A 72,089-nucleotide genomic window follows, 5' to 3' on the forward strand; every position below is an offset into this window, starting at 1 on the left:
CTGGCTTGTAACACTCACACCCACCTGGATCTCTGCTCTGATCTGCCCCATGCTTTCAGCTCTGGGTTGGTGCAGGAGGGTGAGTTGCAGTTTGCCCACAGCCCCTCTTGCTGGGATATCTGCACTGAGAACACACAATACTGTCTCATTTCGTATCCACTCTTGACCCAAGCATCCACTGGGCATTTACACAGAAGGATACTGAAAAGCTGACTTTTCTATCTCTTTGTGCCTTTCAGTAACAATGATTCTTCAATAGATACATTCCTAACGAATACAGGCTAGAGGTCTGGGCTGCCCCTCCAATCTTTACATTCTGTGCTGCAAATCCTGCATAATCAGCAGAAGGTCCGCAGTGCTGGGCAGGATAACTGCAGTCTCACACCTTTCTTAACAAACTGGAGTCAGCACAAGCCACAGTGTAAATATATATATATTTTCTCTTCATGTTAGTACCAAATTAAGGCTCTTGCACTGCTTTTTATTTTTGTTTGTTTCTCTGTTTTTGTTTTTATTTTTTTTTTCCAAATCATGTATGTGAAGCTGAATGTGTTTTATTCATATACAATGGTTTTACTCATATAAGGTAATGAGAATCCCAGACGGTATCTGCAAGTACTTCAGAATTAACAGCTATTTGTGACTAACGGCCTTTTGGATTTCAGGTTGGAGAAGCAATGCTGGTTAAAGGAAGCTGTGTTAGAAATTTCCTGGAAGTGGACATACATTCCAAGTAGTATCCAAGGAATCTGTTGTCCCAACACTAGAATATTCAGCATATAAATTGCTTAAAAGGAGATTTTTTTTTTTAAATCGAGGTACAGCACTTGTATATTTTAAACCATTATTTTAACTAATTGCTTTGCCCAAGAAATGCATGCTGCAACCATTACAATATTTAAGAAAGGCTCATAATTGTCTAGTGAAATGTATACAACTGTTTTTATAACAGCTATTTTATAGAAGCTCTGATTTCTCTGATTAAACTGGGTATAATAAAGACAGCAAGCCTGGAACAGACAATTTGTGTCACCTGTGTTTCCAGATGGGCCCCAACATGGAAAGGCTTGCTCATCTTCACTATTAGTTTAGCTCTATTAACCCATACTGCCTGGAGTAACTAGGTGCCTATCAAACAAGAGCAACGGAAATTTCACTTATGATTCATTCTTTTTTCATCCATCCAAGCAAGCCCTGCTAAGCTGCTTTACTCCATAAACTGGACTGCACAAGTAATATGATGAAAAGCATCATAATTTATGTCCTGAAGAACATATGTCTTCCATATTGATATGTTAGCAAGTCCCAGATTTTGGCTAAAAGTTTTAGCCAAGTTAGGCATATGTGTTATTGTGGTTAATATGAATTTGTTCTCTACATATGGGCAGCAGGCTGATCTCACATCTTGTACTCAACAAGACTTACTGTATTATCATGGATGATTAAATACACATAAATTAAACATGCAGCCAACAGTGGCTCTTTTACTAGAAGAACATTGTTGTTCGTGCATTATTACAGCCAGATTTTCAAAAGAAATCAGCTCCCAGCTAGACTCCAGAAGAAGCAGCCTGATTTTTAGAGCAACTCAACATCTTACATGCTGAGCTCCTGAATATTTGGCCATGACTACAATTTGACTCCACCACTCCTTTGACCATAGCTCATGGTAATAGATTGACCATGAGATTTTCTGACATTTCTTATGATCCTATATTTTGCTGTCTATGAAGACATGTTTATTCAGATTGAAAAGGAAAAGCATTCTCCAGTACTGCAGGGAATTGAGAGGCTGTTGGTATCTCCTGCTGTGTTTCTATGTGCTGTATAGTTTTGATCTCTGTTACCAAATGTTTTAAGCAAATCTTTTCTGTGTGTTGTGGGTTGTGTATTCCATAGCTACCACGGTATGAGTTGTCCTACCAACTTTATGGATCAAACATCTATTACATAGCTGTAAAGGAATGAAGAGGACTGAACTCATGTAGTGTATTGCTTTAAACCATGTAGGTATATTGCCTTATGTTGCTGGTGAACTGATGTGATCTTTTGCACGTTAGTGGACCTCAACAATTATCTTTAGCTGAAAAGATATAGACTTTGTCCATTTGGTGCAGAAAACTCTGCTGTATTTTTTCCTGTTGAAAAGTTCTTGGTTGTGGTGTCTTTGATATTCCCTTTTGGAAGCAGATCATTCCAGTAGAATGCAAAATTGCCTATACAGGGATCATTTCTGAGGAATATGCCGTTGTAAAATATTTTTTTCTATGCCATTAGCATGTGGTTATGCTAATAGAAGATAAAGAAGAAAAAACACAGATACCTTACTTAGCTTGATATATACTACACTACACAAAGCATGTAGTAGTCTAGCACGAGTGGATTTTTTTCTAGGGGACCTTGCTGTGATAGCTACAGTAAGAAAACAAACAAAACTGTCCTGATTTTTTTTGCCATGCCAAAGAAAGATGGCAGTGTAATATTAGTAATATTAGTAGGCTAAAGGAAGAGTATTCAGATCACTAAAGACTGATAAAATCTGAATGATCTAAGTGAAATGTGAGCTCATATCTAATGTTACACTTATATCTACATATGGCAAATATAAATATAGGCAGTGCAAACATAAGAAGTAATATTGTCAATTTTACTTAGGTATATTTGAGGCTTTGGGGATGTGTGGGTAGGTGTCCATACTCCGCATGATTGAGCTCTGGTCCTGCAAGATATTACAAACAGGTCACCAGCAAAATTGACCTTAATAAATTTGTTTCCTTAATGTTTTCCATAATTATTGTTGGATCTACTTTTGCTCTTATGTCAGCAGAAAATGAGATGAGAAGATTTAAGTCCTTCTGTACCTGGGAAACAGATGTAAAATTGCTTTGCTTATTTATGCAAGTTTAATCAATGATTTCAGACCTACAGAACACTCTCCAAAGTCCATCATCTGCCACATCAGCAGGTCAGAAAATACCATGTTCCTAAAGAAGCAAGTTAGAATAGGAGTATGGAGAAATTATTTTCCACTTTTTTGAGACCTTCCTCCACATTTCCTGCTTTCCTTTTCCCTTGTGGCCTCTGTTGAGAAGCATTGGGTAATGCCTAACCTAAATGTTGCTTTAGTCACACACCACTAGTCACCCAGAAACCATCGAATGTTATTAAACTGCAGTCATTTCTCCTTGGGTTCCATCAATTATCAAGACTAATGGTAGAAGGGTTCAGCCAAGGTTAGAGCACGTGTATGTCTCTGGGCCATGGGGAGCTCTGTATCATTGCTCTGAGCCGACATAGAAGGCACTGTGGATTTCATTGCTTCTAAGGCCATAAATCGAGAAACATGTAAGTTCCAGTGATTCCTAACTCTCCCTGTAGAAACAGGGAGGGAAGGAGGAGAATCACCCACTAATGCCAGCAAAAGACTTCTGAGAGCAGTACACAGCAATTTCTCTAATCTGGAATATATCAGCAAGTTTGTTGCTAAACCAGGCCATTTTGTCTTTATTTATGTGCTCATCAGTTTTGTTTCTCTTTTGAAGTGTTCTCCGCTCTTCTGTGTGTTTCTCTTTCCATCACTGGGATCTTGGATCTTAAATTTGTCACTGTTGTGATTCCACCAAACAAACACTGAGCCCCAAGACTCCGAGAACAGGGAGGAAAGATGAGGATCTGGGAGGGCAAGGGCTGAAGATGAACAGAGAGATGTCAGTCCTTGTATCAATCTCTTTCCAGCTTTGCTGTTCTACCACTGCCTCATCCATGGCTCTGCTGCAGTTATGTTTTTGGTTGCACATGTCAAACCCATTCCTATACACCTTTGAAAAAGGAAAGGACTTCAATAGCTTTAAGTATGCATGCTCATGATACTAATTTTGCTGCAAGTGATGTGGATTTACAGTTAGTACAGAATTTGGCTGTAAATTGGCAGGCACTTACAGATTTGTACAGAGGGACTTCTGTTTCAACCAGGTATAATCTTATCTGCAAGTACAGTCTGATTTTGTCAACCCCTGTTTGGCCATAGTCTTGCTTCTACCAGACAGCTTAAAGTAACATATATGATGGGCTTGCATAGATTCTGAGGGTGAAAGTAACAAATACAAATTTTAAGTTCTTTGGGGGCTGCCTATTATTAAAATGAGAAAGTGGAAACCTAATTAAAGCAAAGGTTATGAAAAGCAATTTCACAATTTCCTTTCATTTGCCAATAAAAGCATTTAGATTATATATGATAGTCTAACATTTGTTCAAAAGCCAGAATTCCAAATAGCCCAGTATGAAGATCTATTTGTAGAAAATGGTTAATCTCATCCAGTTTCTAAATTCAAATGTGAATCATGAATTCCAGCAAATTTCCCACAACATCTGTATGTTAAAACCTTTCCCAGCTGTTATAAGTTTGTTCATTTTTCAAAGTTATTAAAGGATACGCCCCTGCTAATAATTCTCAGATCATGGTGAGATGCAAACGGTTTATGTATTTCAACGGAATGCTATTTTGCATTTACAGTTCTGCAGAAGAGAATGGCTTGTTATTTCCCAAGAGGCTGATCAATACTAGCAGGAATAAAAATGGTGATAACTTAAAGTGTTCTTTGAAAAATTGTCCAGGACTTCAAACCATGAACGAAACATAAATGCAAACTTAAAATAAGTTAAACTGTGTAAAATGCGATTTTAAAACCTTAAACAATCACCCTTGCCAAACCCAATAAGCTAGTTATGCCTTTTTAATTTGGCTGCAGTCACTTTAACTGGATCAGAACAATAAGGAAAATAAAGGAACCACAAAAACACATTCAGCTAGTGTAGCAAGAAGGTCCTTAGTGACCTGGTTCCAACCACAGTCAGCTGCCAGTTCTTCAACCAGCCCAGAAGACTCCAAACTTTGAAAATGTAATGACCATTTTGGGGCATGGCAGTTAGAACTCTCTGAGTCCTGTTTCTGGACATGAAGGATTCTCCTTCTAAGAATAGGTATATCCACCTAACTGTAAAAACACTCTTTTTCCATAGTTTGGTGAACAAAACAAAAATGTTTTTCAGTTTGCAAAAAAAACACTGGGTTAGCTGTTGTTGTTTTTTTGCGTGTGTGTTTTATTTTTTTTTCTTGCCTTTGAAGTTACTTAATATTTTTTTTCTAAGTTTTTAGAAGTACATTTTCCAAGAACTATTTGCCCAGTTCAACACAAATTAGTGTACCATGCCAAGCACTATTTTTTTCTTTTAGCAGAGCTACTGTTCACAAAAAAAAAAAAAAAAATCTTAAAAGTTCTACTGCAGGCTTTTTAAATCACACAAACATACTTACTTTCATTTAATTACCTCCTAGCACTGAATTTTGTGCTCTTATTTCCTTCTGTGGTGGCCAATGTAACAATGATTCCTATTCATTGTAAATACCATCATTTTTCTTTTTTGAAGATGGAAAACATAAGTTCTAAAACTTTGATCTTGTCAGTCGTATGATTCTGTGATCTTCTTTTCTCCTATCCAGAACTCTGAGGACGTATGAAACTATCTCCATAAAATAATAGCTCTTTCATATCTCTGGGCTACAACTAACCATTCTGTTTATGCAATTCCTGCTGATTTTATCTGTGTTAGTGCTTGGCAATTCTGCAAATTAGCACACAGATTGTGTATTGTGTCCCTGAAAAGGAGGAACATAATGGATGATCACTTTAAAAAAAAGATTGGTTTAAGGAAATTACTTTGCTCAAAGGGAATCAGTGGCAGTGACAGGGGTGGAATCAGTTTTCTGGGACTATATCCAACTGCTTTTATCCAAAAGGCTGTCCTTTAACATTTTGCCTCATTCACTACAGAGCTCCCACAATTGCTGCAAATGAAGCAGAGACCTTACAGGCAAGTTTTTGCTTTGATGTTGAGCCCCAGTGAAAACCCAGAGCAATTCTACCCTGTGCACCAATAAGGCAAGCATCCTGTGACCTTGCATACATAATATGTGCACAGAGAGAGCAGATCAATATTCTTCTGCCAACTGTAATACTGTTTTTTCCCAATTTTAAGTGTTTGATTTTGTAGCCTTAATAACCTTTTAATGGGAGGAGCAGAGAGTTGATTTTGTTTTGGCTCGTATCCTGGGTAAACTAAAAAAGCATGAAAAATGGAGTTAAGTTCATCTCAATGGGAGGGATATCCATCGGGCCCTGACGCGTGAACCAACAGCATCACTGAGACCCAGCTGTGAGACCCAAGCATCCTTTGCATTGACCACAGGTAGCAGGAATGAGACACTTCTTGGCTTTCTAGAGGCTGGCCAGGAGCAGGGACCTGGAATCCCGTAGGCCTCAGGGAAAGAATGAAGGAGAACCATAGTATTTCTAGTGGGAATAAACTCTTCATTCTGTTCCCTCAAACCTGTCCCTTCAGTGGCTTAAATCATAGGATTAAGTAGGTGTGTTTACCCAAATGATGGGTGTTAATGGTCAATGAGTCACCTAATTGGCTCCATATGATTGCAGATATATATATGCCCTACTGTGTTACAGTAGTAGCAGTAACAAAACCTTGATGGTCTAAGGATATAAGCAAGTCAGAGGTGGTAAGTAGAGGAATTGCAGCTGATGCAAGTGAAATAGACCTTCAGATGTACATTAATGAGTCTCTAGTCTATCCAGGAACTGTTCCAATTGACTTAAAGTTGTTCAGAAATAATCTGCTTGATCAAGGCCAGAGTGCTTGTACAAAACAGATCTCTATCTCTGGAAATCTGATTACTGATTTATTTTAGTTAGAGTTTAATCCATGACACAGAGTTTGTATTTTAACTGGAGGCACAGCCCAGTAGCTACCCTAAGCCTTTTATTGGTCTTTCCAGTAATGCATGTACTCGATGTGTTTTCACCCTGTGGCCTCCAAGCTACATGGCATGGGTTGGCTTTTGCCTGTACCAGGTCCAGACAGTGGTGTGTGCCGTCCTTTAAAGTATCTGTCTCCTTGCCGCTATTGCTCACTAAAGAGCCTGGATGGGAAGCAATGTGCATGCAGTGTGAATACCCGGGGGATGAAAACCCCTTGAGAAACAGGGGGAGCATCAGTGCAAGTAATCCACTACTCCCTGGAGTCCAGATCTTGCTCCTCCAATACTTCAGTGGAGGAGTCCGTCAGACTCATACACCAAAGGCACCCACACAGAGCATTTATCTAACTTGGCTGTAAAAATTATATGCCTGACTCCCAGTGTTGCCTCTGTAAAGGTCCTGCTCAGCAGCACTGCCCCTTGTGGCCTCCTGTCATACTCTCCAAAGAAGCTAGAGGGTCTCATGAGGCACTTGTGCTGTGGCATGATGGTGGGTTAGGGGGACACGTGAAAGCACCATAGACAAGCAAGGTCCAGAGCTGGAATCCTCATCTACCAAACCTGGTTTGGGGCTCAGTTTTCTCTACGTAGAAAGATCTAGCCAGCAAACCAGTTTCTAATGGACCTGTATCTGTTTAAGATGTTTCAGCTTGTCTGCTCTCAGGATCTAGAGTTCTTAAACCCACTTTGATTTTTGTTACTGGTTTTGTTTTGAAAACCTTAGAGAAAACAACCGGATGCCAAACTGCCACTTGAACAGAAATTTGAGGGAGAATGTTAAAGGATCAGGAATTTAAGAACAGCCCTGGACTGCAAATAGTTGTTAACAAAAACACAATATTTTGTTCTGGTGTCAAACTAACAGACTGAAACAGGCTCAATTAATTTCTATATAAACATAAGTATGCCAGTGCAAAGGTTGTGTTCTTTACATAGACATGTGAATGCAAACAGGTTAATAGAGCAAGGGGCCAGGTAAAATGAGAGAATAACTTGGGATTATTGAAACAAGCACTATAACTGTTGAGCCCTGAGGAAACAGAATGCTAACACACTTCATCTAAACCCTCCCATAAATAGTTTGGATAATTAGAGGCTTAGATTTATTGAAAACAATGAAAAATGTCATAATTACCTTTACATATTTTTCTTTCTTTCACAGGTAGAAAATGATCCCAGTAATTTGGTGTTCAGTGAGCAGGGCACATTCTGCATTGTTTTTCCACCACCGTGTCATTCTGAGCAAAAATGCTTCAGGGGAACACCACTGAACAGGTCTGTTCTTTTCCTTTTTATATCTTGTAGCAATTAGCAAGCATTTCACGGACCATTTCGGTCAAATAATGTAACTTGGCAAAATGGTGCCCAGTTCTGAAGGGCTGTGAAGTATTTTTCTTGTTCCAGATGGCAAGAGTTTTTTCCGAATGAAAGATGTCCTAACAGGCTGGAATAAAATCAACCCCAGTTGAGAAGGAGGTTTGCTTCTGAATTATTTTTCCCAAACCCAAAGTAGAAACTGATACTGATAAAAAAAAACAAAAAACCTCTGTGATACTCCTTGCACAGCAGAGGGAAAACTCACTAGAAAACCAATGACCATGCTTTTACATGAGTCCATGATGAAGGTGGAATAAGCTACCAAAGGCCAATGAAGGCAGACATCCAAAGCCTGAGGCAGAACTGGGGCAGCCCAGCTATATGAGAATGGTCATATTTCAAAATAGGCTAGTCCAGCATAATCCTGTTTATGAAATGCAGGTGGAGTCTAATTCCGAGTTTGTGGTTTCAGCTTTAAAACTCATTATGTTTTGGTTCTGTACTCCTTGGAGACCAACTGACTCCTTGTACATTAACGTCAAGATGCTCAGATCAAATAGACAGCTGAAGTTTACAGCTCTGGTGTTCTGATAACGAGGCATGGATGTGAGACAATTCTCCTCTCTGGAAGCTGTCGTCATCCTGCAATCCAGAGTACGTGAACAATAGGCGTTCAGGCCTCGATATAAGGCCTGCTCATTCAACAGGCATTTTATGACTTTGTCTTCAGCGAGAGTGTGTGGTTTGTAAGATAGGATCTGGTTAGAAAAGACTAACCAAAGCTTGGATATGACAGCGAAACTAAAGAAATGCTGACAGATTAATAAATGGTTTTGGGAAAATCCTGCGGCATTTCAGATTCATCCCTGTATGTGTCATTTCTTTCTGGGTAGCTCTGGGTGACCTTATGCAAACCAGGCTGACTGTACCATGTCCCTTGGTCATGCTGGATGCTGAGGTTGCAAACTACCTCCCTCATGTATAAAGATCCCACCATATAAATTTTCTGGGGAAGTTGTCCAGAAATAACAGTCATCAGACCTTTTTAAGGGGTCAGAGAAGACACTTTGGGAAACTGGGACTATAAGGAGCAGTTTCTTTGACTGCCCAGGAGGCAGGATCAACTGGTCCCTCAAAGGGGTGAGGATAAGAGGGAGGCTGCATAGGAGCCACTTACCTCACCAGGAAAAGGGGAACTGGATTTAGTTGGATCTACTATGCTTCTTTCTGCTCTGCACTTTTTATATTGAGCAAGATGTGGAGGGAGTAAAGGAATTTATCTGCAGGGCTTCTGTAGGGTTGTAGGCTCTGTGGGAACATACTGCCTTCCTTTAGAAAATGGCTTTTCCACTGTCCCCACAAACAGTGTCTTTCTGGGATCAACACATGAAGCCTTAACAAACAGTTTGGTCTTTGAGAAAACCTGATAGGCTTCCACTAGGAAATAATTTATAAATCTTGTTTTATGGCAGATGATATGGACATGACATAACAAGGGGGAAAATCCTATGTGCTACGTGAAGCCGTAAATTCACAACAGGGTTCAACTCATAAGCATTAGTGTTATTCACCTGGAGGTTTGGGATATTCATTTGGAGAGGTATGCTGGTAGTGGTGAATGTATCAAAGACTCTCATTGACTTCTCAAACCAATGATGTAGTTCTTCAAACAGCAAGCTTGACTTGCTTTACAGAGGTGCTACAGAACACAGATTTAGGTCAGATGGAGAGGAAGAGGAGTGCGGGCTGCAAGTTTAGGTTTTGTTCAAACTGAGTGAGCTGACCATGATGTTTACCTTTGGTTCAGCACCTGACTATGCTGTTACAGAACAATAAATGCAGCTCTTGCATAGCTCAGGAGATCTAAAAGTGAGATCAAGTTTAATACATTGCACAGCTAAGTTAAAAGGCTCCTACTGGTCTACTTACTATTGAGATGGAATAACTACAGTATGGTGCAGCAAAGTAATCCTTTTTCATTTATTTTTGGGCTTGAGCCTTTTGTTCCAAGTTGCCTGCTTGCATTTATGTCACTATTCCCTAGCAAAACTAATCTAGAGCAGTATAACAAAAGCAATATGTGAACTACAGCACATTAGGAATGTTCATCCTGGAACAGTGTAACCCCAATACCCAGGGGCAGAGAGGTGTTTGTAGGAAAGAGGAAAAGCTCGCATCTGGTTTGATACTAGAGTAAGAGAAAAGGCTGTTTGCCACTAGGGGGTGTATCAGCTGCACAACTGTTACTGGAAACACCAGGATTTTGTTTAGAAGCTGATCTTTTTTGTTGTTCTGAAATTAATTTAAGCAGCCTCAATTATCTGATGTTTAGTTTTATAGACAATTAAGTTCTCAGCATCGTTCAGCCCACCTGAACCAGCCCATGGTGGGTGGCTTTGTCAACAACAGATAATTTATTTTGGCTGTTCTAATTTCACTTGCTTGTTGTTTAAGGCAGTGTTTGCTGAGCCCCAGGGCAAAGCAAGATTATTTAAATGTACAAGATAGGAGTATTTGCAGTATGCTTTTGTGGCATCAGAGCCACGGTGTCTCAGCTCCCTTTCCTCCTTTGCTGGTGGGAACAGATAAGGAGTAGTAGCCAATTATTGAAGGTGAGGAAGAAAGGTGGAGACTGCTGAACTCAACCCAAAACAAAACAGCCTGGGAATTTTGCCTGGGTTAAGGCACAGGCAAGCAGAGTATGAAAATTCAGCTTCTTATGATGCTCTGTGTCTCCAGTGAGAGACATTAAGGGCTTCCTTTTCAAATAACATCACCACAAGCACTGCTGGCAATTCAGCTTCTGGCCACTTGAGCAGCTGGAGGAGCTCTGCTGGTGACTGCTTCAAGTGTTCAAGTGCTCCCTGCGCAGGAGGCTTCTTGCTATGGGTGGGCTTGGGTCAGGCCTTTTAGTGCACATTTAGGCCTCAGAAATGATATTTCTTGGAGGGTGGCATGTTTCTAGTTATACAAGGAAAGATTATTAGGGCATAGAGGATTGAAAGCAAACAGGAAAGTTTACAGTCAGGAAGGCTTATAAAGCCATTTCCAGTTATATATGAGATTTAAAGTCTTCCAGTCTAGCACGCCTAATCTAGTTGCTTGCTATTTTAAGCAGCCATGTTAAATATCCTGTTCATAAAACAATCAAAGCTCCATCTGGTTCTCTATACTGTGCTCCAACTGAAAAACCCAAGGACAGGCTGCAAATTTAGTAGCCAGAAGAGTGAAAAGATGCTGGTTTAGTTCCATTCATTCTCCTATGCTCCTGGCTCTAAATAAATAAATAAATAAGATTCACTGAGGACACTCCTCAATGAGGAATAGATTGGATTTATGTAGAAAATGCTATCAGCCCCATGCCAAAATCCTAATTCTTTCCTCCTCTGATCCATTGTGTGAAGGATCATGCTTTTCTCAGGGAACTGCAGATGCTATAAAAGTCTAGAAGCAGCCAGGACAGAATTTGCTTGATATTCTGACAGCTTCTCCCCTTGTGCACCACAAGATGAAGAGCATGTTTAAGTGGGAGGACAATAAGGCTGTAAGCAAGCCTGGAAACAGAGGGATTTGTCTTTGGAACAGTCGATGTCTTAGTTACTGGTGGGTGTATTTTGTGTCTTTTGTTCCTCCCAGTTAGCAGCCTCAGATCTGATAGCACATCAAATTCTGTAAATGCCTCTGTCTCATTCAGGTCTCTGTCACTGGTCCTCTGATGTCCTGGGCCAGTGTCCAGTAGCCGAACCTCCCTGAAATGGCTGAGGTGAGCTCTGCTGTCCACTGCACATGCAGGCTGGTGTGGCAAAGAGCAGAGTGCCCTGACCTGATTGGTGCAGAGAGTCATGCTGGTTGGCTGTGGGGGAAAAAAATAATCTCAAAATGGAGATTTTTAACTCAGGAGAAACTCAAAGAAAAGTGCAGAAAATATGTTGATGTCCTAGAGAGGATAGAAAAGGTCCTATAGGTCTGCCCTATGGACAAATCTTCAATCAGCAATGTTTTTGTGAAGCAGTAGTGTTATATCTAGAAGGTTTTTATCTGCTTTAGTTTTTTAGCCATAAAAAAAAAAAAAAAAAAAAAAAATAAATTAAAGATCTGTCCCTAGAGATGCTTAGCGTTTCCCTGGTAGCAGGATGATGACATTCAATTTGTGCTCTGTTTCTGTCTGGGTTTTAAAAAAGATGCAGTGGGGCAGTTTCTCTGTTCCTACAAGCAGGTAGGACCCTCGGCTTCTCTTTTGAAAGTGTGTTCTGTTAGAACTGAAATTCAGCAGTAGATGGCACTAGCAGGATTGTAAAATGGTCTCTAAACAAAAAAAAAAAATACCTCAAAATTCTCCAAATATTTCACAAGTCAGACAGACAGCTAAATAAAAAGACTAACACCAATTAATGGCAGAGATAAATCACGCACCATGGAAATGGTGCCCATTTCAGCTAAGCACAGCACTTTTATGTGCATGGGGAGCAGAGGATGTGCTGAACGTCTCCTTGCCCTGAGTCTGCAGAGAGGGTTCATGTGGATGGCTCTGCTCCTGGGAGACCTTTGCAACAAGGCAAATGTGGGCACCCTCTTGCTGTAGAGAAGGTCTGCACATTGATCCATAGGCAGGTTTGCATGCGTGCAATTCTAAGTGTACATGAACATAGAATAAGTTTTCTAAGATAAAGGGAATCCAACATTGGTCTTTAACTACTGGGAATTCACTGCAAACTAGACTCAGAATGGAAATCCCCACAACAGCTCTGCTGTGAATGCCAGGCTGGGATGATGCTGTGGAGGGTGATATTCTCTTGCTGTCTTTTCTAGAAAATGCATCTGAGTTAAATTTCTCTCTCAAATATATGAGACGGAATGTATGGGCTGGCATGGCATAATTTGTGTCTGTGGCCATAGTGAGTATTTGATATAAATAGAACCCATATAACTCTAGGTGTTTACTGTTAATGTACTATAGAACTATGGTGTTGTGTGTGTTTGTTTGTTTGTTTTCTCCAAGAATATGCTATAGAAGGGACGAGTTAGAATAAAATTTTATTAAAAGTAGAGGAGGAACAAGCTAAGCCAGGACAGTTCATGTTGGGTTTTTGTGCATTTTTTTTCTTTCATTTTCTTTTTGACACACACTGGGAAAGAATGATCACTTGGATCCACGTCCTGCAACATTTGACATAAAGAAGATGAGGACAAATAAAGCAGCTCTTGTTCCCGTTCTTTCCCAGTTAAATATGATTGTCGTGACATTCATGAAGTGATAAAAGGAGACTCAGTGTCAGGATGTTGCATATAAAAATTCAGCCTCCACTTTAGGATCAGCACAGCTACATCTTTTGGGAGAGCTGCTAGATGCAGGCTTCAAAAAACACCAACTGCTTGTAGGACCACAGTAAGAAGTAAAAATGTATTTATGATTTGCACTTCAGAGTTATTAGTGGCTTTTGCTTCAAGAGGAGGACACAATGCAAATTTTACAAGCGGGTGCAGATGGTATTAAAGGATGCTTTTTAACTGTAGCAGTGATACCATCAAATAGCTTCTATTTAAACATTTTCTCTTCAGAGCTTATCTGCCACCTCTTACATGCCACTGTAACTTCTTATTGAAACAAGTATTTCTGTGCAACTCTAACCTTATGCTTTAAGTTGTTTTGCTGTGGAGCCTAATTTCATTTGGTAGTGTTCTGACCATCATGTCTGAAGGTTGCATAATAAATTCTAACAATTTATTCCAAAGGGTGGACACTATGTTTTGCTTTGAAATAATCATTAAATTACTCAGTAGATAAAGGTTTTGCAGTGGAAGTGTTCCAGAGATAGTAGGAGGAATATTAGTATGCACAAGAAAAAGAGACAGAAGAGTAGGGGAAGACCTTGTTTTCTAGATCTCCGTAACAAAGGTGTTTGAGAAAGAATTGCAAATGAACCACTCTTCCATGGAGGCAATTTGCATATCATTAACCTTCTGGTTTTGTTAATTGTTTTCACCTAGAGGAGGTGGAAGAGTTCACTCTTTGTTTGGAAAATGACAATGCTTTCAGAATGTAGCACATTTTATTAGTGATAGATGGGACCAATTTTTATAACAATTTTTGTTAAGTGTTACCAATTTTGATGGAGATGATAGTGCCCTTTCAAAAGAAAATTGAGACCTTGTCAATAGCTCTCTAAAAACTTAATTTCCTTGTCTTTCTATGGATGCAGCTTTTTCAAATGAAAAAAAAAACTCTTTTGTGTCTCTCTTCTCTTTCCCCCTCCAATTCCCAACCTAAAATGTAACACCTCACTCTGCAGTAATGTTTTCATAATCACCTTTGTAAAGCTGTAACTTCACAGGAATTCAAAAAGACTGAAAATTCAGAGATTTTTTTTTTTTGTATTTCAGTCCATGCTTAAAAGCCTGACATAGTATCTGCATTTTTATCTTCTGTTGTGTAGATTTGAGGGAATATAACAGAACTTTGCCTTTACACCACTGAAAAAGACAGAAAGGAAGAAGAAATCCATAGATTCAGAGTATGGAAGAGATGACCCCAGCTGGTTCAACCTACCCTAATTCATCACTATTATTCACACAACTCTGACTCTACAGGGTCTAGGCTGGCTTCCAAAGAACCATTTCACATGTCTTTACAAATTCTGGTCCAAAGACAAATTTATTAGCTCGGGTATCTCTGTGACCAGAGTCTTAAATGTGCTTCCTGCGTCTCTGTGTGTGATGAGTGTTGACCTGCATGGCTTGAGGTATGAGTCTAAAACTTGATACAGTTATCTGGAAAAGACAGGTAGGGAGACTGAAAGAGGCTAATGCAGTTTGATGGATGAGAAAATAAATATGAAGTTCATTTTAACATGTGGAGAACAGATACTTCTGAATTATATTCCTGTTCTTTTTAGTTTGGGAATTCTCTCTGTGCACTGTGGCTTAAAGTTTGAGAGTGGCTTTGAAAAAGAAACAATCCCAACCTTTGCTAGTTTTTTAGTTCTAATATTTGTCAGCCACACAAATAACTGTGGATAAATCTCTACATGACATTGGTTGTAATGTTGATTAGTAAAACGTTTAATGGAATGAAGCTGGAATTCACGCCAGCGAGTGCTTTTGCAAGTGCTGATGGCTTTTTGTTTTTACTTAGAAATATCTATGTCTTATCTGGCACCTCTTCTACTTCCATTAACCTAAAGACCAAAACTAGTATGAGACACAGCCCTTCTGGATATATTACATTTATCAAAAGAAGAAAAGGGCACCTGCACTCTCTATATAACCTGGGTGCCAAATCTCTCTCCCATCCTCATCTATCACAGGGAAAACATTGCATTCATTTTACTTCTTTAATTGCCTCAAGTGTTCAGTGTCCCAAAAGGAAATATTTTATTGCCCTCCAAGGATCCATTATAAAAACTGTGATTTTTTTTGTAAAGCTGACAGCATTAAAATCCATGAGCTTTTGCCACTGACACCAGTTGTACAAGTCTGAACTTTTCAAGCTTTTGCTTCCTTTACAGTCCAGTTAATAAGTTATATGTTTCCATAGTCACATATATATGACTTCATCACAGTTCACAAGTACATTTTCTGGAGATTAGCTCATTGATATATTGCACTGGTGTGTGTATTAGCTGCTTGGATGAGCTTAGGTTTCATAGCCTATTGGTCTGCTGGTGACTCTAAAATTTTGCCACAGTCATATGATTAAATATGGAAAACATCTGTTTTAAGTAGTCCAACAAAAATCTGAACATCTGGAAAATATTGGTAAAGAAGCTAATTAAGTTTGTCAACTTACAAATTGTTCTAACAGGAAGTATTTAGGAGTAGCAGATAATTGAGATTTCATTCCTCTGGCCCCTTGTCCTTGCCTTTTGTTTATTTTAGTATAACTGGAAGGACTATTTTACTCAGCTTCTTCCAAATCCACCCTCTGGACACGAACTGAGAGATAGTTATCAGGTGCTGTGTTGCAACAGGCTACACTTACAGCAGGAGAAATGAATGCTGGAAACAGATCTTCATGCCTATGTCCCATGTTTAAACCATTATAAAAAAGCAATATATGTTCAACTTCCAGACACACTGGTGACTTCCTTTTGATTCTTTTCCTATACTGCAGAAACAACATTAGCAAAATTCACCAGTAATGTCCAGCTTCATCGTATCTCCGCTGCCTGAGATGCTCTGTCGCATACTCTTGGCTGTTTTGCCACTGTTGCTCAGGTTTTTGCTGGTTTGCCCATGACTAAAGCAATGTAATATCTTTGGGCAGAAAGTTTTCAGAAGATTCCAGCTATCACTGAACTTGAATTAGGCATCTGTGGGCATGTCAAGAATATCTGCATTGGCTTCTGTAAAATATCTAGAACGAAAGCTTTGTCTTGAAAGTGTTGCCTTGCTAAAACATATATATAAGAATGGGCAAAGCACTTCTTACTCATAAAAGAGACTCTTTATGTCAGATGGAAATTTTCATAAGCCGTAATGGGTTGAACCCTCAGGAATCATCACAGATCTTGGCATTTTTGGCTCCAAGGGCAAGAGACAACTTTGACTGCTCAAATGTTAAAACATAGAAAACAAATATATTTTTAAAAGTTCAAAACTTAGAACCCCTGAGATCATACCTCTTTCTCTCAAGGGAGAAGAGACACATAACACATATATGCAGTTCTGTTCCTCTATGTCCTACTGGGCCTTGCCCATGTGTAACTGTAACCTGTTCACAGTATTAAAAAAAAAAAAAAACAAAACACAAACTTGCATATTCATGATAAAATGATGACTGCCTGTTGTTTTGTCCCCATTTTCTATCACATTTCTTCATTTAGGAAGGTAGTGATTTGTTCTACTAATGTCTCTCTGACCATGAAAATGAAGCTTTTGTAACTGTGAGTAATACCCCTTAGATGCCAAGAAATTAAACATTAAGGGCTTTGCTGTGTTGCTCACACAAAAGAGAAGATGTTAATGAACAGGTTTCTTTGAAAACACTCTTCTGCAGCTAAGCCTTTAATGACAAAGGTTTTCTTGGAGTTTCTTGCTGAATTATCTACAGTATATCCATGAGCCTTATGGCTCCTAAAACAGCAGCCAAAAATTGACATAGTGTAAAAACAATTCTTGTGTGCCTGCTTATCCTTAACACACAAAAAAAAATAAAATAAAGAATAATAATAAAGAAACATGAATAAATGACAGTAAATGTCGAGTTTATAGTTCAAATACACAGTAGACAGGAAAAAATGTATGCATTGGTCTTCAGCAGCAAACATCCTGGTGGCCAAATTTGACAGCAGCTAATTTAGTGGTAATTGCTATTACTGTCCTCTTGTCTTTGTTGTCCACGGCTACTCTTGCTGCATAGATGTTGGAATGCACTGATAATTTTTAGGCTCCAGGAATAGATCTGAAATAGCTCCTTTCCCATATGTTGAGAAATATGAACATGCTTTAAAAATAATTAATCATTCATTAGTAACATTTTCTGGTGAACCTGAGCTGATCTCCAAAATAGAGCTAGTGCATAGCTTGTGACAGTGGTGCTTACCATCTCTATCTCTCATTTTCCCACTGATGCTCTGGCAGGGTGTTTACTATGCTGTTTTATTCAACTTTTGAAAGGGACTCATAAGAAAAGTGTAATGTAGTTTGAGGACTGTAAGACTGCCCATAAAGAGCTGTGGGCCATGCGAGGTTTCCTCTGTGTTGGTCAGACATGGTGCTGCCAGTACTTGTGTTTCAGGGGAACTTCTTGTGACACACAGAATTCCAGAGCCTATGCTGTGCTCTCAGGCACCTTTTTATTTTTTTGCTCACAACAGCCTTACATGAACTGGAAACTAACTCTGCAGAGCATTGGGGGAATTGTTAGGTTTAGAGCTTTCCACCAGAATATACTTGCTGCTTGCAGAGATCTGCAGGGCCAGATTGGCTCCACAGACATCAGGGCAGTTGGGTACACATCTCACAGGGTCATGTTCAGGAGTTTGTTGGATAGTGAATGTTCACCGACATTTTTCCCATGGTAAAGACATTTTTGTTGCCTCTCCCCTGTGGTTTAGCAAGTGCCTCTACAGTTTTTCCTCGAAGGATGGTGTTGCTAAGGATTCTCCTCTAGTAGGTAGCCTGTTTGCACAAATTCAGGAAAATAATGAATACCTTTCTGTCATCCAAATTTTTGTAAAAAAAAAAAAAAAAAAAAAAAAAAAAAAAAAAAAAGTTTTAAACCAGCCAAGAGCTTCAAAAGTTTCTAGGAGGAAGATTCATATGTATGCTCATGGAAGTTCGTATATCTGTATAGTATGGCTGCATTAGCTTTACTTCCATATGAAAACAGATTGAAAATGTTAACAGTCTGAATAATTCCCAAGTTCTGAGGGATTACAGTTAGGATACTGTGTGGTTTACAATAATGACAGAGCTAACTGCTGAGAGGAGATTTTGACCTGACACACCTCAAAGGCTAAAGGTTTTTGAAGGAGATTTAGTTTATTGTTGATCTTTAGGTGTGTGCAGGCATAATTTCCTTTTTCTCTATGCCAGCACGGACTCTGCAATTCTCTGGTGTGGACTAACCCAGCCTTTCCTACCTCGAATTCTTTATGGGCTAAGTGGCTAATGATGAATGCATTTGAAATTATATATAAAAAGAGCCCAAGAATCTAAGGAGAAGGGCCAGATTTGGAGTCTGGTCTTAATTGGGCTTGCTTTTCTGTGCTGGCAGCATTTTTAAGAATGCAATCCAGGTTATTAAGTGCCATAATTGCACCTGTAAATCATGTCCAAGTGCCTAGTGACCTAGTCTGCAACTGAAAATAACTGTGGAATTGAAAAGAACAGACAGTGTTTTCAAATCTGGTCCCAGATCATTTTAACTTCTTTGAAAAAATGATTATTTTGAAGTTTAATCTCCAAGCATAAAAAGAGACCTCAAGTGAACCTATATATTCACTTTCTTTAAAATCTGAGTCTTCATTAGGTATTCTCTATAACTTGGAGAGAAAAAAATAAATAAAAAAAATAGTAAAATATCTACTCTTATCTTTCAAGCATTATATGTCTAAATAAACATAAATCTTATACTTTATGAATCTACTTGGAGGTCAATTAAATAAGTTTATGTAACATTTCTGAAAGCTTCACATGCGTATCTAAAAGGTATATTTAATATGAGATTCAAGATTTCATACATTTTCCATGTACGTCATTGTGGCTTCCATGAGTCACATGATATAATATATACATTTTTTCTTCTTAAGTCTTTACTTGAAATGACTGGGCTTTTTTGATTTACTTCTTTTGTTATATGTGGATGTTATCCACCTGATAGAAACAGGAGAAATTGTTTTGGCTTTCTCTCTTTCTCTTGCCCTGTGACTCCTAATTATCCAAAACTTGTATTTTTCCATCTTTTTTTTTTTTTTTCCCCTCTCAGGAGTATTTTGGATGAGGAAGAACATTTCTATAAAAATCTGTTCTTTCCCTGGAGCAAAATGGCTCGAATACACTCCTGGCTGCAGATCTGACAAGGAGAGTTTTTGAAACATCAGCAACTTTTATAAAGCCAGTGTTTCCCTCCTCAATAGGGAAATTCTTTATGCAAGGAGTAAGGTGCCCAGTTAACACTATAACTTATTCCCAAGAATGACATTTCTAGATGTTGTTTGGGAGCACATGTTATCTGGAAGCAGACAGCTAAAGTGATCTCTGATTTACTGTGCAAATATGGGCCAAGACACTCAGCCTGTAATGCAGAATGGAAATAACAGCAGCCATGATCTGTTTTGTGTGGGTTTTTTTGGTCTGCCCTGCATGCTTACCCACCTCAGCTGATACCAGCAGGGAGGAAAAGTAATGATTGTGTATGCCATGGCAATGAACAGCTGGGAGTCCCAAGCAAGTTTGAAATGTGTATGGCCCCAAACATCTCTAAAATAGCATACCTAAAACCAGCTCAGGTGTGATCCAATATGCTGCACTGGCATAACTTCCAGGATAGACATTCTTGTTGCTTTCTCTGCTATTTGTGTCCAGGTAAATGAGAAACAGCAAAAATAATCTTCCTTTCCCACTTCCAGCTAGACAGGTGGTTGTACTCTTCTGGCAACTGCTTGTAACTGTATTCACCTCACTCCTTCCCAGCTGTGAGGAATTGTTACCTGACCTCGATAGGTCTGACCCAGTACTTACTGAAATCATGGCAAAGCTTTTCATCCATCCAAGCTGGCTCAGGTTCAGGACCCTCTCCCATTAGCAGAACCTTATGGATCCCCACTGGTGCTCTGGGCACTTCAAAGACAATCACAGGTTCCTGAAACACCAGTTTGAAGCCTTTGTGTCCAAAAATGATTTCTAAAGAAGTGTTTCCCTTTCAAGACAATGCAGATTGTTGTAATAATACCTCTGAACAGGTATTTCCTCTGCCAAGCAGCTCCATAGGAAGCTGGATGATCTGAATGCTGAGTACTACTGCTTCAGAGCAGGAGAAAATATGTGCAATAGGGCCCATTGAAGGTAGTTTCCAGATGGAAATTTGGTTTCTCATAATATCCCAGCATGGAAAGTTTCTAGAGTTTGGAGTTCAGGTAATTCCCCTCTCTCTCTCTACCAGAACACCTCTTCCCTTACAACCATCCACCCTCAGCTCCCTGCCAAGCAGTAGTATTTGGACTATAGATTTAGTTCTTTCCTTGCTAGGTTTTAATGCAGATGGCACAGAACATGCCAGCCACTTGGTCTGGAGTTTAATGTGAAACGTTTTTCCTCCTAAGAATAGGTGGCATCAAATAAAAAACAATGTGAATTTATACTTTACCAGTCTGAAAAAAGAAACTAAGAAGGACAAACGTTCCTTTCTGCCAATGTTAGCTGAAATCCCTATACAATGAGAATGTAGACAGGAGATAGAAATAAATCTTTATAAGACTTTCCAGTCCCACTGGACTTCAATCTACCATAAACACTTACTACAGCTATTAAAAAAAATCTCATATTATCAGTCAGTTGATCCTCCCATGGAGGTAGCATCTGCCCATTTGATTTGAATTTCAATGCTATTGTTTTGCGTGTGTTGAACTACAAAGAGAAGAAAAGGTTTTTGTTATTCCTCTTCATCAACAGATCTAATGCAAGAGGAAAATTGCAGGTAATTATCTTTGTAGCAATTATGCTGGCCCAAACACAAGTAAGTGCAAGCACATTCCTTGTTATTATTGCTGAAAGATCTCAAACCACAGGCTGTTTAGAATGCACAGCATTTTAAATCATGAACTTTGATGAAACTTATTTTAATATAGCTTTGTTTTCCTTATTAAATGACAAGAAAAAATAATTACAACAGATCTGGTAGTGCTTTAATGTACTCAACTTGCTGAGTGTATTTCAGTAGTTAACTTTCTTCCTTTGGATATGAACAGCATGGCTGCTTTACAGGTGTTTTCTCAACCAATTATAAATATGTAAAGTCTGAAATTTTATCAGTGTTTATGCCTGAACATGAAAAAATATTAATTTTTCTCTTGGTTGAGTTTATCTTAATCCATGGAGAGCTGGTTTTATTTCTGTAAATTTCCTTCTGATGTATGAAGTTTGAGATGAAAGATTTTTCTTACTTCCTAAGAGTGGCACCCTGGGACTTGTTCTGATGCTTTATATCATCACAGTTTCTGAATTTGTTACCTGTCCTTTCTGCAGAATGAGCCTGTAGTGTTTGCTTTTCTGATTGTCCAGCTCCTGACTTAACTGCTGCTTAGCTGGATGAGCATTACAAACTCACTCACTATAAGGTGTAGTCAATAAAAAATGCCAGGATTTTTGTGGGAAGCTATTTTTCAGCAAATTATTTTTCCCTGAAATATTTTCACTTCGGGCTTTGTTCCTCCCATGTTTCATTCAATGTTCACCCAGAACAGATTTTTCCCCAGAAAATTAAAATGTTAATGAAACTTCAGTCAGTATTGCCATTTTGGAAATGCTGCTGTGATGCTGATGAGAGCTGCCATTCCTTCTGCTTCATATTCACACTCCCCTGCCCTATGAAAGGAAATAACCAAGCTTTGTGGTTGCTTGCTCCAACAGCAGTGCTTGGAGTTTAAAAACAGTAGTACAGCAGCCTACTGAAACAAAGATATTTTCCTGCATTTAGCAGAAAAAAAAAATGGCTTTGAAAAATGTGCCTTCCTATTAATTTTCTGTGCATGCTTTTAATTTTTTTCAAAGCACTTCCAATATATGTTTGTTTGTGTGTATGTGTGTGCATATACACATGTGCTTTCCTGCCTTTGGTGCCAAGGCCACCAATGGACTCACATTGCAGCAATGGGAAGACAAACAGTGAGATCTCTTCTATCTACTCATGCCAGGGTTGGGTTTTCCCCAAGGAAATTAACCATATATAAATGTAGGCTGGTTTGAAAACAATACAAGGTGGGAAGGAAAATTCATCTCTGAGGCAGAAGATGAATTCACTATTCACTAATATATGTTAACTTTTGAGAGCTACAGATATGGGCTAGCTACAATAATGTTTGGACATTGATACTTATAAACATTTATTTGTTCCTTATAGCATTTATATGCTTGTCTTTTGAACAAACCACATTTTTTACAGTATCTGGAACAGGAGAGACTCCTCACAAAGTGTCTTTTTGAATACCACATTAGATAAAGTGGGTAGTATGTAGCCTTTCTCCCACATGGGTTTAAATTTTGGTGAAATGATAGGAAATGCCTTATATGCCTGAATGGTTGTAACAACATCTGTGATACCCTAGGTGTATCGCAGACAGATTGATTGCTGCATATTTGATGATAGGGAAAAGAAAAGGAAAGAATATAAAAGAAATCTTTCAATAAATATTCTCTGATAAATTATTTATTCTGAAACATTTTTTATTTTTGTATATACATTTTAGACCAACAAATTAAAGCTGGCAGCTTTCCTACCTGGTACTTTACAATTTTCAGTTTTCCTATTTCCAGATCCCCGTGACATATTTGTCTCTACCACTGAGTACTTCTCCTGAGTACTGGTAACTTTTCTGCATTTGTTGGTAGTTGTTTTTTTTTTTTTTTTTTTTTTTTTACGTGCCCCAAGAGAGAATAGGATGAGACAATCTTATTTCACCTCATGTCTGAAACAAAGGCTTTGAACAAAGGTGAAATACTCATTTGACTTACTTCATCACCAAGCCTATACAAATTAAATTTCTACATTACTCACAGTAGGACTTGCAATTATGTTGATTAATCATATGTTACTGAGAAAATGGAAACTCATTTATAACAGGCAGCATTAATCTATTGTGTCATTTTTGATTTCTTAAAGCCCAGTTCCAGAGACAATTCCACTCTCAATGAACTGGTTAATTCTATTTCTCTTCCACCTTATTCATAATTAATTTTTAAAATGATGTTTACATGAAACACAATTAATTTAATGCAGTCCTTTAAAGAAAATAAACATGTAAACTCATTTAGAAGTGTATTATTTCAATACTGATACTGTAAATAGAGATGTTTTTCAAAGTAATATGAAGATGTGAATGTTAGTTGACCTTTCATAGAAATATGTACATTTAATTTTGAAATAGTATGAACATTTCAAAATTGTTGAAAACCTTTTGAACATTCTTCTAAATACGCATGGAACTAATCATGAATGGAATAATATGGACAGCTACTTATTTAGTTAGGATAGTAACAAAGAATGGTACTCTGAGTCTTGGGAAACAGAAGAAGTCATGAACACTGACCCCCAGAAGACGCATACAGCATGACTTTGATTGCAGATTTAGTAGGGAAAATGAGGCTGTGTTGTCTACAGGATTGTTCTCAGGTAGCTTTCAACAGTGGGGTCCCTGATTTAAAATAAACACAACAGACACTGCATCAAGCAGTCAAAAGGCATCCAGTATCATTCCATCATCGAGAAAACCACCTAAACAGCTTAAGTTAATGTTGGTGTGTAAAGAGGGCCTCACTTTCAGCTAGCCCCCATTCTTAGGAGTTCTCTCTTTGAGGCTTGCTTTGGTTTCCATCCATTTTCTTTTTGCTCTTCTCAGCCCCGTCCCTCCTTCTCTTCTCCCTCCCCAGTCTGGTTCCCCCCAGAACTGACCCAGCATTTTGGTCACAGGAATCCCTTGGAGAAGGAATTACTGGCTGGTATTTTCTAGCTGTCTTTTAGTTCATACTGGAATGCCAGAGTTAATCATGGGATCATTGTGCTCACCAGAAGTTGAATCTGGGCACACACTTCAGCAGGCAGAGATATCCATAAAACACAGTTGCTTGCAAAGTTGTTTTGTTTCAAATTCATCTGTCTGAGGCAGCCATTGACAGCAACTCTGTAACTTTTAATTAGTGTATACCTACATAATTTTAATAAACTATTTACAGCTGGATTGCTCTGTCTCATGGCATTATCAGTTCTTTAAACTTCGGTTGTTGAGGAGGTCAAATGTGAATAGCTTATTCCAAGATTGAAATAAAATATGCCAAGAGTAGTGCTTTATGAGGAGATGATTAACGTTTTCCTATTCAACCTTGCTGAGAGATTGCTGTTACATCCCTTTATTAATGTGCAAGTTCTCTTTTGCAACCAAGTGATGCAGCCTTTTGTAATTTAGATAATAAAGAGAGTTGTTGTTGTTGTTTAATAAAAAGAATGATAATTTATTGACACTTGGATCACACAATGCCATGAGTGTAATGAAACTGAACAGCCTAATTTCATTCCTCCCCATGCACTCCATGCTAATTAAAAGCAACAATCAATATGGGTGTAGTATTGTCAACAATGGCATTAGAAGACTGAGCTGTAGCCGAAAGGCTGATGACAGTTTTCAAGGATGAGGCTGATGGGCGGGAGGTTGAAAAGAAACCAAGAATGATGCAGAAAGGCAGAAGATGGAACTGCTGCTAGTGCAGTTTTTAGACTTTCAGTTGAGTGTTTTATGTCTTTTCTTTTTTGGCTTTCATAATTTGTCCAAAAAAAATCCCTTTGATAAAATTTGTTTCTGTACATGATGATGATTGCTATATTTCTGTTTTTAAAAAGAACGTTCATAAAACAAGGCAGTGAGACTTGCTGGGGGGGACATGTGAAAAGGAACTTTCCTGAATGTGTCTACTCTGAAGAAACCTTCATGTCATAGTTATTTTCCCTGAAGTTATTGGCAAAATTCATGTTGCTGCTTCTGTGATCAAGATCTTGCTGCAGAAGTCTGTTTGTGAAGTTGTACAAAGCTCTTCACAGAGTTCAGGGTGGTCTGACCAGCCTCATTTCCCCACTGTCGTACCAAAAGTCTTTTCCAGAATTTCAGTGGTCACCTTGCTTTCCTTCTGCTGCCTGTTAAAGTCAGAAATACTCAGTTTATCCTTGCCTCTACTGATTACAGTAAAAACAGTGAGCATATTAAAGGTCTTTACAATAGCAGGGAGACATTTTTGTGTAGATATTGGACATTTTTTTTGTGTGATTTTCTTCAGACTGTTATTTATTAAATATATAAATGTGTACATATCCTATGCACCCCTTAGCAACATGTGGATTGCTCATTGAAACACAGAAGCTGCAGAGTAATGCAGGCAAAAAACTACATCTCAGCAATTGCCAACCTCTCTCCCCACTGAATGATTTCTCAATTCTCATCCATTTAGTTACCCATTTCTTTAGAAGCTGAGTGGACTTTGCAAAGTATTCTCTGAAATTTGTCTTGCAAGCTCACTGAAGCTTGGTCAGATGAGGATGAAATAAATTTTGACATGAGGGAGTTCCTCTGGATTATGTTTCCACAGCCATCAGTCTCTGGAGAGACAAAACCAGAGTGATTTCAGCTCCAGTAGCACACCTGATTCTAATTTAGTTAACCAATGGACAGCGTTAGGGTGTCCCTTTTGGTGCTGCTGAGTTCAGTGGGACCACAGTTTGTTTGTTCTCATCCTGTGTCTCTGCAGCAATGTGGCTATAGCTGGGTACAAAAATCCAAGGCAGGGAAGTGGGAAAAGTAGGAAAGAAAGCACAGATGTCAGCATGGCTCTTTGGAAAGGTACCCTGTGGCTTTTATGAAGTTACATCAGGAAAAACAGATCCTGCCTGACCAGTTTTTGAGAGTAGATGAAATTACCATATATCCTCCTTAGACTCAAGGCTCAAAATAACACCGTGCTGAGGGAAGCCTTCAGGGAAGCCTGTGGAGACAAGAGCAGAAGAAGGGGAAACAGAGAGCAGATGGTTTTCTCAGGGACATGATCAAAAGGCTGATGGCAGCCTGTTTCCAAATTGAGGGGTTGTGCAGCCGGACCCAAACATCTGGTCAGTTTACAGTGGATGAAAAATTAGTCACTTTTCAGCAAAGGCAGTGAATTCCTAAATGTGTTCTTCAGGGATTGTGTAGTTCATTAGCGTGTTTGCAGAACTGAGTTGCACAATCTACAATTTTGAATAAAAGGCTGTTGGGACAATTGGTTTCTGCTTATAAATCACAAGCTAGAGCCTCAGATGAAGTAAACATGTACATGTCTATTAAGGTCAACACAATTAGGCTAATTCTGAGATGCAACTGAGAATCCAACTCCCTTTTATTTTCTCCCCTTCACACTCAAGTGACTTAGACAAAGTGATTCAGGTTGAGTCTTCTTAACACACAGATGTCCCGTCTGAGTACCGTGGATGTGAATACTGTTATTCTTCCAGGTGGTAATTTTTACACATTCTTACATGATGGAAGAGGAAGTAGGTGCTGAATATGACCCTGAGTCACTGGATCTTCAGTGCATTAGCAGCAAATTTAATCACAGGAGTGAGCTCAGACAGAAAGAGTGGCATTAACAGTCATGTGATTTGCAATCTGAGGAGTAATTCCTGTTGTAGATTGCCCTAACTAATAGCATAAGTGCTATTCCACTTAAGGACGGAAAGAAGGAAATAGGTAAATTGTTTTAAAGAAGCTGACCTCTAACTGATGCATACATTTCACTTGCAGCAAAATACTTGCTTGGAAAATAATCTTCATGGTTCAGCAGCATCCAAACAAATTGTTGTTTCCACTTGTTGTATATTGATTAAAAAAGAGGTTACAGTTGAGGGGATTTTAATTGACTAGACAGAGTTGCAATTGATACGCTTGGAAAAGTCCTGATTTCAGAATTTTTCTATAAATGACACAACACAAAGTGAAACCTGGAAATGTGTGATAAGAAAGACATTTCCTCAAAATTCATTGGCATTCCAAATGAAATCACTCCCAAAGTTTGGACCTCTGCAACAAATTTCTTTCTCTTAGGAAGTTTTATAAATCTTGAGGTATATCAGAATTCAGCATTTACAGAAGAAATTTTCCTTCCTTAAAAACAATTATTTTATAGATGAAATAGTAGTGATAGAAAACAGCTTTGAATTATTTTTTTTCTTGTAGTTACTTTGTGAATTATAAATTCTGTGTGCTGTGATAAGGAAATGAGGCTGGAACTATATAGTTGCAGCCTTATCTCCAGTTCTGTTGTTTATTGAAGTCATTATGTAGTTGCATTTAAAATATATTTTTCTCCATCTGAGAATATCTCAATTTTTTATTTTTTTTTTGCTAATGAACTGCACAGAGTTAAATTCCTTGCTTACGCATGCTAATCAAGGGCTGACTGAGATCCAAGTAAAGATTTACATGATGTTGCAAAATGGTATTATACATTTCTTATGCAGAGATAAAAATTGCACTGGAATATGAATCTACCAGATATTTTTTATTACATTTTCCAGCTCTGGAGGATTCCAATGGCCATAAAATACCTCAATAATTTCACACTACTTAACACTAGAGCTATTTCTTCTGGCCTTTCAGATGCTGACTTAGGCATTACAATTGGCTTTATCCTCTGCTTAGGACTCAGTGGCCCACTTCAAGCTATGTAATAACACTGAGGTTTGTCTGCAACTCCATATTCCCAAATACTGCTGACAACTTTGCTGGGACATCATTGTCAGACTTACTTGAGTGGTCTGTGCAGTCTTTAAAGGGGATAGAGAAAAGAATATGGGAGAATCTTGGAGAAGGAAGAAGAGAAGTAGCAAATTATTTTTAATGCAAAAATCCTATGAATCTCTGAATTATTCATACCACAGATAATTATAGCTAATGATTAGTGCCTTTTACAAGAGGGCTTGAGTTCGGTCTTCTCTACCGCTACCTTGATTGTGTTTCTATTAAGTGTTGAAGCAAACTGGCAAATCAATCTTTGCTCTTCAGATAAACTTACCTCATCCCGAAGCTTTCAAACAAATGCACATAAATTCCATCTGCTTGGCAAGTACCTCAGGTGGGTTTATCTCACTTTAACAAATCACCCCCTTCCTGCCATCAGTTCTGTACAAAATGATCAGTAAGGTCTATTAAAAGTAAAGCTGCTCTAGCATTCTTTGAACAGCTTTTGTGGATGTAACCATCAATGGTTAGACAAGGTGCACAATTCAGAAGTGTGTTGTTGCTTGTTTGTATGCTGTGACTGATTTAAAGATTGCTTGAGAAGTGCAGTCATTGTGTGAAAGTATAGTGATGGGATCTGATGGCAAAATTATGCTCTTTTTCACATATACATAAAATTAAAGTACTTTAAGACAGAAACACCTGTTCTAAATTTTCAAAATTCTTCTAAGGAGAATGTACTGTTTCCCTCATATGTGGTTTAAAATTACCACACTGTCCTGTGAAGTTAATATTGTTAATATCGTTTTTTAAGTTCATGCTTACTGGTATGCAAAACCATTAAAACATTTATATTCCTTTACCAAGAAAAAATGAAGATCATCCTGCTTACAAACAGAATGGTAGGAGAGTATTTTCAAACAAAAATGTGATCCTGATCTCTTGTCCTTTTTTTTTTTTTTTTTAATACTGGTATCATTCTGTTGACCTCTGTGGAGTTATTGCAGAGTTAATCCAAAGCAAATGAAATCACAACTGGGCCCACTGTTTTATACTGATTTTAAATGAATGGGCAGTTGTTCTCAGTGTAGCAAGGTCTGTTCCAAATATTTAACCTCTCTTTCATCACTTTTGATCCAGTGGCTTTATTAGTATTAAATTGAAGCTTACTGAGTTGTTTGAAAACATTGTCAAATGCATCCCTGTTGACTTGGTTTCAGAATACTGAGCCAAATCTCAATCTCTTGACATTAGACAAGGTTTGGTTCCTTGTGGTTTTGTTATATCATCTGCTCCTATTTTTTGATTAAAGTAATACGTAATAAAACAGTTTAATTATTTTCAGCAACATACAAATGTTATACCCAATAAGAATGCCCAACAGGGAATAGTTATGTGTTTTCATATATTAAAATAATAAGTTTAATCAATATCTTTACTGGTCTTATCTTTCAACAAACTCCCAGTGTTTAAGGCTCCATGAGGAAAAAATCAGGTTTTAATAGATTAAGCAGGTTGCAAAAGATACCATTGTTTAAACATAGCAAAGCAATTTTGTTCTCAGTGAGTCAGTAACTAGCAGCACAGTACAAAGCCTGGTGCCTACAGGTCTGAGTCCTGTCTGTATTGACGGTGGCCAGGACTCTCTGTCAGTTCTTAATTCTCATTTACTTTTATCTTCTGATGGCTTCATCAGTAATAAGTGAAATCAACAGCCAGGTAAGTACTCTAGCTTTCACTTCTCAGAAATGCAGCATGATCCTAAATGAACCTGAAATCTGTGAGAGCTTAGAGACATGGTATCATGTGTGATTTTTCTGATTTGCTTAACCAGAACTGCCATCTTTCTGTCCTTATTGACCAAATGTCAGTCAATATGCATTTTTTCATTTCAATACTTCAGCACCTGCATCAAGAAATGCATCTCAAAATGCTAGAGAAAGACAAGTAAAATGAAGCCCAAAGTAGTGATTTTTTAAGGCTTCCATAATAAATCAATGACATAGTTCAGAAATAAAAACATATCCCCTACTTACCAGTATCCTTGTTGTTTTATGGTTTTTTGTTTGTTTTTCCCCACTGGGCTATTTTATCCATTTTGCAAAGGTATATGAGATTGCTAATATGGGTATAGTACGTAGAGAAAAACAAATGTGTTTTGAAAATGCTGTTCCCATTGCAGGCAGCAATACATATGTGAATATTCATGGATAGACAAGCTTGTTTACTGGGAAACTTTCTGTAATTTTAGCTACAGGTGCATTTGCTTATCATGGACATGGCTGACACAGGAGATGGAAGGATACAACTGGATAATTTGATTTAATGCACAGAGAAACAGCTGGTGATGCCAACACACCACACTTCAATATTTAAAAACAATCAACATCAACTACATATTTAAAGGCCAGGTGTCATGCTTGAAAACTAACGTTTGATCTAATAACCAATGTTTTCTACGTGCAAATTGCACCTCTTATTTATCCTTAAACTTTCATGTCTACATCAACACAACTACAACTTATATTTGAACAAGATAGTGCATCATAAAAATAGATGAACTTAATCCATATTTTAAAAATGAATTCTGTTCTTAAAAGGAGTTCCCCAGTGCCTTAATTGAATAAGGGAAGTTAATGCCATCACTGAAAGTTTTAATAATCTGTTGGGACCTATGTAATCTGTATGCAGCTGACAACAGAGCTCTTGTTTTTCACTCAGAATATCAAAGTGTTTTTCTTTCCTAGATGTTTCCCCCAGTAATTCTGGTATTTTGGAAATTTTCATCAAGATTTTTCTTTCAGAGATTGTTTGGGATTTTATGGTCACATCTGAGATGAATTTTAGATCCAGTTGATACATTTTCACTGCTGAACAGATTATGAGTTGTTACAGAACTTTGAATATATTGCAATTACTCACTGTCACTTGTGTGATGCCAGTAACTTGGCATGTCAAACTGCTTGACAAAATGCTGGGAACTGCAGGTGAGAGCTGGGGAAGGAGAAGATCTAGGATCTTCCCATGTTTCCATAGTGACTCAACAGCAGAGGCACACAGAGAATCCTAGCTGTGTTTGGTTGTGTCTTGCTTGTCTGTGAATGTCAGTCCAGGCACTCAGTCCATTAGTCTACCTTTCCATAAAGGGCCATGAAAAATTTAAATGGGATTAATCTTGTTAAAGTATGAGTAAACACAATTTCTGATATAAATACATTTTCTATTTCATTAGTTTTCCCGGGTAACTTCTACCAACTTTGCCATCAGCAATAACCTGATCAGAGTGGGGAATTTATGTTGAACTGGAAACAGAAACCAAATTCTTTGGCCCTGTACATTCCCAAATGTATCAGATTTCCGACGGTTCAGTTTTCCTGCCACTTCTCCCTCCAGCAACTAAAATTCTGTGCGTGCCCTCCCCCCGGGAACCATCTCCCCAGGAGTTTGCCAGACAAGTGCTGCTGCTGTCTGTGGCTCTGCTGCCATCTAGCCAACTTCCACCTCAGCTCCGAGCTCACCTTTCTGTCTCGGGAACTGCACCACTTTCCTGGGACCGAGGGAATGAAAGAGTGGTCCTCGGCCCACTGCCCAAAAAGAGGGATGGCAGTGGTCACCCAGCTGAAAGGAAAAAGTGTATTGGACTTAGCACTTGTTCACTTTCTGCTTGAGGGAATGTGGTTTTTCTAACTTTTGATACCTTGAAATTGATATTTCTCGGTCTAGCAATTTTGGTTCTTTTCACCCAAATATTGACAGACAGTTTATTAGCACTTAAAGCAGAAGATTCAATCTGCTGGCTAAAACAACTTTGTAAAAGTGCTACAATTTCTTTTAAATTAAAAACAGACAAACTCTGAACAACAGAAGCCATTTTTGAGGAGAGTGCAGGTGCAAAAGCTCCTTTATATAGATGCTGCTCCCTTCTTAAAGAAAGGCTCCTTACACTAACAGGTTGCCAAAGTACTGTCACAAAGAGAGCCATAAGGTGTAACATGATCAGAAAAACACATTTAAAAAAAAAAAATAGGAAAAAAAAAAAAAAAAGAAAAGAGATAATAATGTGTCTGTAAATACACAATAGAAAGCAATCACATATCTGAATGCATGACCATTTGATTTCGTAGATCTGCTAAGGAGAGCTAGAAAATGCCCAAGCCAGAGTTATGTATTCTGCTGAACAACTGAGTTGCAGATAGGTCCTGGAGAACTGTGGCCAGTCCAGGTTTGAGTCTAAAGTTTCTAGGACGCACTTAAATGCTGGTTCTATACGGACGAGAGTTTAATATTCATTTCTTTTGTCTATCTTGAGCAGAAGAGCTCTTATACAATTCTGAACACAGAAGTGTCTGGGAGAAAAACAGGAGGGTTAATATGGGTAATGGCCAGTCTGTCAAGGGTAGCTGGGTACATAAAAAGTTCTCTAGGCTTTAGAAGAAGCATAAGGATGACAAGGGCTTGTGTTGCAGGAAAAGAGTGAATTTCAGGAAGGAATGAGCTCTCCCACATCCTTGTGGTATTGTTTGCCTTTCCAGTCCTCTCTCAAGACTACTGGCTACCTCTGACATTATGTGGTAAGGGAAGAACAGTTTTGAGTTCACATATGATTTGCTGTATGAACTTGGAGAAGACTGTTTAGTTCTGTGCTGAACAAGGAAAGGAACTAAGGGAAAATATATGATGCGAGAAGTAGCATTGCAGAGCTTGTGCATTGCACATGCACACAGGCAAGTTTGCAGTCACACACAGGCAAGCGATTTTTTCCTTTTCATGTGCAATGGTCTCTTAACTTTTAACATGTTTTTTTTTTTTCTCTACTTATAAAATATAACAGATCCTCTGCACAATGGACCTTTCCATAAGGATTTGTGTTTTATTTCTCTTGTTCTTCCTCACTTGCCAATTACAGTTCTCTACAGAGACAGGACAATACAGCAAAAGGCATGCACCACATATATGGGATCAGCAGACTGGGAATCACAGAAAATCTGGATGCAAAAAGAAGAGTGTAGGTAAAGCAAGTATTCATTTTAAAAGTTTATTTAGAAGTATTCTCAGAAACTTGCTCGAGTCTGTTCACTTGCCATTTTACAAAAAAGATGCCAGAGGGAAAATTAGTGGAAGACAATGTTCTATGCAGAAAAGTACCCTAGTTTAGCTGTCATAAGCTATGCTGAACACCTAAGATTAAAGAAAGCATCAAATCCACCAGCAGCTCTTCTTTTATTTCTTTCTCCCTCTGCTATAAAATTAAGTGGTGGGGTTTGCATTGAGCGAAGGGGGTTTGGGCCTTGTGAGATCACTAGGAGCTTCTGACACAGCTGCAGCTGAGCAGAGTCCAGAAGGGAAAAAAAATTTACTTTTCTCTCATAACATATGTTTTTTCTTCATACTGTGCTGTTGCATCACCTCCCTAGCATTGTGCTCTTCTTATAATTTTTCTTCTACTTCTCAGCAAACTCTCATCAAATATCTCAAACCACACACAATCAAGAAAATTGAAATAATAAACAAAGTTAAGGCACGGTGGTTCTCTGCATTCCCTTCCCCCCGTAAAAGAGTCACTAAGCTATTTAAAGGAGTATGAAATTCCTCTAGCTGAGATGTATTTGGGGAAGCAAATGTCTGAACTTCCACTAGGTGGTGAAGTTGTAAGCTTAAATGGGATGAGAGTTCCCAGAATAGAGAGAGACCCTGGGCAGAAGGGAGATGACAGTGGGGACTGCTGCTTTGGGAGTTTGCGGGTTGGTCATCTTCCTCCGAGCCCCTGTGGAGAGGGAGCATTGAGGGTTCATCAGGGGCATCACAGAAGAGCAGTGATACATTTACAGGACACCACAAAAATACAGACTTTTTTTCTTCTGCTTGGGGAAAATGGCAAATCTGTAGATAAGCAGTGAAACTCATTCTGTGTATTATTTCTTTAAAGACCTAATTTAATAGGGGAAGAAGAATTTCTCCTGCCAGAGTTTCTCAGATGTCATCCTGATCTTATAAATATATATAATATATATGTATATATATACATATAATTTCTTTTACCATCTGCTTTGATATGAGGCTTTTTGGGGCTTTTAAATGACAATAAATTTGTACCATGTCAGCACTTATATATGGAGAGAAGTAGATAGGAATAATGAGTCTTAGATGAGATTAAAACAAACTAAAACAAAAAGTTCCACTTTTTATCAGGTTTGTATAAGAAAAGTGCATGACATTAAGCCTCCACTGAGATTTTTGACTCATAAAAATCAAAAGCAAGATTTGGAAACTTTGAGCTTGAAGTGTCACTCAACTTTGTGAGAATAGGCCTTGAAAAAATGGAACTCTATGAAGTTTTATGAAGATCTTGCACACTGTTTCACATTCAGAATGAAAAACACAAAAACACTATCAGTTCATATGTTTCTGCATTTTGTTGAACTATAGTTAATTCTTCCACACATTACCTAGAGATCTGATAGCCCAGACACTTTTTCCACTCTGATTTCTGTATTTTTGATTGTGCAGTGCTATTTCAAAATAGCACTGCACAATGCTTTTTCTGCATCTCCACTCTGTAGAGCCTCTATTATTCTAGTTACTGTTTAAAGGACATATAAAGAAAATTATTTGTAGCAATATGCATCAAACAAACTATGCTATGTAAACACTGAATATCACATCCTGAAGCTGATACTGCTTTTGATCACTTAGAATGCTTTGGGAACAGCTTTCGAATGATCCAAAGACTTCTTCAACAATCTCCACTGTTTAGAATAACTTATTGGAAAACACAGGTTAGAGCTTGCTCCATCACGTCATTCTTTTATCACATGTAAAATCTGCTCATGCACATCTACGTAGACATTGATACCTGGGTTGAATGTGGTGCAGGATCTTACTTTCCCTTTGTGGCTCTGCGCACTGCTTGCTTCACTGCACAGATTTTTCTTCAGCTGACTTGTGCTGTGATTGCTGCATGCCTGCATGTAGTGGGGAGGATGCCATGTGCCCCCGTTTCAGCCTTAAACACTGCTAGAAATTTTGTGAAGCGAATTGTTTGCAGCAATGAATGAGTTTATTGCAATATTCGACAATATGTGCCTAGAAACTATCAGTTATCTCACATCCACTACAGGTATTTGTAAATATTTCAAGTTATTCAGGACAGTATTTCATTAACCAAGCCGGAGATTTAGTATATTCTCAGCCTTTTGAGTGCATACTGCAATTAGGTTATGGCTAATTTTGAAGGTGGCTTATCTCTTTTCCTTATGATTATCTGCAGCTTTTAGCCATAGTAGCTTATTTCCAACAGAGGAAAAAAATCATAGCAGTTAGATACTGAAACACTGTGCTAAGAAATGGTCCTTTTACCTCGTTCAATTAATATTCCGCTCTTAACATTTTTAGATGCACTAACCACAGGATCACATTATTTGCTTGAAACATGTTAGCAAAATTGCACGGTAAATTTGTCTCAGAGTCCTTCTGTGGGGGGACCTTTTCTGACCTAATGGTGCAGCAACAAAATCAGGCAGAGCAGAAGAAAAATAGCCTAAGAAGCAAACATATTACTCGTTCTCATCTTCTAGGTTCTTCTCTCTTTCACTCTCCCTTTGGGTGTGGAAGCCAGGATGTGTGAGGATGGAGGGAGGAGTAACTAGAAGTTTTGTAACAACTTCTTACATCTCTCATTGCAATGTTATGCACAAAATTGAGTTACCTGAGAGAGAGAGAACTGAGGTGAACAAGTGCTTCTCACATTAATGTTCCTGCATAATCTCCCTGTTCTAGCACTGGGGTTGTGCTGAAGGTAAAGCAGAACAGTTCTGTTAAAAGTGTGTCTGCATGGGGTCTTTTCTTGTGGGGAATATCACTAAAGCTGTGACTAGGCATGGCCATTGTTTAGTCACCCTACTTAGGCTCTCATGCCCTGATGCAACTGAATATAAATAAGAAGCCCTTGATCCTGTCAGCCTCTCAGTCCATCTTCTGCATGCAACAAACAGGCTGCCTACACACTTGGTTTCCTCTCTCTTCTCCAAGGCCATCCCAAGTCAGCTGCAGTCTGGCTCTTAAACAGCCACTCTTATGAGATCAGAGTAGCATTCACCTGGCTAAATCTACTGTGTTCTTAAATATCCTTACTGCTTGCTCTTTGTTGGGACCGTATCCTTCCTTGACTCTTTCCTGATATTTTCCTCCTCCTCTCAAATCGATGTAAATCCATTCTGGTTTGTTTATCTACTCTCTTTGGATTCTTTTTTTTTTTTTTTTCTCTCTCTCTCTAATTTCAGATCTATGTGTCTGAACACTTTCCTAGATCACAGCCTTTGTCTCAGAGGTCTCCTCGTTGCCTGCTGTTAATTCTATTTGAAACCTATTCTGTTCAAAATGGATTCTAGACTTTCTTTTCTTTTCTTTTTTCTTTTCTTTCTTTTCTTTTCTTTTCTTTTCTTTTCTTTTCTTTTCTTTCTTTTCTTTTCTTTTCTTTTCTTTTCTTTTTTTTTTCTTTTCTTTTCTTTCTTTTCTTCTTTTTCTTCTCTTTTCTTCTCTTTTCTTATTTTCTTCTCTTTTCTTTTTCTTCTCTTTTCGTCTCTTTTCTTCTCTCTTCTCTTTTCTTCTCTCCTTTCCTTTCCTTTCCTTTCCTTTTTTCGCATTTCCTTTCCTCGCATTTCCTTTCCTCGCATTTCCTTTTATTTCCTCGCATTTCCTTTCCTTTCCTTTCCTTTCCTTTCCTTTCCATTCCTTTCCTTTCCTTTCCTTTCCTTTCCTTTCCTTTCCTTTCCTTTCCTTTCCTTTCCTTTCCTTTCCTTTCCTTTCCTTTCCTTTCCTTTCCTTTCCGTCACAATTGAGAGAAGAAATTAAATCTGTCAGTCAGGTATTCCACAGGCTCTTTCAAACTTTTTCCTGTGCAACAGAGTGAGTCCAAAGCTTGGTGTTGCCAATTCCTTCTAAAGACTTTTTTCTTTCTCCCTACAAAACACTCCTCATCTCCAGTCCTAACATCTCCTGACAGTAACATCATCTCCTCCAACCAACTTACAAAGAGGATAACCTCATCCTTTGACATTGGGTCTCTACCTGTTGTACATTTCAGATGTAGGAACATGCAGTCTGAAGCCTCATCAGCATCCAGGACTGAATCAAAGAGAAAAAGACCTTAGGAAGAAAGAAACAGTTGAACTGGGCTGGTACTGGATTGCCTTGACATTCTGATGCATTGCCCATTTATCTTTCCACTTATCTGTTGCTATTCTGTCTACATCAGAGGAATTTTAATTGCTTTCTCAGATATATATTGGAATACCATAGCAACTTTTCCTGGATGCAGCAAATCTGTTTCTTCTGTAATTATTACTCCAATTAACTCTCAAATGTTAGCAATACTCATTCAGCTGATTAAATTTCAATTGAATTCTGTTAGTCGCCACAATTAGAGCTAGTTTCCAGACTGGAGAAGGTAGTCTCTAAATTAAGATCCATTTAATTGGTGTTCCCTAAATGCTCTTGCACTTCTGCAGAGAAATACATATAATTGTATTTCTATTCTTTAAGAGCATACATCAGTGTTCTGCCACATAATTACTTACATCAAAAGCTATCCTGGTGGAGCCAGTGAGGCTCTGCAGGATGAACACAAAACTGACTGAAAATGGCTCTAAAAACTTATCACTAATTTGCATACATTCCTCTTTTTTTCCCCATTTTTTTCAGGTAGTTTTTCCATCAAATGTTATCATTATAGTGCATTTCTCTGCCTTTCAGGTTGTCATCTCTGTTTTTGTTTTCCTTCCCCCTTATTTACTGATATATAACTTTTATTATTTGATATCTTTCCATCTCATAAATTTTATGCAGGGGAGACAGGACTTGTTTTTCTGTTTGATCTATGTTTGTGCAAGCTGAGTGGACTGCTCTAGACATGGTGGTTAGTATAGGATGGGGAGTTAATTCTCCTGAGTTGTCTGACACCCAGGAGACTTGGGCATCCCCAATCTGGACAAGGAACCACAAAGGAATTTTAGTTGTCATGGATGTAGATCTGGTGGATAAGCCCAAATATTAAAATATTTGAATATTATTGCTGTTAATATATAATATGAAATATATTTAAATTGCAGTTAAGTCAGTACAATTTCCAGCTGCTCTTGAAAGAGGTATTTTCCTCTTACACTTCCCATCCCATCTGTGCACTTCCAAATTTTCTTTTGCACTGGAAATTAATTAGGAACATAAACTGGCACAAAACAGATAATGTTTGAGATGGAAAATAATTTTCCATGGCTTTAATTCCCTGAGGTATCTCACCAGGCAGTCAGCCAAGCCTCGGCACACGTGCCAGGGAGGCTGGGACTGCCTAGGGGAGGGCAGGGGTCAGTCGAGGCAAACAATGCAGTATCTTCCAGTGGTCACTGGCTGTTCGATGGGCCCAACTGTAACAGCGCAGTAAACTCTTGGCCCACAGAGGCTGAAAGAAAAGTACTTTATTGAGCCCCATCAATCACCAAACTATTGACAGAATTTTAAAACATTGAATATCTAGACTAAAGAGGTCATGCGTACATGATTACTGTCCAAAGACACCACTGGAATGTAAAGCATATTTATTTTACCAAATTAATGAATTGCAAGTTTCCTTTATTAGAAAACATACCTCATTATGGAGGAAAAAAAAAAAAAAAAAAAAGCATAGATGCAAAGGTGTTTATTTGTTTGTTTGTTTGTTTTTGTGAAGGTGCTTTTCTGCAAACCATCTTGAAAGGCCTGTATGAGTCTAAACAAAACAGAAATCCCATGTGATTGACAAGGAATGACAGATCCTGAACAACAGCTAATGAAAACAGAGCAGGATCATCTGTTGAAATTTTACCTCTGTACAAAAGGCCCGCATAGGTCCTATCTTCCTTTAAATCTCATGTTTCAACTACTTAAACGCTCAGTTTGCACTTTCTGGGAACAGAGCTGAGAATCTCGAGCACCTAGGGCACTTAGCTTGTCAGCAATCCCACTGAATTGTAATAAACAATGCATGTATAATTATTTAATTGAAATAATGATTGAATAATTGTAGAAAGACAACTACTTTCTAAGAACTAATGCCATCTCTCAAATAAGCTGGAATTGTTTCCTCTGAGGAAAGAAAAAAATAAGAGAGAGAGATGGAGAGAGATTTTTCTGAGAGCCCTTCCTCAACCAGCAATGAAGGAGCAGGTACATGTACACACCAGCCAGACTGTGCCCAGCACCAAATGAAATGCGGTGACTGAAATGGCTACAGATAACCTGAGCACCTGAAAACTGTCCTCAGCTGTTTTTCAAACTATTTGTCACCATCACTCAGCGGGCATTCTCTAGACAAATAGTAAAGCTGCAATGAGACTAGCAGGGCTGATAGGGAGTTCTGCCTTTATAAAAAACAAGCCAGGGGGTAATGTACAGCTACTTTTTATGCTCTGCCTGTTCTAACTAACTTTTCCCCTCAGGTGACAGACTATGGGCTTTAAATTACTGTTTTTACTGCTGTTTGATCTCTCTTTCATTTTGGTAACTCCAGGCAATGTGATTAAGGACATTTCCACCTTATACATATATTTATCCTCAATTCTCACCTGTCAATTTGTGGCCTCCTACCTACTGAGTCAGTCTCCGAGTGTACAAAAAGCCACAGTGTAGAGGTGGTTTCTTTTGGGTCATGTTATCACTTCAGAGCATAACTCTATCTCTTGGACTGGTAAATTAAATCTTTTAGATTACACAGAAGCTCAAATTCAATTACTGGTAATGGAGATCTCAAAGGTAAACTCTGAAGAGAGCAGGCCAGCACCTTTTAAGCCTTTCTTACTCTACTCTGAAAGTACAAACAGGGCTTGGAATTGATGTTCTCTGGACAAGTGAGATTCTTCCAGGCCAGTGTATTTAGGACAATGGAATGCCACAGGAATCTCATGAGCATCTAATGGAGCACCAAGTCCCACATGGAGATAGCCCATTCCAGCAAACAGTAAGAGGGGTGACAAAGCCAGACACAGGCAGATTATCCCTGAGCTGCTCTGAGCTGTGGCAGTGCCCTGGCAACATAAGACTGGGTCTGCAGGGCTGGAAAAGAAGAGGGAGCTGCTCTGTGCTGGTTGGGTTGAGATTCCTGGCCAGCACCTGGGGTGAACAAGCCATTGGATGTCTTTCGTTTTCTATAACCTCTCATAAACTCCATGCAGTTTGCTCTGTGGTGTATTTTATGAATACTTTCAAACCCAATTGCTGTTGTAAGTGCAAATATTTAAGGATCTGTTAGATCCTGCAAGTCAAGCTCTACTGCATTGGTCTGGCTATGTCCTCCTTTCACGTGTCCTGATGGGATGATTCAATGCCCTTTCCCTTAGGTAGGGTCATGGCAGTAAAGGGTTTCCCAGATGACCACATATTTATTTATGGTTTGTTTGTTTGTTTTTATGCTACTGTAAATGTGTTCTTCTTATATGGGTGTAGATGACAACAGATAGATTATTGTGATAAGGGAGTAATAATGGTGCAACACTGGGGACTGGAAAAGAAGAATAAGCTTATGTCAGCCTCCTGATGAGGACTCAGACCTGGAATTGCAAATGAACAGGTTACAAGGGAAGTTGGGATACATGTTGTAAATCTGAAATGCTGACATTCTCCCTGGTTTCTGCTTCATGACTGCAAATGTTTTCTCAGGAGAAGTTGCTGTTTATTTATTTATTTATTTTAATATCAGACATTTTAAAATGTGCCTTTCAGTTGACTTAAATGTTACAGTGGAAACATTTCTTATGTGTCATTTTTGTAAAAAGAAGGGAAAAAATGTCAAGGCTAAGTCATTGCTATCATTTATTTGGCCCTGGGCAGCTTTTGACTTCAGAGGTGCCAGCAATGGTATGTTGCAATATTCCTGTTGCAAGCTTGAGAAGATTTATTTATCACAGAGGTTGGACATATTAACCTTGTGCATCCTCCTAAACACCGTCAAAACTCTTAAGCATTCACCTAATGCTTACCTTAGATTACAAATGAATGTACATGATTCCCACATTGTTATTTCTTCACTTGATATATATACTTTTTAAATTGCAGTCCTTTCAGAAGGAGTCGTTTTATTAAAAATCACTTTGATCAACTCTCATCTGTGAACTTCACATCCTGCAGCCTTTTACACAGGTCCCTCCTCCTCTAACTCCTTTCACTTTCATCTTCTAATTTCTTCCTCCTGATTGCTATGTTAGATGTTGCTTACAAAGAAGTTAAATGTTTAACTAAGAGAGAGGTGCAGACATAGATTTGTTTGTTTTTCCCCTCTTTAGTCCAACTTGGTTTATATTTCCTTTTTTTTTTTTTCTGTTCAGTATTCTGTTACTTTTGTGTCATGAACTTCTGGGAGAATTATGGTTATGCAAATTTAAGTAAATTAGCCCTCATTAAGCCCTCTATAGATGCCACTAATTACTGGCAGTTCCCATGATAGCTAGTTAAAGTTAGTTTCAGCCATATTTACATTACACTCATCTGGTTTGCTGAAAGCCTGAAAATATTCTTGGGGTTTGGTTTATTACTGCTGTGTATGTGTGTGGTTGTGGTGGTGGAGTTAAGTATCATTACAGCATTTGTGACAGTATATTTAAGTGTAAAAACACATAACCCAAATTATCTCCCAACTAACAACCTAGCAAATTTAGAAATGGAGATACACTTAAGTTCAAGTGATTTTAGGATAGGAGTAACCAGTGAAGATACAAATAACCTTAACAGCCCCAGAGTTCCCCTAAGCATTGAAGGTTCCAGCCAATTAGGGTAAGGTGTTTACCAAAGATGCATTACCTTATTTTAGCTCTGCTTTTGTGACTCTGGCAGTGTTCAGAGATGAGCTGAATTTGCTCAGCTTTCTAATACAGTCACTCGTTATCTTCAGCACAGGGCTGGTGTATTTTTCCATGGGGAGACTTGCTGTCCAGCATCCTGATGCATGTGGAGTCTCCAGTTCTGTCCTGCATCTATCCACTGACACCAATGCTGTGGAGAGTAACAGTATCCAGACACTGTTCTAGCACTGTGCCAATCTGGCTTTTGACACATATTTGGAGTCCTTGGGTGGCTTTTACCTCATATAAATTTGTTAACGTCCCTTTATTGCCACAGTGGGTAGTTGGCAGGGATCTAGCAATCCAGTTCACAGCAAGTTTTAAATTGTAGCTTTGCTCAGGATATTTAAAGACAGGAATTGCCATTTTATCTCTTAGCAAATCTTTTGTAAAATGGCACCTTAGGTAACCTCTCTGAGATGATGTGTGAACAGTGTTAACGCTGACAACCCTGTTGTTTAGTAAAATGGACAGGAGAAATTCAACATCAAGAAATAGTTTTGATTCTTCTTGTCAGCCTCCTTGTTTGGAGGGTGAAAACAACTGGCTGATTAGGAAAAGCATGTGCATATTTGGTTCACACTGAAACGTGTCAGTCATGCCACAAATTGTAATTCCATTTTCTCTCCCTCAGCCAGAATAAGGACAGTAGAGGGTATGGTCACAATGTGGAAATGAGTAAGCCAGTGTTTTATGCCATTCTGTACTTGTTGATATTCCTCTTTTCTGCTCAAAGACCAGTAATCTCACTGTGGCTGAGTCTTTTTTTTTTTCCTCTTTTTTTTTTCTTTTTGTTGTATCAAGTTTGGAGGAACTAACAGTGATACGATTAGGTCCAGGACAAGACAGACAAGTGTTGGTCTGTGTGCTGATGGATTTAAGACACATCCCTACAGAAATGCTGTTACTTGCACTTTTTTGTGTCTTCCCAACTAAATATCTGCAGCTGCTAGCAGCTAACAGCACAGCATGAAGCTGAGTGTCACTTGTATGTGAATAACCCGTTAGCAGCAAGTGCCTTTCACAGCCATGATAAACAGTGTTTCAACCTGAGAAACCTGCAGCCTCGGAGAGATCAATGTTTGAAGAGGAAATCTCTCTGAAGTTAAATGTGGGTATAATTAATGAGAAAATAGGAAATAATTGGTTTCCATTTCCCTACATAACACTTTCTACCATGCTTGAAGGAATCTACTCCCTTTTTTTCTGAGTTGTGCTGTAGTGATATTCTGAGGACCCTGCAGTAAAACATCCCTAAAAACTCTCTCTCCCTTTCTTCTAAAAATAGAGCTTTGTGTCTGTGATCTGCAGACCCTCACTGCAGCAGTCTTGCTTATTTGTAGCCACATTACTGCTGCAAACCACTGATATGCTGACATGAACTGACTGGTCCTCAGAAAGGATAAAAGTCCTAGTCTCCACTGTGAAGCAGTCTGCTTATTTCATCCCAAGTTCTAAGTTGTGACCTTTACTTCCCTTTTGAAACATCAGTTGAGACTGAAGCTCTAGGTCTTGCATTTTTTAACGCATTTGTTTCGTCGGGACCTTATTTAACTCCGAGACCTGGTTTCTCTCAGAGACATTGATTCAACATGATAAGTGCACTCTACAGGAAGGAGGGATCAGTCAACAAAGCACATGAGCCTGCAGAAGCAATGAGCTTAGCCCCCATGGCACAGAGCTTGCGCTTGCCAAGATGCCCAGTGCTGGAGATGCCTTTTCTCCAGGAGGGACATAAACATGAACTTTGGATCACAGCCTCCTTGCAATTAAACAATACACAAAAAGCCTCCACTATCCACATGGAGATTCAAAAGAAGATAAACTTTGGCTCTCCACAGTTTTTTTGCAAGGTGCTTAGCTCCCAAAGCAGTGAGGGTGTTAGATTGTATGAGCTGTGATTTGAAAGCTTGGGTTTTTTCTCTGCTTAGAAGGTGGCTTTGTTTTGTTGAGTCCTGGGTGTAGACTAGCATTTTATAATTGCAGAAAGTGAGATGTATAATGACTAAATAAACTGTAAAGTGGGATGTATAATGGCTAAATAAACAGGTTTAGTTTAACTGTTGAATAACTGGACTTCTGGAAAAAGGAGGAAGAAAAAAAAAGTCAGAAACATAACAGCAGTTAGAGAGGCATCCACATACCCTGTATAGGAACAGGTCAGCTATAGCAGACAGTACTGAAAGCAAATCTGCTTTTTACAGAGGCCCCATCCATTTTATTTTTTACAGAGGCCCAGGGAACAGCCGGGCTTACTGCAGGCAGGGCAGCGCTGCCACACCTCACTTTGAGCAGTCTCTGCTCCTGCCTATTTGCCCTTGTGCAGCTTCCTCCATGCAGCCCAAGTTCCCTTCCCCTCTCTCTTCTGCTAGCCCAGAGGCAGATTAGATTTTTCACTCTGGAATACCTTAATTTATGGGATAAACAGAACTTCACCCAAACAGATAAATCACAACTTGTGTCTGGAGAGACTACGCAATTAATTCCAGACTCTTTACAGGATATGACCAGAGTTGGCTCTGACTGGAGAGAACAGTATGTGCTTAGCCGTATATCTTAGAGTTTAATTCTGCAGGGGTAAAACCTCATTGTTCTGGGAACAGTTGGGCCTCAGAGATGTTTCAGTAAAGACACTCACTCTGGATGAGCCAGAACAGGCTCCAGAAGGTTGAGCTGTCTTTATCCGAAGAGGGAGGTTATCTTGCTGCTGAACTCACTGACTCTGAGTCATCTTCTGTTCCTGGCAAATGGCTTTGCTAATTGGAATAAGTTTTTCCGTGGTTTTCCCTCTTCAAGCTCTTGATTTGAAAAGTTCACTGAATATTCCATATTTGCACAGCTATATTTATATTTGCACAGCTCCCTTTTTTCATGTGTGTATGCTAGGCTACTGAATTCTATAAGCAAGAAGGTCCTGTTGTGCAGGTGTAATCCTTTGAAGATGGCAATGCAATCTTAATGACTTGCATAGTAGATAAAAATATTGAAACCATGGCAACCTCCAAAATTCCAAGCTGATGCCCAACTTTGCTCTTTTGAGAAACATAACCTGTTCATTACATGCAAATGAATCCGAAAAAAGATGTAGCCTGCAAGTAGAGGAATTGGCTCAAAACAAGTTACAAAATCTAACTACCTTGCCTGTCTTCTCAATGGACACTAAGTGATTTCAAAGTGACTTTCGAAAACAGCCTGTTCTCCTCTATCCACATCTTTTCTAGTTCCAGGGCAGCCTCAATTTCTTTTTCTTTCTATGAGACTTCAACAAGTTTTCACACGCTCTGCTTTTTTATTGACATATTTAAATTGAAAGATTCTGCTACAAATTTAGTGGCTCTTTTTGGCAGATTCTGTACAGTATACTGTGGGGATAAATTCAGCCAGACATATAGAAGAGTTTGGCTCAATATAATACCAAGTTTCTAAGAAAACTAAAACTATGCAGTTATGCATGTTCATGGGTTTGTCAACAGAAGGTAGATGACAAATATTTTTGTGTAATTTAGGTTTTGTCTTACAATTCTGTTAAGTTCAGGCTAATTTCCAGGCACAAGATATACCTAGATTTGCAAGTATAAAGGTAGATAATGGATCAGCACCTGTAGAAGAGTATTCATTGAGTGAACCAAAGTAGGGCCTGCTTCAGAAATACCAGATGACAAATGAGTTTTAATCGTATACAAATTGTTGGTTGCTCTTGTTCCAGTGCTTTTTTTTCTCCATTTTTGTGACCAAGGCACAGTCTCTGAAAGCAGCAAGTGCATTAGTGTCATTTCACTGTTAATGTTGGAAGAATAATTGACACTGAATCGAATGCTAAAATGAATCCTACATTAAATATTCACCTCCAAGGATGTCTATTGATGGCTTCTGTCAAATAACCAGCAAGAGCTTGTCATTGGAAAGCCTACATTCAAAGTCAGACTGAGATATATTCCTCCTTCCTACTCTTTGCTGTTTATATCGGGCCTTGTAATCAGTGTGTTTATAATGATGAATGCATCTTTTTATTGAATTTATTTATAAAATCAGTTCTGTATGTAATAAATCAGATGCTGAATGTTATGTGTTGCAAAGCTGATTCACTGAAAAAGGGCTCCTTCACAAGAAGACTGTACAAGTCTTTCAGAAAACACAGAGAACAACAGCCCAGACTTTTAGAGCGGCTTTGTATTTTCACAAATATAAGCCATGTCTGTCGGGTTAAAAACGCAAAACTCAGAAATAAACACATCTGCAGCTAATACAAAGAGCAGTTTGCTTAATAGTTTCTTTCAACCCCAGAAGCTTCTTGTCTTTTTCCTTCTCTGCCAAAAACTTTTTTGCCTTTGAATTTTCCCTGAGGATTAGAAAGTTACAGAAAAAATGCGATATATGGGTAGCTAAGAAATTAGTTTTTTTAGGTGGAAAAAAGGGGGACGGGATAGGGGGAATAATTAGCAGCCATGGAATGTAGGGTCAACATTTTGCTCTAAAAAATCATGTGATAAAAAAGAGCAACTAATCAACTTCAAGCTGTAACAGGTTTCAGGTGTGTTTGGCATGTGCCACTGAATGAAGGGAACATTTCATTTTCAGGAATGAAAATTTTGACCTGGGTTTTCTCCTGTGTGTAAAGGCTGCAAGCCTGACCTCAAACTCCCCTGCAAGTAAGAGACACAAGATCTGAATCCAAAGCTGGGGAGCTTTTTGGGATAATTTCTCTAATTGGAAATGCCTGGTACTGTTAGGTCTCAAAACTCAGTGAAGGATGTAGCTAAGGCACTTTATTTTTGCTTGCTTTTTTGTTAGCTTTAAGTAGTAAATTAATAAAGAAGAGGAAATAAAGCTCCCATTTCTGAGTCAATTCCCACTACAGCAGAGGTTTGGGATGCCTGTCTGGAGCTGGGCATCACTGTGAGCATTAGTTCTCACCCAACAACCCATTCTCCAAACAGTCTCATGATGATGACTTCAACATTACAGCATGATAGATGATTGATAATGATAAATTTTTAACTTCTGGAAAGGAAAATTTTAATCTAAATTAATCTCTGTGGGCTTGTTTGGTTTGTACTGAGTCTTTAGTGTCAGCAAAGCGAACTTTTCCACTTTGGAGTTACAAATTCCATAGAGTAATGGGCTGATTTGAAAAGGGCCAGCACTGCTGAAGGAAAATGGCTCAGAAATTCCAGAGATGTCAAACAGCAGCAAACCTTTAAAATCAGCTCCTTTAAAATCAGTTGGTCACTGAGGGTCTGCACAGCTGGAAATTGCCACCCCTTGAAGGTGCCATTAGCTTTCTTCAGAATCAGGTCTGCAGAGTTATAAGCAATACATTAAGGCAGTTTGATCTATGACTAAGGTTCCTTTTTTATTTTGAAAAGTGCAACCCACAGACTGCAAACAGAATAAGACAAGATGGGAAAAGGACGTCTCAAGACAGTTCTTTAAAAAGTTCTGATGTTTTTTCTTCACTTATTTCTTCTGACTCAAGAAATGATTAAATAGAGGTCATTGACAGAGATGTCATTGACTGGCACTTATTAATCATTGCTGTTTTATTAAAGGTTCTCAGCTCCCTAATTTTTCAGGCAACACATAATCCATGCCATCATAATAAAGAATTCTTTTTCCAGGTTATAACAGCTGAAGTTCCTGTCCATTAATACAAATAGAAAGTACTGTCTGCTGGGATTTGAGCAGTACCTTGCAGCTAGACATTTCACTTTGAATTCTGCTTGAGGATAAGTTATTTAGTAAACATAACTTTACCTTTTACATAAAGCTGGTTCAGTTACAATTGGATGTCAGTCTTGGCTGATAGCCTTTGGCAAAATACTTTCTTAGAATTATTGCTATCTTTTGAGCCAGACTGATTTCATTTACAGTGCGATAAATTCTCTGAAGTCTCAATTTTTTTGCAGTTTATCCCAGCAGGAATTAAATCAGCATCTGACCCATTATATTTTATTTTAATAAAGGAACTCAGAGAAGAATCTCAATGAAAACTAAATGTTGATGCTCTTACATTGCTTCATTAATGAGGTGAAATGATTTTGTTAGTCTGACCAGGGACAATGAAGCCAAATATCTTATATAGACTGAGGTCTATGAACAAATGTACTTTACATACTGCTATCTCAATTACTTCAGATAATTCAGATAATGCTTATGCTGCAGTAAAGCAACAGAAAATTTTGAAAGCTACAATGGGAAACAGATTAGTTATGGGGATTTGATTCTGCACTACAGATTGCAGTAACATTGAAATCAGATAATCCACTAGGAGACAAAGTAATACACTGGATACAACCAGCAAATAGAGGGTGAAATAATAAGGAATTAAGAAATTAATTAAAAAACATAAAAAGTGGTGAAAGGAACTGAAAACTCTGCTTTCCAGATAATAGCTATTTTTATACAGGCATTTATAATGCTTACTTTGAAATGTTTAATTTCTGTAGCAATATGGTAATGTGCTTTTCTGTGAGGTATTCTGGTCTGACCCTTAAAAGTTGGAAGTACTGTATAAGCACCAAAATAAATTAGCCATTTTATTCTTCACCACTGTTCAACCCACAATTTACAGAATATTTAGACACAGTGTAATCACTTGAGAGGAATTTTGCTGATGTTGTTAGCTCCAATAAATGCAATCAAGTAACTTAATTCTAAACTTATTAAACAAATATTGTACCTGCATTGTATTCCAGAACAAAACTTGCTGGAGGATGTATTAACAAGAAGACAAATACAGAGCAGTACTCTGAACTGTGTAACACAAACACAGTCTTGAGCCAAACACCATTAGTGTGAAGAAAGTCTCTTCACCTACTGTAATGGCTTTTGAATGAGACTTGTATTGATTTTATACTAAATGTAAGAAAAGCACTTCTTCCAGAGTCTAAGAAGAAGTGGTCTAAATCTTTTTCGTTTGCAAAGGGTTGGTCTAAGAAAACAAATCACCCTTCATATTTTATAGAGAAATCATTGGTGGAAGTTTTAGGGCAAATTCACATTTGAAACTTTGGACCTGTCAGAGAGCCAACCAAGCATTTAACCAATTTTATGAACAAATGAATAATTTCAAGAAACCTGATGAAAATGAATCTCAAATACTTACCCATATAGTTAAGGTTTATTTTATTTCATATTTTATATTTTATTCTCTGTTTCATATTATTCCTTATTCTATCACTTCCCATGCTAGGTGAATAGAAATAATAATGTTTATTATGTAGTGGTACTTACAAGGAATCTGAGATACAATTAGACAGCAGCTCCAATCCAAAAGTTCATTAGTTTCAGTTTCACCACTTACATAGATGCAACATCATGAAAAAATTTATAATTTTAAGCTGTAATTTTATAGACAGCTAATTTTATTGAGGTACCTAAACATAACAAGCAGTGTGTCTGAATGTGTGTATGGAAATATATGAAATATAATGCTTCTGTTAGAGCTAATAGAACAATTACATATTTTTGCAATTTACAGTGTAATCTCTGAGCCTAAAAGTCCATATAATTAAAAACCGTAGACCATTCTCAACAATTTACTTTTTTCATAAAGAAAAATGTTCCACAGCGAGTTCACGAAAATCAATAACCGTTGCCAAACTGTATTGGAAGTTGTTTGCATTTTAAGTTGAAAGAGTGCATCCTGTACTGATGCATATGATCAACAGGACACCTTTTAGTGGTTAGAAATCACTCTCTTCTAGCTGAGTTTTTAAGAAATATCGTTATTGTGAATGTTCATTCTGAACCTCTTGAAAAAGAACCAGCAGGTGTAAAGACTTTTTTTTTTTTTTCATTCATTATTTTGGTGTAGTGCTTTGGGGAAGACATCTTCCTTCTCTGGGGAGCAGAGGATGTCTTCAAAAGCTGTAAACACTTGACAAACAATGTGGGAAAGCTGCTCTCATTTTAAAGTCACTCTGGGAGAACAGTTCCCTGATTAAGATGCAGATCTGATGTAAGGTGAGATCTGTTCTCTGTCACATTTTTAGCTTGTATGGCTTGCTCTGCTGTCATTGAAAACTTAATAATGTTTGAGGTGCAGTGGCGTATTTTTATATTGGTCAGAAGCATCCTGACAAGTACATTTAAAAAAAATCACATTAAAACAATGCAAAGAAGGGGTTTCTTTGGATCAGTTGTTAGAAGAAGAATACGTTTTGTATGTGAATATATTCAGTTATGTAACATTTGAAGCTTCCCTCAGTGCCCAGATGTCTCATATTTTCTACCTTTTTAAATTCAGGACACCTTCTGCAAACATCTTTTTTCTTTCTTTTAAACAACAAGGAACGTAGACAAAAAAAAAATGGTTATCTGTATTACTTTCAAGAGATGGAGTAATAGAATTTGCTATAGAGATTGCCTGCCATGCAGATAATTAATTACATTAGTTACCTACAATCACTCTGATTTGTTTGTTGTTCTTGACATCTGCAATGAGCATGTATGCTGACAGCTTTGAGAATTTCCGCTGAGATATCCATCATACAATCTGTTCAGTCGAAGGGCTGTATAGCCAGAAGTGCCAGTCATGTTAAGGATGATGAGAGTAGACTGGCATTATGCAAGACTTGGCCTCTTGCAGCTCTACTGCCTCAAGTTACTGCGGACTTGTGGCTGTGCACTGTCATCCAAAGGCTTCCCCATGAGGCTGTGCCACCTGACAGAAATGATGGTGAGGAAGACCCCGCATTTTAGTCTTTTGTAAAGGAGAATCTGCAGAAGTTCCTGCTGGAGAGTCAGTGCTGGGGGAAGGAAGGAGACTGCTCTTTCCTTCTGGAAGTGTTTGTCTGACTCTGCACACAGGAGCACTTTTTTCAGGAAGCCACCGTCTGCCACGTGGTGCTGGCTGGTGCAGACAGACAGGAACTATTCACAGCACTTGTGGTGAGAGCAGCTGAGGCTCAGCTCCTGCCTGCACCTGTTCCAGGAGGAGCTCACCTCTCTTTGCCCAGAGTGTTGCTTGGCTTCACAAGGAGAGAGAAAATGAGACATCTCATCCCAAGGGTTAATGAAAGTGGAACCTCTGCCTCCCTTTGGTCACCAAGCCATGCACATCACTTTGTGGCTATCACAGACACTTGAAATTTCTGCTGTTACCACAGCCCTCTCCATTCCCCAGTTCCATTCCCACAAAAACAGCAGTCATCCCATACAGCAGTTTGCTCTTGCTTTCCATCAGAACCTTTTGTAAGTTATGCAATCCAGAGATCATCTGAGCAACAGTGGTACCTCACCCTCCCACCAGAGGAAAAGTTTCTTGAATCTCTAATGAGTCTCAACCAGATGAGTGATGCCTGACATTTATCCTGTTCTTACTGGGCCCTCTTTAGGTGATAGAGTAGCCAAAAAGTTTACCACAGACAAGCTGAAATACATGCATGTCTTACAATGATATGAAAGAGAGGAGACAGCTGTTCTGAGCTGACATAAGGAGAGCAGAAATTTCCCCCCCACTTCTCTTGATGCTACACTCCAACTCTGCCTCACATTTCTCTCCATCCACACCCCGCAACCTCACCCTGTGAGTATTGTGGGTATTGGCCCAGTGCAATGCACACCTGCACCCATACTGTAAAGCAACAAATCAACAACAAAAGACAAAAGAAGTGTAAATAATAGGACAGACAGGACCCAGCCTAGATGATGCCCTGTATGTAAAGCGCAAAGTCCTGCTTCAGTCAACCTTAGTCAAAGGCATGGCTCAGCTGTTCACCTTATTTCAGCTGATTCCCCTTTCCTTCCTGGGAGTCAGTGCTACATTTTGTGAAAAAACATTTTGTGAAAAAACACTACCAAGAGAAGCATTGAAAAATAATAGTCCTCCCTACACAGTCAGATAGAGGACAAGGCCACTGACAGAGAAATAATGAGATTTTTCAAAACAGCAAATGATTTTAGATGCATACTGAATTTCATGAGAATTTATGTTCTCATGTCTCACAGGTCCCCTTGAATTTTTATTTTTTTTAAGGTGGAATTAGTCTTTCCTAACTTTGACTATTTTGAGGGGCAATACATCTCATGAAGACAGGTATCCTTTCTACATTATAATGAATTGTCCCCTTGAGAAACATTAACTTAGAGTAGAAGCTAAGGTAAAATTGAGTGAAATTGATCTTGAAGTGATCTGCCCATTGCCACACTTTAGCTGAGCAGGGAATAAAAGTCTGACTTTTGGAGATTTTGATCTGTATCATTTTGAAATTAGATTCCCTACCTCAAAAATAAGAGTATATTTCTGTGACATTTACTACAACACAGAAGGTTACAAGGAATTTTTAAAGAATATAAGTTACAGATTGTTTCCCCTCCTCAAGTTTACATTCATTATGTATTCTTGATGCTTAATTTCATAATACCAGCTTTTAAGATTTCATTCAGATGAACTTCATCTCTTTAAGGAACTAATGCAATCTAAATCTGGAAACAAAAAACCGAAATAAGTTTTATTTGGTAGCTATCACAATTATTGTAGGCTAATTTCTTAGCTAAAAATATTTTATTATTTACATGTAAATGGATGTGCAAAGAGTACCTTGTGCATTTCTCAGATCTTTCCTTGGACTACTGATGTTTCTTAGCACTACAGAAAAACCCTGTAATGGGCTAGCTCCTTTTAGATTTGAAACACCAGAAGCTGCAGATCACATCTGTATTATATTACAAATGACCTTTCACAGCTTGAAATCCTACAGTAATCTTTTTTTTTTTTTTTTTAATGTATAAAACTCGTATTATTCAGTTCCTTCAGTTTTGAGTCTGAAAATTAGTTATAAAATTTAATTCTTGACTAATAAGGAATAGTGACTGTTTTAACATATTGTGCCAGATGTTATTACAGGGAAAAAAGAAAAACAATTAAAAACAAAACCACAGAGGAACTGAACTGAAAAAGGTTTTTGCTCATTCTTCAAATATGTTATTCTTTTCTTTTGGAAGGCAATTAATTTAGATAATAATAAAATTCAATTTTTCTTTTTAAAAAACATCCTTTGAAGAGACTGTCTGTCCAAGATAAAGCTGTTCAATCTTCTCTTGAAGAGGAGGAAAATATTCTGATTTTGGATTTATGAACTGCAGTGTTCCACAACTGGAAAGAAGGAAATGAGGAACAAAAGTGAATTATTATTTACACAGTTTCTTGGAACAAATACAAATGAGATATTTGCTCAAAGCTAAAATTCCTTTTTCATTCAATTTTTCCAACAAATTTGGCAACAGCAACTTTTGATATGAGTAGTTGCAAAACAATAAAGTTGTCCCAAATGTAGCTAGAGTATTGTCACATCTCTTATTAAGCAATGTGCATGTTAAAGGCCTAGATTTTATTCTGCAATAAATTCTGTCATCTAAAGTTTTTGTAGCATCATCTCTGATTATCTTGGTCCTTCCTAAGTAAAGTGTGTTTGTATTTGAGATCCTTAACAGGTCTAGAGATACCATCTTTTCTTCCCTTAAGAGAGCAGGGTATGTTGCAGACATACTAGAATTGTAGAAAAATTAAGACAAATGCTCACAACATGGGGGGGTTGCTGGATTATAGATATAAGTATAGTTTTGTGTCCCAATTCCTTTAGTCCACATGCTGGAGAAGCTATGAGCATAAGACTCATGACTAGTTAGTCTCCCTTGGAGACTCCCTTGGAGACTAACTTGGCTTTCCTTTTCCAACTTAGAAAACAGTAATTTCAGCTGCTTTTTTATTCCTGTTAGCCGGCTGTGGAGGTCACTCTTTTTAACTGGTCGTGCTACCCGGGATTAACTGCCTGCTTGTCTATATGGCTATTGGCAAATACTGCAACTTTACATCTTGTCCACTTGCCTCTGAGCAGTTCTCAATACCTAAAAGGAGGCAGCAAAGAAAGAGAGAGGAATGCCATGGATGAAGTTGAAGCCAGGATGGGGAGCAGGGGTCTAGCAGCAACCTTTAGCCTGTTTGTAAGGAGCTTTTTAGGAGACATTGGCTTGATGCCATCCCTTGGCTCCCAGATAACCTATTTAGGTCATCTCAGGCAGTCTATTTCTTCCAGTGAAATTCTCTCTGGTCCAAAGAAAATTCCTTTTTCAGTGGAAGAGTGAGATTAGGTGGAGACTGAGATTCTTGTTACAACAGCTTCTTGTGGTGGTGATGACTGCATCTGTTGCCCAGCTAACCAAGTTGCCAAGCTCTCCTTAAGACAATAAAAAACATCTAGAAGAACTAAATGTCTTGTCCTATCAACAGCATCTCATTATTTTAAATTTGAATGTGTCTCCTTTGGAAATTCCGTAAGTTTCAAGCCTGCTGCTATAACAACTGTGTAACTGTATGACGGAAACTGAAAACTTCTAATCAGTAGTTCTGTAAGTCTGCTCCACTTTACGTCATTCCTTCATCTCCATTCTGTACTTCTTTTAAAAGACACTGTATTTAACATGTTCAGAGATTATAACAGTATCCTGCTCCCTTCCACTCGTTTTGGAAAAATTAAAGACTTAACCTCAGGAGGGATCAAACCAGCAGGTGACATTTACCTGCTGAGAGCTGCTGGGAATCCAGCACTGTTTGATTGTGCTGTTTGGCTTGCACATGTGTACTTGCACTGTTTTGTTTTCCAGGCATTCATGAACAGAAACCAGTCTACAATGTAGTTATTTCACGCAGTAGCATTTGCACAAGTGAGTTTGACAATGCTATCTTGTAGCTTTTTCTTGTATTGTTTGGATAATTGCATTGTCAGGAATTACTTATCATACATTTAGCACTTAATACCCATTTATTATGAGTTCATGTAACTGCTATTTAAAGAATAATACATGCTAACTCCTTTCTACGCCATTTGATGCCACTTTGATTCTGTAATTGCTGGTTTCCTAGGATATTATGCCACAAAACCTGAAGAAATAATTGGTTGTTTCATTCCAGACAATACGTTTTGGAGTTGCATGGAGTTTAACTGGCAGATTTGTAACAGTGCAACAGAGACATAAAGGGAATGAATGCTAACCACAGAATAAGATTGCACAATGTAACTTGCGTAGCTACTGGTATTTTGCAGCTACAGCTAACATCGTTCAAAGGAAAAGGATTCTTTATGCAAATGTTCTAAGTTTTATGCCTTTGGGGGATGCTCTGTGCAAGAGTATGTCAGTATTGCATGTCAGTACGGGGTGGAACAAGTACCAAATATGATGTGAAAAATAGGGAACTGAAAAAACAGCTCTTCCAATGCTCAGCTATAATTATTTTTTTGTTTGCAGAGCATGCACTAAATTTTGCAGAAAGAACTACTGATTTTGGAAGAGATTATTTTTTATAAGTACATAAAACCAAAATGAAGGAGTATCTTGCAAGTATATTTTAAAAGCTCTGTTTTAGCTGAACTTATGTCACTTGTTATCTCTATTGTCAAATGGTGATAAAATGCTAGTATATGTTATTTTTCAGTATCTTTATAGTCTGCATTTGTTTTGCAGAAAATTCTTTTATTTGATTATGCAATGTTGCTACTTTAATTTGTCTTTAGTCTGTATAAGTGTTCCACTGGAAACTAATCTTATAATTAAGGCTACTACCACTTTCTATAGTATGACCACACATTTATTGCAAATAGTTTTGCCAGATTTTAACTAACTGGCTGAAATTAGTCATAGCTTGCAGAGTTGTAGAGTGGGTTAGAGACTAGACGAAAGATCATCATTCTGGTCAAATTTTCTTTGAAAAATGTCAGCATGTCTCCCATGGCAAAGACAGTCACCCTTTGTAGCTTTACATGTTTGGTTCCTTTAGGAAAGTATCCAAACCAGTCACTGCCTGACTTACCAAGCATCGTACAGAAAATCTCTGGTGGGGATCTAGAATGGAATCAACCTGTACTGAGTCCTGCTCAAGAGTCTTAGACACTGCTTTTTTATTTAAATAAAGTACTTTTTACAAAGCTTTCCGTCAGCTCATCTTCTGTTACATTGTTTGGGCTTTTATGGTGCAACTTCCCTAATGTCAGAATGCAAAATGCAGTTTTGCTTGAGCTATTCACCTGCAGGTCTCATCTCAGGCAGCCGTGGATGAGGATTCGTGTCTCCAAAGTGTGTAAATATGGGATAAATTCCAGATACATATAACTGTTGCTCCTTTTCTAATTGGCATGTCAGAGGTCTGCAGCAGGAGGTGGTGTATACATCATTCCAAGGATTAACTTATTAAAGATGTCTCTGGGTGGCCTGACCAGAGACTGACTCATCATCAAATCCATTTTTTGATGACAGCTAGACAAATCAAAACAAGTCATGTGGATTATAATTCAAATTTGAAAACAGACTGTTGAGCTTTATGTCCATCTAATTAAACACAGCAGGGCTGCCATCATCTAAATTAAAAGAAACTTTCTCATTGTATTCAACAACAAGTAAATGACACAAGAGTATAAAAAAAGATGTTGTGGTGGGAGAATGACCTGCCACATGACCTGCTAGAAAACTGTTTTTTCTATTCCCTACAGTACATGCATCTAAACAAGGACCTTTGAGAGACAGAGTCTAGCCAAGTGAAATCAGACCAAACCTTCACTGGCTAACTCCAGGTGAGCATTTCTCCTCATTTCTCTGCCTCTGCTCTCTGGTTTCAGACCAAGAAAATAGAAAACAGTCACAAAATTAAAGGCTCTTCCTGTGGCAGAAACCAAGCAGTGCTGCACACCAGGTTTTCAACCCTAAACCAGACAAATGCAGGCTTCTGGAACTGAAATACTGGCTCCAAAGTTAAATGACTAAAAAGTGTTTGAAAACACTTGAAAAGTGTTTGCCATGAGGCATTTCATGAAGTAGCCAACTGTGACCAGAAGGGTTGCCTCAGCACAGCAGAGCTGCCTCATGGCGATGACTCAGGTTGGTGGAGTCACCCCAGCAGGTTTCCTGCTGCAGCTTGCACCGTTCCCTGCCAGTTCACATGGGTTGTTGGGAAGAATGGACTTACAGAGCCTGCCACACTGTACCTTACTGGTGGCTCTACCTTCAGCACTGGGACTATGGAAATCAGAAAATCCCTACCACAAAGAGGTGCTGAGCTGGTTTGTTTTCCAGGATGAAGCAGAATCCCATCTCTGAATCACACTCTAACTCTGCTCCCAACTTTGTGAGCAAAGTCCATACAAAGTCTTACCAACAGGGCCTGCATCCAAGTCTCTTGGTCTTTCTGGATTCCCTACCACCAAATTCTACTTTGCTAACTTAAATACCAAGAATTGTTTTTTGGTCCTCCTTTCCTTCCTTGCTGCTGTCTTTTGATAAACCATTAGGTCACTTTGACGAAGCTATCTACCAGAAGTTGGATCAGACACTTTAGAGACATTTCAGAGTGTCTGGGTGGTAGGATATTTTGATGACATCCTTAGTAAACTAATACAAATGCAAACCAAGTTGAAAGCTGTGTCTGCACTTCAAGTGTGTAAAGTGCACCTGCATAGTGTGCATGTGATCTGCATTTTAAAAGCACACGCTTGACCCAGCGTCAGATGATAATGCACTGGAAGGCATTCTGCTATATATAACCCAGCCAAAATATAGCTGAATTTACCCTTTTACAGCTTGCATTCAGCAATTTGCCTTTACAAATTGCTGATGGCAAAGTTGTCTTTATTGGTTGTCTGAGGCTTCAAATTGCAAGTGTGAATTGGATCGTTAGTAGACATTCTTTCTGTAAGCAGCGCTTTCCATTTTTCCAAAAGATGTGGCAGATTGCTAATGGTTTTAAAGTCCTCTTGTATTTACCTTCTTGACATAGATTGCACAAGGAAGGTGCTTCTAGAAAACAATTAAGAATTAAAGAAGTTAGAGATAGGCAGTCTACAACGAGCTGGGTCAAAGCTTACTGTTAAAATCTCAGTAAAGACTTAGTCTAATAAAATGTCTGATATATTCCCCTTTCCACAAACTGCTGCATAAATGCAGGAAGTGACCCTGTGGTTTAAAAAAATAAGTTATTGCCTAATTCTTTAATTCAAGTGCATCAATTATAAATGGAAGACAGGATGAGAGAATGACCCCACTGAACTAAAAAGGGAAGAGCAAGACAGAAGTGTTAGCCTACAGATGCAGTATTTATTTTTGCTTAATTCAGTAACTAAGATCAAGTTGCATGAGTTTTTTGGTTTTTTGGGAGTGTATCTAAATTCCCTCCTTTCAGAGTCTGTTTTTCAACAGCTTTTGCTGTTGTTTGAGTGAAATTAGAATTGAATCATAAACATCTGGAGGTTTATTTCCATCCTTTTAAGATTTATTTCTGTCACATTTGGGGTCTTAAAGCAGGCATCCATGGCTGACTGATTCCTTGTACAAGTGCAAGTGGGTCTCTGTATGCTTGTACACAGATGCTCTGTAGACGCCAGGCTGCACTCTACCCAATCACTTGGGCAACTGCAAACTCAGCATCCAACCTTGGAAATACAGCTCTAAAACTGCCTGAGATGTATGTCAGAAACAAGAACTGAGAAAAACGACACTCCTGTAAGTGCCACTAAAACAAATTTTGAGGTCCCAGCGTTTCCAAAAAGCTCTAACTGTATTTGGATAAGTGTTCCAGAACCATGCCCAGAATCTTCTGATATATAATTGGGATAACCATACAAAGCAGTTCTGCTTTCATGTGAGTGAATGTGGGTGTACACCATGTTGCCACCCACCAACATTATGGCAGAAGGCTCCAGCACTGAACAGTCCCTTCTCCTCTACTCCCCAAATGCATAACTGCTGTCAGCAGATACCATGGTTGCTGAACAGGCACAGAGTATGTCAAAGCCCATAATGAAAAGGATCTTGCTGTGGGAAATCAACACTTTCTTAGTACTGTAACTTCACTGTACTTATTATTAATGACATGTAATCATTAACTGCATAAGTAATAGTTTTCTTAATAACAGAGGAAAGGGAAGTATTTAAAATGTGTTGAGTCTGGCCAGGTGATACTCCTACCTGCTTTTTGCATTTTTGAAGACATCAGTAATATTGAACAGTGTATTATTTTTTTTTTTCCCATCAACAGAATGACATTGATGAATGTGTCAGATACAGAGGATTCCACTGATGTCTCCTTTTGTGATGGTGCCATAAGTGTCTTCATGATATGTGGTGAATTTTATTGACATTGTGAGTTTTGATGTTTATTTTTTTCCAGAAGATAAAGATGAAAAGAGATTGGGAGAATCAGAAGGTGTTTTTTGTTATTGTTGTTGGGTGGCGTTTTTTTTTTTTTTCCTTAAATATCATATGTTGTTCTTAAAATTCTCCATGGGGCATCAGCTGTCTTTAAAACAAAATGTATGGCAGATGTCATATCCTGGTGTCAGCAGATCTCCCCTCCTCCATGTTAAAACAAGTTATTCCATAGTTTTATTTTATTTTCTGCAGAGGTTATTATTAAACCATCAATTTGCAACTGAAAGTTTCTCTCCAGCTTGCATGAATTTTTCACTCTATGTCCACCCACTGGGTAACAGTTGAAGCATTGTTGCTGAAAACTAGTTCTGACCACAACTTAACCAATGCAGTTACTCAGGAAGACTGAATGCTCATGATTTAATTTCAGTAGGGAAAAAAAAAAAAAAAAAAAAAAAGTGATTCTTATTTGGATTGAAAAGAAAAAAAAAATCTCAAAGTAATCAATTGCTGATCGAAGAACACAGCCAGGCATGTGGAAGCCCCATTCCCTCGGTTCCCAGCCAGATAGCACAGCAACCACGGTGCTCAAAGTACAGTTTTTTTAAGTAGTGGGAATATTTTAAAGTAAAGAGTCCAAAGAATACAGAAAAGTAATTCACTCAGAGGGATGCAACCAGGACCCTTATTTCTTTGCTGCTCTTCAATCTTTCCTCCTATTTCCTCCCATGAGGCAAGTCCAGGGCAGTGTGTACAAGACAAATGCAACACTTGAGCCCAGAACACCGCTTGCTTGAGTTTGTCCTCATGGCAAAGCCTCTGGCTGATTTAGCAGGAGGGGGCTGATATCACTACTTGCCTCATAAATGTCAAGTGTAATTTGTTGGGCTCGTATCTGAGCACACTGCATGGTCTTTTCCAGCCTGGGAAAATTCTTCTCTCCTTCAATAACCACATCTCAGAGGCAGCTGGAAGATGGAAATACCTTTCAACAGAAACAGATGCTTGAGGCTTGATACCTAGCAAATGTGAGCATGATTTTCTACATTTTATCCCCTTGGTATACGTGTATTGCATGGCAGTGTAATAAGTAATTAGATTATGCATTGAACTTCAGAGCTGATATTCATACCTTAATTGAAGATTGTTTCTTCTTTTATTCCCTTTAATTTAAAATTAATTAATTAATTAATTAAGAAGAAGACAAAAAAGAAAAAAGTTCTTTCTCATCCTCAGGCAAAAGAGCCAATTAGTAAGCCCTAACCTCTTAGCATTGTGGCTCCATGCTGTTAATTATGAGAAATAAGAAAAGACCCCAACACTTCCAGGGTGGAGCCCGTGGGCAAAATGAAAGTTCTAGAAATTAGCAGGCTGCTGGGCAGCCATTATTAAATAAGAAAACTGCACAGCTCTGGGGACTGAAGGCTGAAAAGACCAGCAGGGCTCTGCTGCCTTTCAAGCACAATAAAAGGAGAGACAAATACCAGCCCAGAACAGATTAAGAACTAAGGAGACAGTCTTTGCTTTCTCTGCTCTTTCAGGTATTGAGTTTATTCTCAAACTCAGTTGAGAATTGTAGACAAAATCCACAAGAAGCCTAGAACAGCCTTTGCTCTTGTTTTTCTTACTTTAATGGTGAAGAGCTACTTTTGGCTGCCTGGTCCACGCACAGCTGAGGCCATGGGGGCAGCACTTTAATTACCTTCCCACCTTATTTAAGGCTACTTTACACTGCTGTTGTTTAAGATCACAGATTCTGTCTGAGCCTTAGAGACAAAGAGGCAGGATCTTCAAACTCTTAAGGAAGAGAGGACTGTCAGCTGATTTTGTAACCATGGAAATTAGAAAACAATATATGGTTTATAATCATATTTAAAGACTCTAAAATCATCTATGGGACTCAGGATCAATGCACAAAACCACCATCCAATCTTAACCCACACTACAGCTATTTCTGGGGAAGAATAGTTAGGAGATGGTATTTTTGGAAAAGATTTTAAGTCCTGAGTATAGCAGGTTTGTGCATCTTATAGGTAGCAGGTACAGTTTTGTCAAGCTAAAACATAACTCAGCTTGTTTTCCCCCAAGACCTGTCAAGTTTCTGGTACTGAGACTACACTTAGACTGAAATAAATTAATCTGAGAAGTGGTAGGACTGGCTTACAAGCAGACACTCTGGTCTTCTAAATTGGTGCCCCTGAGTATATGCTTCATGAAATGATCTTGCATTGGTAGGAAAGAGGAAAAGTGGCTTAAAATGTTTTGAATATCTTCCTTCTGAATGGAGATGCTGTCAAAAAATTAGAGGTTCTATGATGGCTATTGTAACTTCATCTGAAGGCCTAAAATATTGTTTGTTATTAATCAATCTCAGGCAATCTATCTCAGACCTTGTTTTACCCAGGCTCAGCTGATTTGTCGGGCAGGCTGAAGTTACAGGGAATAAAGTCGCATGACCTCTAGTGATTTCATATATTTGTTTGCACTCAGGTTTTCAAAAACTTCTAAGAGAGATGCTTGACAAAATCTGCTGGAGATTCAGCCACAAGCGGAACACCAGCTCTTTTGACCTGCTGTGAAATGCCCAATACCTGGCAGTCCTGTGCAGGCTGGCACTAGAAGGGATCTCATCAGCAGAGCAAACTTTGCTGGGACCATTATGAGTCAGGGACATCCACAGGAAGCCTGATGCCAAACCAGCTATCCCAGGAGCCCAGCAGCATACTGTCAGTATAAATTCACTTTTTTTTCAACTGTGGTGTGTGCAGGTGTGGCAAAGCTCTCTCCTTGATGACTTTCATCCACCTATATCCTCTCATCTCTCAGCATCACTTTTAGTTCGCGATGAGTCAGTCGGGAGGTATTTTTGTTTGCTGGCATTTACATTTTCTGTAACTGGCTCCTTTATGCATTCTGATCTTTGCTGCTCAGCAAGCATGCTCCGTCACATTCATTCTGCAATGAGTAACAACAAAGTTGATGAAATATCTCAACAGAAAATCCTCTTAAAAGGCCTATTGCATTCCAGACACTTGGTCCTATTTAACCATGAAGTAAGACAGACATCCAAAGGAGCTCAGCCTCATCATGCAGTTGATGGAAGAATTTATTTGGTGACGCTGAAAGACAGCCTTGTTCTGCTCTTTCTGTGAGAATTTCAGTAAAGATGTAAACTGTAGAGAATTTGCCTCCTGTTCCAGTCCCTTTCTGTTTGTACATCAGGTTTGTGGCAGTAGTGGGACAATGGGTGGCCAGTGGTTCCATTTGGTAATTTCAAAATTTATTTCCCTTGATATCTTTACAGAGGTTTAAGGTGCAGCTGAGTGAAATTTGCTTCAGCAGCCTTTTCAAGTCACTCTGGATTTACACCAGTGTTACAAAGAGAAGAAGCTTGCCCTGAAGACAGTGACAGAAGGAAACACTTGATTTCAGCTGTTTCTAGGTTCAAAACAGCGGTTATAATCCAATTTCAGTTCCAACAACAGAAACCTGGATTGAATCAATTAGTAAAAACAGAGACATTTTTGTAATTGCACTAGTTCCTCAAAAATGGATTCTGGCAATAGGTGGGGTTCATTTGTCCCTTATATGAATCATCCAAATCTCCAGAATTTTCCAGGTCTTCTTCAATTTCCTTAAAGGTTTCTTCCTTCCTTCCTTCCTTCCTTCCTTCCTTCCTTCCTTCCTTCCTTCCTTCCTTCCTTCCTTCCTTCCTTCCTTCCTTCCTTTACCTTCTTTCTTTTCTTTCTTTCTTTTCTTTCTTTCTTTTCTTTCTTTCTTTTCTTTCTTTCTTTTCTTTCCCCTCTTTTCTCCTCTGCTCTCAGATATTTTATTTCCAGTCCTTGACTGATCCTGGAAATATAGAGGAGAGACTACTGAAATTCAAATAATTGGAGAAGTGTCAAGGTTGGTAAAATATAGTTAAGAGAAGCCAGATATTTTGTGTGTCTCTGGGAATGTTATTTGCATTTTGCTCTGTGAGAGGAAGGTAATATTTTTGGGGTGACACTCTTATATAAACCTAGCAAGGAGAATTGTCCTCTCCAAGTCTTAGCTATTTTTGCAACTAATTTAATCTCTGTTCTTCAGATGGCCAAGTGAGATTTCTTCCTAAACAATATTGATGTCTGAAAAAGTATTGGTTTTATTACTTTTTGTAATGGAATTACACACTGCCCATTGTGCATTAAAAATCAAGCTTTAAATTAGGCAGAAAGAACATTTGACATCTGCACAGGTGTTTCAGTAATGCTAAAGTTTTTAGATGTTTAAAATGCATTTCTGTATCCATTGGCCCTAGCACTTCACAGTAATTTGGGGGAAAATGTTTCCATAAATCTCTGGTACAGGCTTGTACTATTGCAAAATGACTCTCATTATTTTCAGGAAGCAGTCTATTCTCTGGCTATAGGTTTGATCTCCATTTGATTCTCTCTAAATGGCTTTTATACCTGCCCTGTAGACATCACAAGAGTGACCATTATTTTGAAGACAGATTATCCAGTCCTCATTCTTTCAAGCATTCAAGCAGTTTTCAGAGAAGTTCCCTCTGGCCTTCAATCACCTTTTTTATGGCTCTAACCGTAAATATTTCTGATGATGATTAATGATTTCAGCCAGCTTTGTTCCAAACCTCCTGTATGTGAAAGGAGCGATCAGTGAGTGTTGCCTTTCACCAAGAACTGGTTAGCAATCTTTGACTGCTGCCCTTGCTGTGGCAACAAACACTCCCTATGAGAACAATGAGTATCTTCTCTTCTTTGGAAGGGATCCCTTAAAATAGATCAGTATGTTCATATAGTAAACATGAATTATCTATCATATTTGGAGTACCTCTTCAACATTTCATGTGCAATTGATTTTAGGTCTCATAGCAGCAGGTTTAATCCCAACACACAACTCCTCTTTTATTATTATTATTATTTTTTTTTTTTTAATTTAGATGTGTAGCTTGCTCATTTATTTGTTGATCCATGAGAACTTTTGGGGGAGGAAGTTTTCAACATGTAACCACAGAATGGCACATTCTCTCTTTTGTAAGATATTTAGCAGATTTTGGTTGTGATTAAAATGCTTCATTTGAAATGCTTCATGGGTTGTTATGAACAAGAGACACGCTTGATACATATTTAAAATATGTAATTAAACAAAAAGTAGTTGTGTATCCCAGTACATTTGCTCATTCACCCATAATAATAAATGGCTATTTAAAGTGTGCATTCCAGTAAAAAATGGGACAAACAAGTCCAATGTTTGTTTGTTTGTTTCTTCAAACTACACACAGCTGTGGCTTTTGCAGCGTTCTTCTCTACGTCAGTCCTTCCTTCCCAGCATACTGATAACCCATCTGAGATAACTAAACAGAGGAACTTTCAAACTACTGACATGATCATGGTTCTGACGGCAGGATTTTGTGCAAAGATTGAGTCTGATCTGATGCCAGTGAAGAACAGCAGGAACTACAGAATAATCAATGAACTTTCACTAGGGTTTTGGCAGCAGAGTGTGATTGCCATCAAATTTTTGACTTAATAGCTTTGGAAGTAATTATATCATGCTCTGTACTGGACTACAAGCTGGGCATGTTGACCTCATCTAGAACTGTAGCGGATAGTTTTCCATAACTCCTCATCCAAATAATATAATATATTACTTACTTAAAACTAAATAAAATGAAATAATTAGTTTAAAAGAGCCCAGATATCAGGAATGCCAGCATATTTCAAACTAGAATGTATAAGGAAAAAGAATGTTCTTAATTTCAGCAAGAAGAAGGAGACAATCTTTCGAACAGTTTTGTGTGACTTGCTTTGTGATTTGTGTTCTTTTATAAAATGGTGAAGGGTTGCATTGTTTACTGAATCAGAGATTGTCTGATGTTTTAAAAACATAATTTCATAACTTATTATGATGTATTAGTATTCTTAATGTTTTTGCATAATTATTTTCTAATAATGAGGGCTACACTGATCTGTCTTTATTTGTCTTTGGGAAAAAATAAATTAAAAAAAAAATCATTCCATATGCCTTTGCATGAATTTTAACTCTGGCATTGAGGGATTTCTTTTTGTTACAAAATAATCCTACTCTTCTGAGAAAATAATATTGATGTACCAGTTATATTACATTCAGAACTGAATATGTTAGTCCATTTCCTTTTTACAGAGTCCTTATTTAAGACTTATTTAATTCCTAAATATTTCTGGGAAGTTAATCTGGTGCAAAAAATTTAAGTGATATATTTACATAGAAAATCCTCCCTGCTGCACTGGGAGAGAGAAAATAAATAAATAAATATAAAAAGAAGCTCTCCAGCTGCTGAGAGCAACAGAGCCTTGACAAATATAGAAAACAGGATTTCTTAATTCGGCAACGGATTGAAAGATTACACCAGAGTCATGCAGCCAATGAGGGAGCCCCGTTCACACCCTTAAAGCACCAAAAATAAGTAGCTTATACACCCCTGCATGTGAAAGAAGAGAAAAGAGGTCCCTTTAGAGCTACCCCCTAGCTATAGGTTTTGCCGCTTTAATCTGATAATTATCCATTGATGTTTCTCAGCTTTTGTGATAAACCACACAGCTCCGAGAGGAATTCAAGCAACATAATTTACAGTAACTGGGAGGTCTTTAAAATAATAACAGAAATAAAAGGGTTTTTCTTCTAGTATTTTGCAGTATCATAAACAGCTTCCTCCATACACAAGCCACTGTGGTGTGTATCCTTATTTATAAGGAAACTGCTGTGCAGTTCCTCACGTTTTTCATTTGAAAAAATCATCAGTAATGTTACTTTCTCCAGCAAGAGATAAAGCTCAGGCTGTGACAGATTACTGACTCTCTCAGCAGAGTGAGGCAATGTGTGGCTCAGGGAGGCAAACTATGAAAAGCTGGAAGTAGCTAAATGGGAAAGCTTTACATCATTCACCCATGCTCCCATCCTTATAACACAAAGCAGTTTCACATGGAGTCTTTTTTTCTTTTTCACCCAGAAATTGATATCTAATAGAGAGGTCTCAGTGGCAAATCTTAGTGAAAGAGAAAGTATTATGTGAGATCATCTAGATCTTATTAGGGGTATGTGACTCACTGGTGGGATTGAAAGAGATTTTGCAAATGAGGAGAAGTAAAACTCTGGAATAGAAAATCATCCTTTGGTAACCATGCCATTGCAAGATTATTTAAATGCAATGTAATAATGTTAATTAATAATATAAATAAGCAATGATTAATATTTGAAAACCTCTACTTCGCATGCAATTAACACAAATTACACAAGCAATTTTATGGGGAGCCAAATTATTTAGCAATTTTTAAGCTATTTACAGTCATGCTAGACTTCTCCCTGAGTAATTAAGCCAAAGTGTTGTACACAGTTTTGTTTACATTGACTTAATATTGCTAGCTTGATAATTTAATAACAATTACAGTTTACACCTAAGCTCTAATTAAATCAAAGCTAATGTTAAAATGGTGCACCTCTGGATTTCAGGAGCCACCGTCCAGCCTGTGTATAGCTCTAGCAGCTCCACAACAGCACTGAGCTCCAGAATGAGACCATTTACCCTGTGAGTTATTGGTTCTTCACTTTTATTATGACATATATTTTACTTTTTTTTTTTTTTTTTTTTTTTCTGTCTGTTCCATTTTTCTTTCTTGCTCAGGCCTTTCATTTCTGGTTTGTGCATCACTTCACCTCGTGTGCTGAGAGCAGGGCACCAAAGGCCATAGGACGTTCATATATTTATGACCACAGCTCCAGGTGAAGTGCTATAAATCACAGTCACAGCATGTGAAACTCAGTGTAAACAGGTACCTCTGCCAATCCTAGACTGCAGCCTCTGTAAACTAACAACCTTTCACTCTGTCTGTATACGGCCCATGTGAGAAGGGACATGAGCCCTTATGGAAAAAGCAGGAAAACCTGGGTTAGGGGATGCATTAAGCATCTCTGTGCAAGGTCAGCCTCACAGTGCCACCAGCTGTGGTGCGGAGAGCCCTGAGCTGGGTCTGCCTCTGGCTCAGTCTTGTATGTTGGATACTTCATGATCACAAATCCCTAGCCAATCATCCTTGGTGAGCTTTACATCCCCAGAGCGCTGGGCTTGGACAAAAGCTGCACCACATCCAAGTACCTGCCAGGGATGTTCACTGCCTTGCCTGAGCATCACTGGGGGTCAGGGACCTTGTGGCTGCAGGTCAGAATAGCGTATATCCCATTTTTGCTCAAGAAGGCAGGTGTTTAAGTAATTTCTAGATAAGGAGGTTTGCTTCAGGAACCTTTATGAATATTTAATCTTTGATAATAAAAGGTAATGAAGGGAAAAGCAGATAAAACAGAGCTGGTTGATTATAGACTTTTTTTTCTTTGCACTCTGTGAAACTCTTTTGTTACTCAGTGATTCTCACTGAACTTCTAACACATGTAATGCTCCAGGCAAACATAATTAAAGGAATTATCTCATATCACAAAAGGTTCTAGTTCCCACTGAAAGTTTGAGTCAATTTAGCTGTATGCTTTTTTTCAAAACATTTCTAACATGAATCACTGAAGGAACATCCATCCCTGTCTCTTTTTAATAATAAGTGAGATAAACTTCTGTTAGCAATGGGGAAAATACACTTGGGATCTTGCTTCAGTGAGGAGGTTTCATGCAGCTTTGTGATTTTCATGCTCTGTTCTGTGGATTTGGGAAGACTTTGGGTATTCTTTAAAGTTTCAAAAAGATTAGAAAAAAAATATAAGGTTCTGCATGGCACTTTGCACCTGAAACATTTCTAGGAAGGACCATGTCTCCATGGGCATGTGTTTGAAGCTCTACAGTCACCAAGGTGGCTGAAGACCACATGGGTTACACGATCTTTTCCAGCCTAGCCTTCCCATGACTCCAGAATTCTGTGTATATTTTTCAGTGAACAGTACTTCTTGCCACATTTGTCTGGGGAGTTTTATTTCAGAGGTGGCAATAGCACAGGTTCCTCTGAGCTTTCAAAGCACATATAAACTTTGTCATCATCCTCCTCATAAGAGATGTTGAGTGGTCTTGCTGTAAAGGATAACTTTGTCACATCTTCATTATGGTAAAGGTTTAAGGTTTGTTCCACCTTCTCTGAAGGCTTCTCTCTAAAATTCCCATGTCCAGGCACTGTTCCTCAGTTATAAGGCATTTATCCATCAAAACATTTCATAAATTTGCCATCAGGCCACTTCCTTTGTTTTGCAGTCCAATCATTTTTTCTTATTGAGTTTGCAGTCCAGGTGCTCTATTTGCAGCATTCCCAGACAAAATGGCTGCATAAGTACTTGAACTCCAAATCTAAGTGAAAGAAGTCTCACTCCCAGCAGTAGGGAGGAGGGGAGAAAAAGAAAAAGACCCAAAAAACCTACTCTCAATCAAAGCCTCTTTGCACACACTCTTTGCATACCACTAGTATATCTTTCAGTGTCAGTGGTGCCAAAGCTGATTTCTCATAGTTCTGGAGACTGAGAAGCAGAACCCCACAGGAACTCAACCTCTGCTTCTCTCAGAAGTTGAAGCCTTTGATGGGTGATCAAGGGCACCATCAATAAACAAGGTCAGGCAAGGCTGTAATTCTTCAGTAAAGTACAGGCTGGTACCACTTGTAACCCCCTCCCCACCTCTGTTCTTGCACTATTTAAAAGCAAAACACTGTAAAATATTGAAAACATTCTTGTAGGTCTTGTTGACTGCATTTGTTTCAGATACAAGCTGAAGCTAAGTAAAGACTTGGATGAGCAGCACTAAAATGCAGCTATATTTAGGTCTCAGCATGTTAATGTTTCTATTTGTTGCACAGCCCTAAGGAATTCTTTGGGTAGCTTTTATGGTATTTCTGTTGCCAAGGAAACGCCTTGTTGTGTGTGTGTGTGTGTGCGTGTATATAGAAAGCCTGCACAATCTCCATCTCCACTTGCAGACACAGAAATTCATGTTGCGTGAAACAAAGCAAAGACGCAACAAAGAAATCTTCCTGCACGCATGTAGGTAAACACAAAGAATGCTGCCTGTCGCATCTTCCCTATGACTCATGTCTGTGCCTCCAGACTTGCCACACCTTCCTCTGAGTGCTTTGGGCTGACGATGCTCCTTGCTCCCACAGATGGGACGATGTCTAAATCACAGATCAGCTGAGTAAGGACTCTAAGCCCGCTGTGCTCACCGTCCAGTGGCAGCACAATCGGCACACCTCACTCAGTTATCTTTTGCCCAATAGCCTCATTCACAAGGATGGAGTTAAGAAACCATAGAGAGGTCAGGAATTAGATGACTGAGTTATTTTTTTCTTCCCCTCCCTCCAGGGTATGCTATATTAGAAAGTCACAATTCTGCGAAGTGACAGTCATGGGAAGTGACAACTATTTGGAAGATTGAAGCATCTGTCTTACTTGGTCTGTGCCCCCTCATGCCAAGAGAGAACTGACATGACATGATCAGAACAGAAGTTTGGACTAAATCTTTCACAGTCTGTTAGGGCAGGCAGAGATGGCTGTTGGAGGATTTGCTTTAGTAGGATACCACACAGTCAGCTCTGGGAGCAGAGAGGGGGCAAGCAAAAGCGGGAAAAGAAGAAAAAAAAATATTTGCATTTTAAAAGCCTTTCCTCACAGTGGTTTCTGAGTAAATGTAGGTCAGCTGTAGGATCCCTTTCCCACAGGGCCAATAAGAAAAGGGTTTTCTGGTGCTGCCTTTGCCTGGCCTGCTTAAGAATCAGCGTATTTTTTTCTAGACAGACATCCAGCTGCTTCTAAACCTCATGCTGCGGGTGAGAAGCTTACAGCTAACAAAATTTAGGCAGACTGGAGACTGCCTACAACAGCCCAGCTAGATCCTTATTTATTATTTATTTATTTAGATATTACATCTTTAATTTTCCATCCTTTCTTTATTCTAATTCTCAGTCTTTAGGGTAAAATGTAGATCAGACACACCCCAGATTCCCACGGAAATCTGTGAATCACTGAGAATTTTATTGACCTTTAGAATGTTACTTTTTTAGGTTTGTCATATTTCATATTGTTTATAGTGAGTCTTGTGAGTTCTCATTAATTTCAGTAAGAGTTTTTGTTCAGGGATACAGTGGCATATATTTATATCCCTGAAGGAACAGTTGAACAGCAGCTGAAATTTTGATCTCCTGAGAGCTTACTGGAGAGCATAAGGCCAGTTTCCCAAACAAATGTCCATGATGGTGTACAAAAAAAGTACCCGTGATGATATATCAATTTTATGAACCAGAATCATTTTTGCTGTCCTTTTTGTATCCAATAGCCAATTCTATCTCCCTGTGCATATTAAAAGACTGCATACCCTGGTGAAATCTAGATCTGGCAATGTTGCCTTTCCAGATAAGTAAATTCTGTCCTCCAACTTTACATGCCAGCTTTGCTATCCATTTTTAGGTATTGATTGATGCTCCTCTGAAATTAATTTCTTGTGGTTGTGGAAAAGCTAATGCTCAAGGATTCTGGAAATGGGTTCATAATACCAGACCCCTGCATGTCCTGGAAATTATTTTCCTCTTCTGCAGTAAGGCTATCTCCACTAGTGAGTTTGGAATTGTCAGTTTAGATCAGAGGTTTGCTTTGCAGTGGAATCAAATACAAATTGACATGGTTTTAATTCATCTTTCAGTTCCCTGAAACCTGGAGCACATCTTACTTTGATGCCCCTGAATGTAAGCTTGTACTCTAGGAAGGAATTGTGGGCAAACCATTTTGTGTCTGAAGGAGAAATGACAGGATTCTTTCCTATAGCAAGTTGTGGCAGAGAAAACTTCAAATGTCTGCATTTCCCCTCATGTAGGAATTATAAGTCTCATAATGTTGTACCCTAAATACCTAAAATAATTGTCATGAGTGCAGGAAAACATAGTGAAACACGTCACTTGCCTGGTTTTGTCTTCCTGTCTCCATGTCACTGCATACACTTGTCACATCTGTGTCTAAAGGCAGCTACAGTTTTATACTACAAGCACATAGATCAATGCAAAATGATTTAGGTAATTGAAAATTTGCAAAAGAATTAATTTAAATTTTCATCTACTGCAGTGAAAATCTGCTTCATTTGCTGAAGAAACCTTTGTGCTTCATCCTTTTAAGGGAGAATATTTGAACAGGTGTCTGCTGCTGAAAGTAATGATAATCATGCTTTCTAAGAGGATAAGCATTCACTCATTTATATATTGTTTATTCCTTCAGTTACCTTGAACTGAAAAAATGAGTGCTTATCTTCAGATAAGTGTCAAAAGGCAGAAAATGTTACCGTTTATTCATTTTACCTCTGTTTCCATGGCTTTGTAAAAATATCCTCCACAACTGAAAAAAAAAATAATAATGAAAAAAATAATAATAAAAAAAATAAATAAACTGGAAGTGTCAGAAAGTTTCATAATGTTACTTTAGAAACATCCAAAAACTACTTCATAATGTAGGAATGAAAAAGGAGAGCGCTGTACGATGAAACAGGTGGAACAAGAACACCACATGCATAATGCCACCACAGATGCTTCATACTTCACACCTAGAGGCCATGTAGAGGTGAGCTTGGTTTATATAACAGCCAATCTTTCTGCAAGGAGGTGCACAGACTTCTTGGGGCCTGTGCTAATGCTGCCCATGTGTAGCAAGATTACCCATGAGATTCTGAGGGGCAGTTTTTCTTGTCTGGAATTAGACAGGAAGAAGTTTGATAGTCCAGGAGCAGCTGGACCTGGGATTCAGCAATGCAAGTGTAGAAGAGAAAAAAAATAAAATAAATCAGCCCTGGATGAATTCTTACAGGAGCTGAGAGAACAATGCTTGCTTGAAAAAAAAAAAAATATATATATATATATGTATATATATATATTTTTTATTTTTATATATATATTATATATAAAATAAAAAATCCTAGCAAGGAATTCCAGGTTTTTTTACTTATATTCTCCGTATCATTTTCATGTCACTACAGACTTCACAGCAGTATGAAACTGAGCCTCAGGAGAAGCTCACTGTGCTCGGATAAAGAAGCCT

This window comes from Aythya fuligula, chromosome 14 (genome assembly GCF_009819795.1).
Source record: "Aythya fuligula isolate bAytFul2 chromosome 14, bAytFul2.pri, whole genome shotgun sequence".
NCBI classification, from domain to species: domain Eukaryota; kingdom Metazoa; phylum Chordata; class Aves; order Anseriformes; family Anatidae; genus Aythya; species Aythya fuligula.